This window comes from Staurois parvus, unplaced genomic scaffold (genome assembly GCF_062004578.1).
Source record: "Staurois parvus isolate SC_StPar_1 unplaced genomic scaffold, SC_StPar_1.0 ptg001763l, whole genome shotgun sequence".
Classification (NCBI taxonomy): domain Eukaryota; kingdom Metazoa; phylum Chordata; class Amphibia; order Anura; family Ranidae; genus Staurois; species Staurois parvus.
Window position 1 is genome coordinate 47,454 of NW_028319559.1, and position 72,089 is coordinate 119,542.

General features: G+C 43.3%; 3 protein-coding genes across 3 annotated transcripts; all 3 read right to left on the minus strand.

Moving 5' to 3' along the window:
• Positions 1-27,859: 27,859 nt before the first annotated feature.
• On the minus strand, positions 27,860-44,540 carry LOC149434368 (uncharacterized). The gene is made up of 3 exons (XM_089663767.1): positions 42,703-44,540; positions 34,933-35,859; positions 27,860-31,967 (listed from the first exon to the last, which is right to left on the minus strand). Exons 1-3 carry the CDS (start codon positions 44,369-44,371, stop codon positions 30,091-30,093), a joined length of 4,473 nt encoding a protein of 1,490 aa, XP_089519893.1. The 5' UTR covers positions 44,372-44,540; the 3' UTR covers positions 27,860-30,090.
• A 9,498-nt stretch (positions 44,541-54,038) lies between these two features.
• On the minus strand, positions 54,039-55,778 carry LOC149434369 (E3 ubiquitin/ISG15 ligase TRIM25-like). The gene has a single exon (XM_089663768.1). The coding sequence runs from the start codon at positions 55,776-55,778 to the stop codon at positions 54,039-54,041; it is 1,740 nt and encodes a 579-aa protein (XP_089519894.1).
• Positions 55,779-68,909: 13,131 nt separating this feature from the next.
• Positions 68,910-71,796, minus strand: LOC149434370 (uncharacterized). The gene has a single exon (XM_089663766.1). The coding sequence runs from the start codon at positions 71,794-71,796 to the stop codon at positions 69,919-69,921; it is 1,878 nt and encodes a 625-aa protein (XP_089519892.1). The 3' UTR covers positions 68,910-69,918.
• Positions 71,797-72,089: the final 293 nt, after the last annotated feature.

Genomic DNA, 72,089 nt, shown 5'->3' on the forward strand with positions numbered 1-72,089 from the left:
GGCACTCAGCAGAGCTCCTCCTTCCCTGCTCACAGCCCGGGCACTCAGCAGAGCTCCTCCTTCCCTACGCTGCTCACAGCCCGGCACTCAGCAGAGCTCCTGCTTCCCTACGCTGTTCACAGCCCAGGCACTCAGCAGAGCTCCTGGTTCCCTACGCTGCTCACAGCCCGGGCACTCAGCAGAGCTCCTGCTTCCCTACGCTGTTCACAGCCCAGGCACTCAGCAGAGCTCCTGCTTCCCTACGCTGCTCACAGCCCGGGCACTCAGCAGAGCTCCTGCTTCCCTACGCTGTTCACAGCCCGGGCACTCAGCAGAGCTCCTGCTTCCCTACGCTGTTCACAGCCCAGGCACTCAGCAGAGCTCCTCCTTCCCTACGCTGCTCACAGCCCAGGCACTCAGCAGAGCTCCTCCTTCCCTGCTCACAGCCCGGGCACTCAGCAGAGCTCCTCCTTCCCTACGCTGCTCACAGCCCGGGCACTCAGCAGAGCTCCTCCTTCCCTGCTCACAGCCCGGGCACTCAGCAGAGCTCCTCCTTCCCTACGCTGCTCACAGCCCGGGCACTCAGCAGAGCTCCTCCTTCCCTACGCTGCTCACAGCCCGGGCACTCAGCAGAGCTCCTCCTTCCCTACGCTGCTCACAGTCCGGGCACTCAGCAGAGCAGACTGATCTGCTTTGTGTCTGGCTTGCTACTACAGCTACACTGCCATTCTAATCAGGGAATTTCACAGGTTAGAACTGTAATATAGCAGCCAGCTATGTCTGTGTCTGTAAAGGTTATCTAGAGTTTACGGCGAAGACAACAAACTGCGCCCCCCCCCCCCATGTGTGAGCATCATGTCTCAGCAAAAAAAAAACCCGTCACTTATCAGCACGCTCACCCCCTAAGCAAAAATTACCTCTGCAAGCTATGATTCTCCCATCCTGTCATTAGAGCGCTCCTCTACACAGCAGATGAGAAGGGATCGCTCTTACATTGGATCGTTCACTCTCTATCCTTACCTGCAAACAGCAGCAGAACACATGTGTAGGGGTCGGGTACAGACAATGTGCAGCACGACTTATGAGCGATCTCTTCGCATCTGCGCTCTTATGACTGAAAATGAGAGCACAGCACGCCCCGCACTTCCTGCTGTCTGGCGCTGACGGTTGTCATGTTACCTTTTCACCTCTCTGTACCACGTTGCCCTCTGCTTCTATTATATTATATATATACATTGTATTTTGAAATGCGCTTTTTATATACTACAAAACATATGAAAAAATATTTTCAAAAATGTGTATTTTTTAAATATATTCTTCAGATTTTTTTTTAACATATAAAAAGTCATTTTAACATATATTTGTAATTGCATTCCAAAAATGTAGAATAAATGTATTTTTAAAGACATATGGTATATTTGAAAATGCGCGTTTTACTAGGGAAACGTGCTGCTTTGTATCGCTCTGCTGTGCATGTCGGTGCTGACAGGGGAGAGACGTGTTGTTTACACACAGACCTCTCCCCTCCAAAATGGAAGAAAAATATATTTTAAATATATTTTTAAAATATTCTTCCCAAATATATTGACATATATTTGAAATACTACAATTTTGGCCATATTCAATATATTTCAAAATATATTCGTACATATAAATATATGTATCTATCGATAGATAGATAGATAGATAGATAGATAGATAATAGATAGATAGATAGATAGATAGATAATAGATAGATAGATAGATAGATAGATAGATAGATAGATAGATAATAGATAGATAGATAGATGATAGATAGATAGATAGATAGATAGATAGATAGATAATAGATAGATAGATAGATAGATAGATAGATAGATAGATAGATAATAGATAGATAGATAGATAATAGATAGATAGATAGATAGATAATAGATAGATAGATAGATAGATAATAGATAGATAGATAGATAGATAATAGATAGATAGATAGATAGATAGATAGATAGATAGATAGATAGATAGATAATAGATAGATAGATAGATAATAGATAGATAGATAGATAGATAATAGATAGATAGATAGATAGATAGATAATAGATAGATAGATAGATAGATAGATAATAGATAGATAGATAGATAGATAGATAGATAATAGATAGATAATAGATAGATAGATAGATAGATAGATAGATAATAGATAGATAGATAATAGATAGATAGATAGATAATAGATAGATAGATAGATAGATAATAGATAGATGATAGATAGATAATAGATAGATAGATAGATAATAGATAGATAGATAGATAGATAGATAGATAATAGATAGATAGATAGATAGATAGATAGATAGATAGATAGATAGATAGATAATAGATAGATAGATAATAGATAGATAGATAGATAGATAGATGATAGATAGATAGATAGATAGATAGATAGATAATAGATAGATAGATAGATAGATAGATAATAGATAGATAGATAGATAGATAGATAGATAGATAGATAATAGATAGATAGATAATAGATAGATAGATAGATAGATAGATAATAGATAGATAGATAGATAGATAGATAGATAGATAGATAGATAGATAGATAGATATACTGTATATTGAAATGTGTTTTTTATATACTACAAAACATCTGAAAAATATTTTCAAAAATATATATTTTTTAAATATATTCTTCAGATTTTGTTTAACGTATAAAAAAGTCATTTTAACATATATTTGTAAATGCATTCCAAAATGGAGATTAAATGTATTTTTAAAGACATACAGTATATTTGAAAATGTATTTTAAAAAATATTTTTCATATATTTTGTAATATATAAAAATCGCATTTCAACATACAGTATATATATATATATATTTTGAAATATATTGAATACGGCCAAAATTGTAGCATTTTAAATATAAGGGCAGCACAGTGGCTAAATGGTTAGCATTAACACCTGGCAGTACTTGGGTCGTTGGTTTGAATCCCAGCCATGGCACCACCTGCCTCAAGGTACTCTGGTTTCCTCCCACCCTCCAAAGACATGCTGAAATGTTAATTGGCTCCTGTCTAAATTGGCCCTAGTATGTGTATGTATGAATGCGAGTTAGGGACCTTAGATTGTATGCCCCTTGAGGGTTAGGGACCTTAGATTGTACGCCCCTTGAGGGTTAGGGACCTCAGATTGTACACCCCTGGAAGGTTAGGGACCTTAGATTGTACACCCCTTGAGGGTTAGGGACCTTAGACTGTACACTCTTGAGGGTTAGGGACCTTAGACTGTACGCCCCTTGAGGGTTAGGGACCTTAGACTGTACACCCTTGAGAGTTAGGGACCTTAGACTGTACGCCCCTTGAGGGTTAGGGACCTTAGACTGTACACCCTTGAGGGTTAGGGACCTCAGATTGTACACCCCTTGAGGGTTAGGGACCTCAGATTGTACACCCCTTGATGATCAGGGACTGATGTGAATGTACAATATATATGTAAAGCACTTCGTAAACTGACGGCGCTATATAAGTACCTGAAATAAATAGAAGTGAGACTTTTTCATGTGGCTATACAAATGAGGTCACAGTCATTGATGTAGAAGCAGTAGGCCAGGTGGTTACATAGATACCTTGGCATGTGGCTTGTGGCTTCCACATGTATTTGCGAACATGGGGCGTACAATCTAAGGTCCCTAACTCACATTCATGCATACACATACTAGGGGCCAATTCACCTCCCAGCATTATCAGATTGATGTGTGATTGGATCAAAACAATCAAATCTGCAATTAATCAAATCAAATAGCTATAACTTCCCTTCCAACTAATTTAAGCCTGGTTACAGCTTGTAGGAGGAGTTTTCATTCTGCCCAGATTGTTCTATGAGGCTTCATGACCCCTGACCCTCTGCCTGGACAGTACTGATTGGCCCTATGCTGATCACAAGGAAAAAAAAAAAATCGGGAAAGGTCCCAATTGAAAGAGGAGATCGGGACCTTTCCATGAGTACCAGACATGTGTGCTGGGAGCGGGCAGGGCGCGCGCTCTCAGCACATATGTTTTTTTTTTAATAGAACGCAAATGTGCAGCCGCTCGGCGTCAAGGCCCAGACGCCGGGAAGCCGCACATTTGCGTTCGGCTGGTGCAAAGAGGTTAAAGTGCTTGTAAAGGCTTGAGGTTTTTTTACCTTCATTCATTCTAGGCATGAAGGTAAAAAATCTTCTGTGTGCACTATTGCCCCCAGCCCCCTAATTACTTACCCTGAGCCCCATCACAATCCAGTGATGTGCACAACAGCCTCAGCTGTCCCGGGTCTCTGCCTCCTCATTGGCTGGACAGCAAGCAGGAGCCACTGGGTGTCAATCACAGCCAGTCAGCCAATGAGGGGAGAGAGAGGGGGCGGGCCAAGCTGCAACTCCGCGTGTGAATGGACACATGGAGCAGCCCGAGCTCGGGTGCCCCCATAGCAAGCTGCTTGCTATGGGGGCACCCAATAGAAAGAAGGAGCCAGGAGCGCCGGCGGGGGACCCAAGAAGAGGAGGATCTGGGTTGCTCTGTGCAAAACCACTACACACAGCAGGTAAGTATAGACGTATTTGTTATTTTGAAAAAGAAAATAAAAAAACCTTTAGAATGGCTTTAATGAATACATAGGTATTATTTTGTAGCTTTTATATCAAGCTTCCAAGGGCGGACTGACCATTTGGAAACTTGGGCACTGCTTGAGGGCCTGGGGTCAGTAGGGGGCCCCATGAGATGCCCCTGGGACCTTTTTCATAGGCTTTTTTGAGTTTGGGCAAGGACACAGGGGCCCCATGATCCCCTATTGCCCGGGGGCCCCATGAGTTGTCAGTCCGCCCCTGCAAGCTTCTGTTATGTAGGAGAGGCAGAAAGTTTATTGGTGTCACTTACACCCTGCGCACCGCTCAGTGGTGTCATGTTCTTCCCCTCCGTCGCAGATGGCTGCACTTGATCACAGCTGACTGAACATCTGTACTTGGAAAGGAAGCACAATGGAAAGTGTGGTCATAAATCTTTTGATGTGACATTTTCTGTAGTATGTTTGATTTCACTGAACGAATCTGATCCGACCGCTATTTCTTTACATAATAGAAAATGAGGAAACGCGGCACGTGGCCCGTCACAACACGAGAAGAGTCCCATTACACCTCCTAGACCTGGAAAGTGAGCGGTTCTTGCAGAGGACTGGCTACACCGAGGTAAGAATTCTATATATCAATAAGCACTGATTGGGCCTAACTATGGGAAGCACAAATGGTTAGCATGGCAGTACTCGGGTCGCTGGTTCAAATCCCAACCACAGCACCACCTGCCTGGAGTTTGCATGCTCTCCTTATGCTTGCATGGGTTTCATCCCACACTCCAAAGACACGCTAGTGTGTTAAATAAATATATTTTAAAAATATTCTTCCCAAATACATTGACATATATTTGAAATACTACAATTTGGGCCGTATTCAATATATATATATAAATATATTGAATACGGCCAAAATTGTAGTATTTCAAATCCAGGGGTGGACTGAGAACTGATGGGGCCCCGGGCAATAGGGGATCATGGGGCCCCTGTGTCCTTGCCCAAACTCAAAAAAGCCTATAGAAAAGGTACCAGGGTCATCTCATGTGGCCCCCTACTGACCCCGGGCCCTCAGGCAGTGCCTGAGTTTCCAAATGGTCTGTCCGCCCCTGTTCAAATCAAACCCGGGTCAGCTGCTTGGAAGGCAGCTCTGCTCACCACTATATACAGTGAAGGAAATGCGTATTTGATCCCCGGCTGATGTTGAATGTTTGCCCCTCACACAGAAACAATCGGTCTAAACATTGAATGTTCGGTGTAACACTGAGAGACAGAATGGCAACAAAAACTCATGCAATGCATGTCTAAAAATTGATGACTGATCTGCATGTTCATGAGGGAAAGAAGGATTTGATCCCCTATCATTCAGCAGGATTTCTGGCTACCAGGTGTCTTTCATACAGGTAACAAGCTGAGATTAGAAGCAGTCTCTTAAAGGGAGTGCTGCTAATCTCATTGTGTTACCTGTATAAAAGACACCTGTCCACAGGAGCAATCAAACCATCAGATTCCAAACTCTCCACCATGGCAAAGACCAAAGAGCTGTCCAAGGATGTCAGGGACAAGATTGTAGACCTACACAAGGCTGGACTGGGCTACCAAACTATGGCCAAGCAGCTTGGTGAGAAGGTGACAACAGTTGGTGCAATCATTCACAAATGGAAGAAACACAAAACAAGTGTCAGTCTCCCTAGGTCTGGTGCACCATGCAAGATCTCACCTCGTGGAGTGTCAATGATCATAAGAACAGTGAGGAATCATCCCAGAACTACACGTGAGGATCTTGTCAATGATCTCCAGGCAGCTGGGACCACAGTCACCAAGAAAACAATTGGTAACACACTACGCCGACAAGGACTGAAATCCTGCAGTGCCCCCAAGGTCCCTCTGCTCAAGAAAGCATGTCCAGGCCCGTCTGAAGTCTGCCACTGAACATCTGAATGATGCAGAGGAGGACTGGTTGAAAGTGTTGTGGTCAGATGAGACCAAAATCCAGCTCTTTGGCATCCACTCAACTCGCCATGTTTGGAGGAGGAGGAATGCTGCCTATGACCCCAAGAACACCATCCCAACTGTGAAACATGGAGGTGGAAACATTCTGCTTTGGGGGTGTTTTTCTGCTAAGGGGACAGGACAACTGCACCGCATCAAAGGGACGATGGACGGGGCAATGTACCCTCAAATCTTGGGTGAGAACCTTCTTCCCTCAGCCAGGGCATTGAAAATGGGTGGTGGATGGGTGTTCCAGCATGACAATGACCCAAAACACACGGCCAAGGCAACAAAGGAGCGGCTCAAGAAGAAGCACATTAAGGTCCTGGAGTGGCCTAGTCTCCAGACCTTAAATTGATTGAAAATCTGTGGAGGGAGCTGAAAGTTCGAGTTGCCAAACGTCAGCCACCACACCTTCATGATTTGGAGAGGATCTGCCAAGAAGAGTGGGCCAAAATCCCTCCTGAGATGTGTGCGAACCTGGGGGCCAACTCCAGGAAACGTCTGACCTCAGTGATTGCCAACAAGGGATTTGCCACCAAGTACTAAGTCATGTTTTGTGAAGGGGATCAAATCCTTCTTTCCCTCATGAACATGCAGATCAGTCATCATTTGTTAGGCATGCATTTCTGCTGAATTTGTTGTTGTATTCTGTCTCTCAGTGTTACAATACAGCGAACATTCGATTTTTAGACCGATCATTTCTTTGTGAGTGGGCAATCGTTCAACATCAGCAGGGGAACAAATACACATTTCCTTCACTATATAGTGGTGAGCATAGTTGCCTTCCAAGCAGTTGACCTGCGTTCGATTCCCGGCCAATGCAATCTCCTTCTTTGCGGCCTTGACAAAAGACCTGAGAGCTCCAGGTCCTTGAAGAAAGCTCCTAAGATGTCTTGTCTTAGCGACAACTGTGGAAATACAATCGATAGCCTAATAAAAAAAATGTGCCCCATTCTCACTTGGTGAATTGCTGTGCACATTTTTTTTTTTTTTAAATACACTGCTTAGTGATCATTAGCCAAAGCACTGTGTATTATAAATCCACTCACCGGTCACTTTATAGGGTCCACCTTGCTAGTGCTAAGAAAATCTCCCTCACACCATGACTCCACCACCACCAGCCTGAACCATTGATACAAGGCAGGATGGATCCCCCACACCATGACACTACCACCACCAACCTGAACCATTGATACAAGGCAGGATGGATCCACCACACCATGACACCACCACCTCCAGCCTGAACCATTGATACAAGGCAGGATGGATCCACCACACCATGACACCACCACCACCAGCCTGAACCATTGATACAAAGCAGGATGGATCCATGTTTTCATGTCGTTTATTTTGACCCTACCATCTGAATGTTACAGCTGAAATCCAGACTCAACGTTTTCCCAATCTTCTATTGTCCAATTTTGGTGAGCCTGTGCGAATTGTAGCCTTTGTTTCTTGTTCTTAGCTGATAAGAGTGCTATCCGGTGTGGTCTTCTGCTGCTGTAGCCCATCTGCTTCAAGGTTGGACGTGTTGTGCGTTGAGATGGTATTCTGCATTCCTCGGTTGTAACAAGAAGTTGTTTGAGTTACTGTTGCCTTTCTATCATCTCCAACCAGTCTGCCCATTCTCCTCTGACCTCAACAAGGCATTTTCCTCCACACAACTGACGCTCACTGGATATTTTCTCTTTTTCGGACCATTTTCTGTAAACCCTAGAGATGGTTGTGTGTGAAAATCCCAGTAGATCAGCAGTTTTTGAAATACTCAGACCAGCCCGTCTTGCACCAACAACCACGCCACGTTCAAAGTCACTTAAATCCTCTTTCTTCCCCATGCTGATGTTTGGTTTCGAACTGCATTAAGTCATCTTTACCACGTCTAGATGCCTAAATGCATTGAGTCGCTGCCATGTGATTGGCTGATTTGTGTTACCAAGCAATTGAACAGGTGGATCTAATAAAGTGACCGGTGAGTGTAATTGTAATGTGAGGATACATTTTAACAATTTTTTATCCTTTGTTGCAGCAATCTGTTGTGCCTCTGCATGAAATTTCTCAGTCCGGGTTTCCTGATGATGAAAACAGTGGACCAGGCATGCGTCATGTGTTTTGGAGTGGCTACTGGTGGTCTCCATCAGACAGGTTGACAGTTCAGGAGCACTAATGGGAGACGGGCAGAACGTTGTCACCCTATAACTGGAAGTGCCTGAAAAAGGATAAGCTGCAGGTTTAAAAGTGAGACCTTGAAGACCCTTGAAGGTGGCCAGCAGAGGACAACCTGTCTCTACTCTCACGAACAAACTCTGAAATAAGTCAGGCAGGGCTTGGATTGAGTTGTATTACTAATAGATTGGGTTACCATCAAGCTACTAATTTACGTCTTTGTTGTCACCATTATTGCATCTCCATCCTTGTTGGCCTGTCTCTACCCTAGCTACCCTCTCTATGGTCTATCACGAATGTTACGGCCAGACTCATCCACTCTACCAACCACTCTGTGTCCATCACCCCTCTCTGCCAATATGTCCGTTGGCTTCTGATTGCCCAACAAATAAAATTCAGAATTCCCACAACAACATGCAAAGCCAACCCACAACTCTGCCCCCAGCTACATTGCCAACCTCATCTAAAACAAATCCCCCACACTATCCTCTCCCCTCCTCCCAAGACCTTCAGCTTTGTAGCTCCCTCAGCATAACCCTCCTATGCTCACCTTCAGGTCCTCTCTAGAGCCTCTCCTATCCTCTGGAACTCCAACCTATCCAGCTATCTTCTACACTGTCCAGATATAGGAGATCCATGAAAACTCATGTCTTCAGGGAGGCCTATGCCGCCTCCACCCAATAAACTGAACTTTTAGTTTTTCCATGAGCTCATGCCTCACAGTTATTATCACTCACCCTTTTCTTAGACATGTATATTTATTATTACGATCATCACACCCACCGCAAATCTTCTCTTCTCAAGGAGGAACTGGGTTGTTTCCCCTTTTTTTATTGTTTTGATTCTCATTAGTCAGACCAATTCCTGGAAGTCGTGTTCTGAACTGACAACCAACACTGAATTGTACATTCGAAATAAGTTCTCACTGAAGATTTTTACATTGGAAAAGGAAGTCTTTTGTATCCTTCTTACAGTCCCTTATCTCTGCCTCCCTCCCTCTCTGCTATCCCACTCTTCTTTCCTCCTTCTCTCTTTTATACCCCGTTCCCTCCTCTCTACCAATTCACACAAACCCTTCTCTCCCTTTCCCTTTCCACCTACCTATTCTCTCTCTCTTTCTACCTCCGTCTATCTATAGCACTCCCTCTTTGTTACCTTCTCTCTCCTCTCCTTTACGCTGCTCTCCTCTCAACTTTCCTCTCCTCTCCGTTCCGCTCCTCTCCTCTGTCCTCTCCTCTCTCTTCTCCTCTCCTCTTTCCTCTCCTCTTTCGTCTCCTCTTTCCTCTCCTCTTTCCTCTCCTCTACTTTCCTCTCCTCTCCGCTCCTCTCTCCTCTCCTCTGTCCTCTCCTCTCTCTTCTCATCTCCTCTTTCCTCTCCTCTTTCCTCTCCTTTCCTCTCCTTTCCTCTTTCCTCTCCTCTTTTCTCTTCTCTTTCCTCTCCTCTTTCCTCTCTTCCTTCCTCTCCTCTCTCCACTTTCCTCTCCTCTTCGCTCTCCTCTTTCTTTCAACTCTCTCCTATTCTCTCCTCTTTCCTCTCCTCTCCTCTTTCCTCCCCTTTTTCCTCTCCTCTTTCCTCTCCTTTCCTCTTTCCTTTCTTCTTTCCTCTCTTCCTTCCTCTACTCTCTTCTCTCCTCTTTCCTCTCCTTTTTGCTCTCCTCTCTCTTTCAACTCTCTCCTCTCCCCTCTCCTCTTTCCTCCCCTCTCCTCTTTCCTCTCCTCCTTCCTCCCCTCTCCTCTTCCCTGTCCTCTCCACTTCCCTCTCCTCTTCCCTCTCCTCTTCTCTCTCCTCTCCCCTCTCCTCTTCCCTCTCCTCTCCTCTTCCCTCTCCTCTTCCCTCTCCTTTTCCCTCTCCTCTCCACTTTCCTCTCCTCTTCCCTCTCCTCTCCACTTTCCTCTCCTCTTACCTCTGCTCTCCACTTTCCTCTCCTCTTCCCTCTCCTCTCCACTTTCCTCTACTCTTCCCTCTCCTCTCCACTTTCCTCTACTCTTCCTTCTCCTCTCCACTTTCCTCTACTCTTCCTTCTCCTCTCCACTTTCCTCTCCTCTTCCTTCTCCTCTCCACTTTCCTCTCCTCTTTCCTTTCCTCTCCTCTTTCCTGTTCTCTCCTATTTCTTCTCCTCTTTCCTCTCCTCTCCTCTTTCCATTCCTCTCCTCTCTCCTCTTCTCTCCTCTCCTCTCCTCTTTCTTCTCGTCTTGTCTCCTCTCCTCTCCTCTTTCCTGTTCTCTCCTCTTTCCTCTCCTCTCCTCTTTCCATTCCTCTCCTTTTTCCTCTCCTCTCCTCTTTCCTCTCCTCTCCTCTTTCTTCTCGTCTTCTCTCCTCTCAACTTTCCTTTCCTTTTTCCTCTCCTCTCCTCTTTATTCTCGTCTTCTCTCCTCTCCACTTTCCTTTTTCCTCTCCTCTTCCCTCTTTCTTCTCCTCTTTCCTGTCCTCTCCTCTATTTTTCCCTCTCCTCTTCTCTTTCCTCTCCTCTCCTGTTCCACCTTCTCTTTCCTCTATCTTCCCTCTCTTCTCCTCTCCCTTTGTTCCCTCTTTTTTTCCTCTCCTCTCCTTTACTTTCCTTTCTCTTTCCTTCTCAACCCCACCAACTTTTTCTGCCCCCAAAAACCCAGAACAGGGTTGAAAAATACTGAAATCAATCATTCCTGGATGAATGTGCTCTATGCTGTCAGCCCTGTGCTGTGATCTCTGGGCCTGTGGTTAGTTGTATGCTCTGTCTAATTTGCACATCAGTTATAATTGATTATCGCTGACCACATCAGAGAAACCACAGTGAACGTAAATCTGACACAGTCGCCCTCAAGCAGCACATTTACGGAAGTCTTTAAAGTGGTTGTAAGCCTCAGACATGAAATATGAACAAAGCATATCCCTCTATGGTGTGTGCTTGTCCCAATCCAGAGCGCTAAGGGCTTGATTTTCTAAAGGCAAATAGACTGTGCACTTTGCACGCGCAGTTTCTCCAGAGCTTAGTAAATGAGCGGAAGCTCTGCTGACTTCCATCATCCAATCAGGTGCAAGCAAAAGTGCTTTTTCTTTTTCAATTTTCCTTGGTTGGGTATTCCTTGAAAAGTGAATCTTTATTTCATTTACAATTTTCTGGAGCAATTGCAACTTGTATGCTGAACAGTTTACTCGCCTTTAGTAAATCAACCCTTAAGTGTCATTTCTGTCTGCTGCTTTGTTCTTCTGATATCAGCACGAGTCACTTCTGACAAGTTTTCCTGACACCTGGAGGGGAGGGACCTCCAGCAGATTGACAGCCTCATCTCTGTTCCTGTGTGGAGGGGGGTGTATCCCTTTCTTCCAATCAGCTCTCAGAGCTCTCCTCACTGAGCTCTGCAGTGTGTAATTTCAGCTCTCCGCCCCATAAGTGTCATTTCTGTCTTCTGCTTTGTTCTTCTGATATCAGCACGAGTCACTTCTGACAAGTCTTCCTGACACCAAGAGAAAAATGGGGACAGGGGAGGGACCTCCAGCAGATTGACAGCCTCATCTCTGTTCCTGTGTGGAGGGGGGTGTATCCCTTCCTTCCAATCAGCCTTTAGAGCTCTCCTCACTGAGCTCTGCAGTGTGTAATTTCAGCTCTCTACCCTATTTTTTCTGAACTCTCTTGTCTGAGAGTTCAGAAAAAAGGGGGCCTGCTCAGAGTCCTGACCTCAACCCCATAGAACACCTTTGGGATGAATTAGAGCGGAGACTGTGATCCAGGCCTCCTCCCCCGACATCAGTGCCTGACCTGACAAATGTGCTTCTGGAAGAATGGTCCAACCTTCCCATAGACACCCTCCTAAACCTTGTGGATGGCCTTCCCAGAAGAGTTGAAGCTGTTATAGCTGCAAAGGGCGGGGCCAACTCAATATTGAACCCTACGGACTAAGACTGGGGGGCCATTAAAGGTCATGTGCGTGGAAAGGGCGGGGCCAACTCAATATGGAACCCTACGGACTAAGACTGGGGGCCATTAAAGGTCATGTGTTTGGAAAATCCGGAGGCCCAATACTTTTGGCAATATAGTGTATGTACATACAAACTTGTGACAATAATAAACATATAAAAACATAAAAAAAAGATGTAACCCTACGTGAAAGCAGTCCACATTAAAGGTGTGTTCAAAATCTTCATTATCACAAAGATTTTTTTTTTAAAACCAAAATTTCACTCCCACACACGCTAAATGATTAGCACTTCCACCTGGCAGTACTAGGGTCACTGGTTCGAATCCCAACCACGGCACCACCTGCCTGGAGTTTGCATGTTCTCCCTGTGACTGCATGGGTTTCCTCCAGGTGCTCCATTTTTCTCCCACACTCCAAAGACATGCTGGTAGGTTAATTGGCTCCTGTCTAAATTGTCCCTAGCATGTGTATGTATGAATGTGAGTTAGGGCCCTTAGATTGTACGCCCCTCAAGGCTTAGGGACCTTAGATTGTATGCCCCTTGAGGGTTAGGGACCTTAGATTGTACTCCCCTTGAGGGTTAGGGACCTTAGATTGTACGCCCCTTGAGGGCTAGGGACCTTAGATTGTACGCCCCTTGAGGGTTGGGGACCTTAGATTGTACGCCCCTTGAGGGTTCAAGACCTTAGTTTGTATGCCCCTTGAGGGTTGGGGACCTTAGATTGTACGCCCCTTGAGGGTTGGGGACCTTAGATTGTACACCCCTTGAGGGTTGGGGACCTTAGATTGTACGCCCCTTGACGGTTAGGGACCTTAGATTGTACTCCCCTTGAGGGTTGGGGACCTTAGATTGTACGTCCCTTGAGGGTTGGGGACCTTAGATTGTACGCCCCTTGAGGGTTGGGGACCTTAGATTGTACGCCCCTTGAGGGTTGGGGACCTTAGATTGTACGCCCCTTGAGGGTTAGGGACCTTAGATTGTACACCCCTTGAGGTTTGGGGACCTTAGATCGTACGCCCCTTGAGGGTTAGGGACCTTAGATCGTACGCCCCTTGAGGGTTAGGGACCTTAGATCGTACGCCCCTTGAGGGTTGGGGACCTTAGATCGTACGCCCCTTGAGGGTTGGGGACCTTAGATCGTACGCCCCTTGAGGGTTGGGGACCTTAGATCGTACGCCCCTTGAGGGTTGGGGACCTTAGATCGTACGCCCCTTGAGGGTTGGGGACCTTAGATTTGTACACCACTTGAAGGTTAGAGAACTTAGATTGTATGCCCCTTGAGGGTTGGGGACCTTAGATTGTACGCTCCTTGAGGGTTGGGGACCTTAGATTGTACGCCCCTTGAGGGTTAGGGTCCTTAGATTGTATGCCCCTTGAGGGTTGGGGACCTTAGACTGTACGCCCCTTGAGAGGTGGGGACCTTAGATTGTACGCCCCTTGAGGGGTGGGGACCTTAGACTGTACGCCCCTTGAGGGTTAGGGACCTTAGATTGTACGCCCCTTGAGGGTTGGGGACCTTAGATTGTACGCCCCTTGAGGGTTGGGGACCTTAGATTGTACGCCCCTTGAGGGTTGGGTACCTTAGATTGTACACCCCTTGAGGGTTGAATGTACAATATATATGTAAAGTGCTGCGTAAATTGATGGCGCAATATAAGTACCTGAAATAAATAAGTAATACACACAGAAAAATAAACTGCAAAATCTAGCGGCACTATCAGAATACAATACCCCCTCTGTGATCCCACTTTTCAAGCGATACCATTTAGAGATAGATGAAGGGTTGGCCAAGGTACCATATCCACAGATATGCAGTATAGCATCTCTCCAAAAATTTTTTTGGGGAAAGACAGACTTTCATGGTGTCACACAGTCATTTCTATAAAACAAACATTCATTTTTATCAGAATCACTTAAAAACAACATAAACAAGCAGGTGATCTGATGACATTTTACTTCAGTTTTTTGATGTTAAAGCAATTCATTCGCAACATTGGCCACGTGTGGGTGACCTGAAACCTCCTTCTACTTACGAAGAGTAACCCAGGAACAAAGAGGAAGCACAGCTCATGAGATTCATCCTCGCCATCCTTCGAGAAGAGAACTTGTATTATCTGGATTGCTGATTATAAAAATAAGAAGGGTCTTACCCCGGTAGAGGGATAAATGAAGCCAAAATGTACCCAGATAATGTACTCTGCGTTGTCTGCGTCATACAGACTTCCTGTATAAAACCACAGCAGTAAGGAGGTACTTCTACTAGAACATTGCATCTGGTGTGTGGTGGAGAAGATGCCGGAGACGGGTCCTAAACACAGTGACGCATTAACCGCGAGGCAAACAAGGTGTTTGCCTAGGGTGGCAATTTTCAGCGGGGTGATGCCTCTCCTGGAAGAAGGGAAACAAGTGGCAGGGATGGGGATCTGGTCAGCTCCGGCATGAGATCCGCCAGGGCCGTGGATAAGGGGGTACCACCAGTCCTCCTGTACCAGCAGGGGGGCCCAGGAGGGGCTATACAGCCTTCCTCATAGCTTTCCTGCTACGAGGAAGGCTTTTACACTGCTATGAGGAAAGCTTTTACACTGCTATGAGGAAGGCTTTTACACTGCTATGAGGAAGGCTGTACGGCCGAAACACGTTAGCATTTTATTACTGTATTTTATTACTGTATTCATATCATGTAGCCAATAAAGAGTAACCAGAAGAGCAGACTGGGTTGCCAGCGTCTTTTTGGATTTCCTAGTTTAGCTCACCACCCATCAGGGGCGGACTGACAACTCATGGGGCAATAGGGGATCATGGGGCTCCTGTGTCCTTGCCCAAACTCAAAAAAGCCTATGAAAAAGGTACCAGGGGCATCTCATGGGGCCCCCTACTGACCCCGGGCCCTCGGGCATTGCCCGAGTTTCCAAATGGCCAGTCCGCCCCTGTCACCCATCCTCCCATTTATTTAGGGATCGTTGAGGTTTTGACAGTTAGGGTAACACTTCAATGGTTTTCACTTTATGACGACTTTCACTTTTTATAATCGGCGCTTTATTACAGAGTGTTACTTTCAAGATGTTAAAACGCAAGCAGAGTGTACTTTTAGTGAACGCGTTTGATTTGTTATTGCTTTGATTCATTGTTGCAATATTTATTGTAAAGACAAAACCGTTTCGCAGCCCTTCCACCTTCATTTAAAAACTAAAAAAAAAATTTGAACATTTATTGGGGACTACTAGTTTAAAACGGCTTTGCATCTACTTGTGTGGAATGCGTGGCCAGATCTAGGGGGGTGCTGAGGTGGGAACCTCCCCAGATCTTAGTTTGCCCCCCCCCCCAAAGCCAACTCTAACCAGCCACTATACAACCCTAACCTGCCACCATACTGCCCTAACCTGCCACTATACTACCCTAACCTGCCACTATACTACCCTAACATGTCACTATACAACCCTAACCTACCACTATACTGCCCTAACATGTCACTTCACTACCCTAACCTACCACTATACTACCCTAACCTGCCCCTATACTACCCTAACCTGCCACTATACTACCCTAACCTGCCACTATACTACCCTAACATGTCACTATACAACCCTAACCTACCACTATACTGCCCTAACATGTCACTTCACTACCCTAACCTACCACTACACTACCCTAACCTGTCACTATACTACCCTAACCTACCACTATACTACCCTAACCTGCCACTATACTACCCTAACCTGTCACTATACTACCCTAACCTGCCACTATACTACCCTAACTTGCCACTACACTACCCTAACCTGTCACTATACTACCCTAACCTGCCACTATACTACCCTAACCTACGACTATTCTACCCTAACCTGCCACTATACTGCCCTAACCTGCCACTATACAACCCTAACCTACCACTATACTGCCCTAACATGTCACTTCACTACCCTAACCTACCACTATACTACCCTAACCTGCCCCTATACTGCCCTAACCTGCCACTATACTACCCTAACCTGTCACTATACTACCCTAACCTGTCACTATACTACCCTAACCTGCCACTATACTACCCTAACTTGCCACTACACTACCCTAACCTGTCACTATACTACCCTAACCTACCACTATACTACCCTAACCTGCCACTATACTACCCTAACCTGCCACTATACTACCCTAACATGTCACTTCACTACCCTAACCTGCCACTATACTGCCCTAACCTGCCACTATACTGCCCTAACCTACCACTATACTACCCTAACCAACCACTATACTACCCTAACCTGTCACTATACAACCCTAACCTACCACTATACTGCCCTAACTTGCCACTATACAACCCTAACCTAGCACTATACTGCCCTAACCTGCCACTATACTACCCTAACATGCCACTATACTACCCTAACCTGCCACTATACTGCCCTAACCTGCCACTATACTACCCTAATCTGCCACTATACTACCCTAACCTGCCACTATACTACCCTAACCAACCACTATACTACCCTAACCTAACACTATACTGCCCTAACCTAACACTATACTACCCTAACCAACCACTATACTACCCTAACCTAACACTATACTGCCCTAACCTAACACTATACTACCCTAACCAACCACTATACTACCCTAACCTAACACTATACAACCCTAACCTACCACTATACTGCCCTAACCTGCCACTATACAACCCTAACCTACCACTATACTGCCCTAACCTGCCACTATACTGCCCTAACCTGCCACTATACTAACCTAACCTGTCACTATACTAACCTAACCTGCCACTATACTAACCTAACCTGCCACTATACTGCCCTAACCTGCCACTATACTGCCCTAACCTGCCACTATACTGCCCTAACCTGCCACTATACTAACCTAACCTGCCACTATACTGCCCTAACCTGCCACTATACTGCCCTAACCTGCCACTATACTGCCCTAACCTGCCACTATACTACCCTAACCTGCCACTATATTGCCCTAACCTGCCACTATACTACCCTAACCTGTCACTATACTACCCTAACCTGCCACTATACTACCCTAACCTGCCACTATACTACCCTAACCTGCCACTATACTGCCCTAACCTTTCACTATACTACCCTAACCTGTCACTATACTACCCTAACCTGCCACTATACTACCCTAACCTGCCACTATACTACCCTAACCTGCCACTATACTGCCCTAACCTGTCACTATACTACCCTAACCTGTCACTATACTACCCTAACCTGCCACTATACTGCCCTAACCTGTCACTATACTACCCTAACCTGTCACTATACTACCCTAACCTGCCCCCTACTGACCCCGGGCCCTCGGGCAGTGCCCGAGTTTCCAAATGGCCAGTCCGCCCCTGTCACCCATCCTCCCATTTATTTAGGGATCGTTGAGGTTTTGACAGTTAGGGTAACACTTCAATGGTTTTCACTTTATGACGACTTTCACTTTTTATAATCGGCGCTTTATTACAGAGTGTTACTTTCAAGATGTTAAAACGCAAGCAGAGTGTACTTTTAGTGAACGCGTTTGATTTGTTATTGCTTTGATTCATTGTTGCAATATTTATTGTAAAGACAAAACCGTTTCGCAGCCCTTCCACCTTCATTTAAAAACTAAAAAAAAAATTTGAACATTTATTGGGGACTACTAGTTTAAAACGGCTTTGCATCTACTTGTGTGGAATGCGTGGCCAGATCTAGGGGGGTGCTGAGGTGGGAACCTCCCCAGATCTTAGTTTGCCCCCCCAAAGCCAACTTTAACCAGCCACTATACAACCCTAACCTGCCACCATACTGCCCTAACCTGACATTATACTACCCTAACCTGCCACTATACTGCCCTAACCTGACATTATACTACCCTAACCTGCCACTATACTGCCCTAACCTGCCACTATACCGCCATAACCTTCCACTATACTGCCCTAACCTGCCACTATACTACCCTAACCTGCCACTATACTGCCCTAACATGTCACTATACAACCCTAACCTACCACTATACTGCCCTAACATGTCACTTCACTACCCTAACCTACCACTATACTACCCTAACCTGCCCCTATACTGCCCTAACCTGCCACTATACTACCCTAACCTGTCACTATACTACCCTAACCTGCCACTATACTACCCTAACTTGCCACTACACTACCCTAACCTGTCACTATACTACCCTAACCTACCACTATACTGCCCTAACCTGCCACTATACTACCCTAACCTGCCACTATACTGCCCTAACATGTCACTTCACTACCCTAACCTGCCCCTATACTGCCCTAACCTGCCACTATACTGCCCTAACCTGCCACTATACTACCCTAACTTGCCACTATACTACCCTAACCTGTCACTATACTACCCTAACCTACCACTATACTACCCTAACCAACCACTATACTACCCTAACCTGTCACTATACAACCCTAACCTACCACTATACTGCCCTAACTTGCCATTATACAACCCTAACCTAGCACTATACTGCCCTAACCTGCCACTATACTACCCTAACATGCCACTATACTACCCTAACCTGCCACTATACTGCCCTAACCTGCCACTATACTACCCTAATCTGCCACTATACTACCCTAACCTGCCACTATACTACCCTAACCTAACACTATACTGCCCTAACCTAACACTATACTACCCTAACCAACCACTATACAACCCTAACCTACCACTATACTGCCCTAACCTGCCACTATACAACCCTAACCTACCACTATACTGCCCTAACCTGCCACTATACTGCCCTAACCTGCCACTATACTAACCTAACCTGACATTATACTAACCTAACCTGTCACTATACTAACCTAACCTGCCACTATACTAACCTAACCTGCCACTATACTGCCCTAACCTGCCACTATACTGCCCTAACCTGCCACTATACTAACCTAACCTGCCACTATACTGCCCTAACCTGCCACTATACTGCCCTAACCTGCCACTATACTACCCTAACCTGCCACTATACTGCCCTAACCTGCCACTATACTAACCTAACCTGCCACTATACTGCCCTAACCTGCCACTATACTGCCCTAACCTGCCACTATACTACCCTAACCTGTCACTATACAACCCTAACCTACCACTATACTGCCCTAACCTGCCACTATACAACCCTAACCTGCCACTATACTAACCTAACATGACATTATACTAACCAGCCACTATACTGCCCTAACCTGCCACTATACTAACCTAACCTGCCACTATACTGCCCTAACCTGCCACTATACTACCCTAACCTGCCACTATACTGCCCTAACCTGCCACTATACTACCCTAACCTGCCACTATACTGCCCTAACCTGCCACTATACTAACCTGCCACTATACTGCCCTAACCTGCCACTATACTGCCCTAACCTGCCACTATACTGCCCTAACCTGCCACTATACTACCCTAACCTGCCACTATACTGCCCTAACCTGTCACTATACTACCCTAACCTGTCACTATACTACCCTAACCTGCCACTATACTGCCCTAACCTGTCACTATACTACCCTATCCTGTCACTATACTACCCTAACCTGCCACTATACTGCCCTAACCTGCCACTATACTACCCTAACCTGTCACTATACTACCCTAACCTGCCACTATACTAACCTAACCTGCCACTATACTGCCCTAACCTGTCACTATACTACCCTAACCTGTCACTATACTACCCTAACCTGCCACTATACTACCCTAACCTGTCACTATACTGCCCTAACCTGTCACTATACTACCCTAACCTGCCACTATACTGCCCTAACCTGCCACTATACTACCCTAACCTGTCACTATACTGCCCTAACCTGCCACTGTACTACCCTAACCTGTCACTATACTGCCCTAACCTGCCACTATACTACCCTAACCTGTCACTGTACTACCCTAACCTGCCACTATACTGCCCTAACCTGCCACTATACTGCCCTAACCTGTCACTATACTACCCTAACCCGCCACTGTACTACCCTAACCTGTCACTATACTACCCTAACCTGTCACTATACTGCCCTAACCTGACACTATACTACCCTAACCTGCCACTATACTACCCTAACCTGTCACTATACTGCCCTAACCTGACACTATACTACCCTAACCCGCCACTATACTGCCCTAACCTGCCACTATACTGCCCTAACCTGCCACTATACTACCCTAACCAACCACTATACTACCCTAACCTGCCACTATACTACCCTAACCTGCCACCATACTATTTTTTTTTGAGTTTGCTATTACATTATACAGGAATGGGTTCAAGAAACATGAAACGGTTTAGTTTTTTAAAGCTGAAAAATGTAAAAAAAAAAAGTGTGACAGTGGCATCCTCACTCCCTTCATTTACCACAAAAATAAAAGAAATAAAAATTAAATGTCTTTTGTGTACACATCCAGGGTGCATTATACATATCAGAACTTCACCAGAGCCTTTCCCATCCTCTGGAATTCTCTACCCAATCTTTCCGGCTACCCCCTACTCTGGGGATCCCTCTTCAGGGAAGCCTATCATGCTTCTGAATAGACATTTATCCCTTCCATCAGCTCCTCCCCCACAGTTATAAACTTTTGTACCACTTGCCCCGCCCTATTAGATTGTAAGCTCTTATGTGCAGGGCCCTCCTAATCTTCTTGTTCCGATTGTATCGTTGCAGTATTGTCTCCCTCAGGGGTGGACCAGGGGCGGACTGACAACTCATGGGGGCCCCGGGCAATAGGGGATCATGGGGCCCCTATGTCCTCTCCCACACTCAATCCACACCTAAAAAAGCCTATGAAAGGTATCAGGGGCATCTCATGGGGCCCCCTACTGACCCCGGGCCCTCAGGCAGCACCCGAGTTCCCAAATGGTCAGACCGCCCCTGGTCTCCCTTTATATTGTAAAGCGCTGCGCAAGCTCTATAAGTCCTGTATATTAATAAAAACATTAATAATATTAATCAGTTAAAGAAACATCGTGAAACAGTTTAGTTTTTTAAAGCTGAATTCAGAGAAAAATAAAAATAAAAAAAACAGCTGAATTCAGAGAAAAATGGAAAAAAAAAAGGGCTGAACTCAGAGAAAAAAAAAAAGTGTGATATTGGCATCCCCACGCCCTTCTTTTACCACAAAAAAACCCCCAGAAATAATAATTAATATTCTACAAGAAATAAATGACCCACCTCGTTTGCCTTGTAGGAAAAAACAACATTTGGTTTGTAAGTAGCAATCAATATTAGAAACTCCCACTTGTTTTTGTCTTTCATTTCCCAGAACGTAGTCACCCTTCCGTACATGCCCATACACGCTCGCTTTGGGGGCTTTCTGAAAATGATTGTCAGCACAAAGTGGTTTTTTATTTTTTATTTTTAAACGCCGATAGAGCTTGTGGTTTGTTCAGGTTGTTTTTCTCTTGATATTCCCTTCAGATATGTTGGTGATGATCACATTTTTACCATGAAGCTGAGATTAAGAACTGGGGGGGAGGGGGCTCAAATCAGCAAAGGGAAAGTTTGAAACCTACCATAAGCAGGCCATAGATGGGTCAAACATCGGACGATTTTTTAAAAAAAAAAGAAAAATCGGTCGCTTGATCGGCCAACTTTACCACCAGCGTTAAAAAAATTGTCCGATTTTTGTCTCGTCTATGGCCGGCATTAACCCCATAACTTCTGTCCCTTGCAGAGACAGGGGAGCGCACCGTACCATGTGACAGGGGAGAGCACCGTACCATGTGACAGGGGAGCGCACCATACAATGTGACAGGGGAGCGCACCATACCATGTGACAGGGGAGCGCACCATACAATGTGACAGGGGAGCGCACCATACCATGTGACAGGAAGAAGAAGAATTCCAGTCCGCTATTATATTTTATATGAAAAAGTCTTGCGGTTGCAACAAATGTATCCATTTGTATCCATTTTGGATACAGATGTTTTTATTTGGATACAAATGGATACATTTGTTGCAACCGCAAGACTTTTTCATATAAAATATAATAGTACAAACCGTACATCCCATACACCCCGTACATCCCGTACACCCCGTACATCCCATACATCCCATACATCCCATACACCCCGTACACCCCGTACATCCCTTACATCCCATACATCCCATACACCCCGTACATCCCCCGTACATCCCATACATCCCTACATCCCATACATCTTCCGTACATCCCATACATCTTGTAAACTCCGTACACCCTGTACACCCAGTACATCCCGTGCACCACGTACATCCCGTACACCCCGTACATCCCATACACCCCGTACATCTCGTACACCCCGTACATCCCATACATCCCGTACACCCCGTACATCCCATACACCCCGTACATCTCGTACACCCCGTACATCCCATACATCCCGTACACCCCGTACATCCCATACACCCCATACATCCCGTACATCCCATACATCCTGTACACTCCATACACCCCGTACACCCAGTACATCCCGTACACCTTGTACATCCCGTGCACCACGTACATCCTTTACACCCCATACATCCCATACACCTCATACATCTCATACACCTCGTACACCCCGTACACCCCGTACAACCTGTACACCCCATGCACCCCGTACACCCTGTACATCCCATACACCTCATACATCCCATACACCTCATACATCCCTTGCACCCCGCACATCCCGTACATCTCGTATACCTTGTACATCTTGTACATCCCATACACCCCATACATCCAGTACATCCTGTATACTCTGTACACCCCGTACATCCCATACACCCTGTACATCCCGTACATCCCCATACACCCCGTACATTCCGTACATCCCTGTACATCCCGTACACCCTGTACATCCCCATACACCCCGTACATTCCGTACATCCCTGTACATCCCGTACACCCCGTACATCCCGTATACCCCGTACATCCAGTACACCCCATACATCCTGTACACAGGGTTGCTGTTAGAGCCCATGGGGCCCCAACCTGACAGGACTGCCCAACCCCAAATAAAACAAAAAAACAAAAACACAGTATACTATGCTTCAGTTATGAATGAACACAGTGTGTGATAGATACCGATCACTCATTGTGTTCCTTTAGGAAAAGAAGGGGCCAGTAAATGTAACATATTTACCAGAACCTTCCCCCGCTCTCCATCCTGAAAGATCCTATCCTGTGCTTGCAGTTGCAGAAAGGAGAGGTGGGAAGCCATTAGCACTGTGGAGGTAGAGGCACACAGGGGGGCCTGGGCAGCAGGGGGAAACATATGGTGCACAGGGAGGGTAATGGGTGCGCCGGGGGGGGTAATTACTGGAACCGCTCCCCTGTATGGCTCTCTCTGCAGCAGCTGAAAGCCAGCAGGAGGAAGAGGAGAAAAAGCCAGATTTCAGCTGCTGTAGAGAGAGCCATACAGGGGATCGGTTCCAGTAATTACTCCCCCCCCCCACGCCTTGCAGATCACCCTCCCTCCCCACCTCCGATTCAATGATGGGTTGGATGCAGGGGTGGACTGACAACTCATGGGGCCCCCGGGCAATAGTGGATCATGGGGCCCCTGTTTCCTTGCCCACACTCAAAAAAAGCCTATAAAAAGGTACCAGGGACATTTCATTGGGCCCCCTAATGACCCCGGGCCCTCGGGCAGTGTCCGAGGGCTTGAATGGTCAGTCCGCCCCTGGTTGGATGATAGGTCCACTCTTTTAATAGGCTTGCAAGATTCTCACGGTTCCAGACCATTTGCCAACATGTCAGCAAACAGGGAAGAGAAGGCAGATTCATATATTCAAAGCAAAAAACAATTTTAAAAAATTTATATATATCTATATTTGATTTGTTAAATAGTTATACTGGACATGTTAAATAGCAAAAAGGCCAAAATATATTTTTTTTCTCCAAATTGTCAGTCTGGGTTTTTTTTATACCTCAAAAAATAAAAAATGCACAGGAGATCAAATACCACCAAAAGAAAGCTCTATTTGTGGGGAAAAAAAGGACAAAAATTGCATTTGGTTGCAGAGTTGCACGACCGCGCGATTGTCAGTTAACCATTAGCCGCCCGGCCAATGGCCGTTTGGCGGCTTCAGAAGTGTCTCTCCGTTCCGGGTACACGCCATTTGGCGTGCTGCCGCACATGCGCCGTTTGCGCTAATGCAGAGCGGCGCAGCAGTGCAATCTGTCACCGGCCGTGCACCTCGGACACGGCCGATGACAGATCCGAGTACCGGCTCCCGTTGCTGGTACCATGTGACCTGCTGTGACCAATCACAGCAGGTCACATGACAGTTGTATACAATGGATGGCTTCATTCATGCCATCCATTGTATACTAGTGCCTAGCTGTGAATGGTCACAGCTAATCACATGCACATGTCATGTGATTAGCTGTGACCAAATCACAGCTAAGCACAAAAAAAAAAAAAAAAAAGCTGAATGAATCGATTTTATTCAGGTAAATGCTTGCTTATAGCAAAGTAATTCTTTGCTATAAGCAAATTGTGTAAAAAAAAAAAAAAATACTGATCACTTCCCCAAAGTAGTACAATGTTACTATGGTAACATTGTACTACTTTGGTCATAGTAAAATATGAAAAAAAAATCTTAAATGTTTTTTAAAAAAATGTAATAAAAAATTAAATATAATAAAAAAATAAAAAAAATAAAAAAAATATATATATATATTTTTTTTCATACTGTCACCAGTCAGTGTCCCTGTTCACTGCCATGCCAGTTATATGATGACGCTGTACTGCACTGGTGACAGTATGTAATAAAAAAAAATAGTGAAAATAATTGTTTTAATTTTTTCATTTTCCGAAAAATTATGACAAAAAAATACAACTTCAAAAAACTCGCCATTCCTCTTATGAAGTACGTCGGACTGTCTACTCTGCAAAAAGGGGTCATTTGGGGGATATCTGTACTATTCTGACATTTGGGGGATATCTGTACTGTTCTGACATTCTTGGACCTCAAGAAATTAGATTGGCTGTCAGTACTTCAGGATTGATCAATATTCAGATCTATACCATAGTTTGTGAACTCTATAACTTTCCTACAAACTAAAAAATACATCCTAATTTGGGTTATTTTCACCAAAGACATGTAGCAGAAAACATCTCGGCCTAAATTTATGAAGAACAATTATTTATTTGTAAACTTTTATAGCAGAAACAAAGAAAAATGTGTTTTTTTTTCAAAATTTTTGGTCTTTTTTTGTTAATTTAGCAAAAAATAAAAACCCCAGCGATGATTAAATACCACCAAAAGAAAGCTCTAGTTGTGTGAAGAAAATAATAAAATTTTAGTTTGGGTACAATGTTGTATGACCGCGCAATTGTCATTCAAAGTGTGAGAGCGCTGAAACCTGAAAAATGGCCTGGGGGGAAGGGGGAAAATTGCACGTTATTGAAACGGTTAAAGTAACGCAGTTCCGTAACAAAGGAAATGGGCTGGTCAGGAAGGGGGGATCCTCTGGAGGGAAAGTGGCTAAACAAAACAAAAAACAAAAACTGAACAAAACAAAAAACAAAAATTAAACAAAACAAAAAACAAAAATTAAACAAAACAAAAAACAAAAACTAAACAAAACAAAAAAGACCTAAACAAAACAAAACCCAAAAACTGAACAAAACAAAAACTAAACAAAACAAAAATTAAACAAAACAAAAAAAAACTAAACAAAACCCAAAAAATAAACAAAACAAAAACTAAACAAAACAAAAATTAAAAAAAACAAAAAAAAAACAAGAAAAACCAAACAACCCTCCCCCCAAAAAAACAAAAAACAGGCAGAGTCGATGGACCACTCAGTCTTTTTCCGCCGTCACTTTTTTATGTTTCTATGTTCTATGAATGCAGAGGGAGAGAGCGCATTTCCTTGAACCTTGCTCTAATGATGTAAGATGGGACAAAGGTTTATTGAGCTGCATTCCGCTAAAAGTATCATTTATTTTTATGATTTAATTGCAGTCTTGTAATACCCTTCAAAACGCCTTCAATCTCCTATTTTTGTGTCAACCAATCAATTTACACGTATTGGGATTTTTTTTTTAGCAAAGACATGTCGCAGAACACATCTTGGCCTAAATTTATGAGGAAATTAGATTTTTACATTTTTTTACTGGACATGTTAAATAGCAAAAAGTCAAAAATATTGTTTTTTTTTTCAAAATTGTCAGTCTTTTTTTTTTATAGCGCAAAAAATAAAAAAGTGAACTAATACCAAAAATGAAAGTGCAAAAATGATTAGTGCCGGTCCCTATGGGGTATACAGAACAATTCACTATTTTTGTGAAAACCAATCAATTTACACATATTGGGAATTTTTTTTTTAGCAAAGACACGACGCAGAGTACATTTTGGCCTAAATTTATGAGGAAATTAGATTTTTTTTTTTTTTTTAGTGGACATGTTTAATAGCAAAAAGTCCAAAATGTTTTTTTTTTTCCAAAATTGTCAGTCTTTTTTTTTATAGCGCACAAAAATAAAAAAGTGAACCAATACCAAAAATAAAATGAATAAATAAAAGGAAACTTTGTTTCTTTTAACCCAGGGAAACAAACTAAAAGGAAACATTGTTCCTTTTAACTCAGGGAAACAAACTAAAAGGAAACATTCTTTCTTTTATCTCGAGAAATAAACTAAAAGGAAATATTGTTTCTTTTAACTCAATAAAGAAAATAAAAGGAAACATTGTATCATTTATCTCGGGAAACAAACTAAAAGGAAACATTGTTCCTTTTAACTCAGGGAAACAAACTAAAAGGAAACATTGTTTCTTTAAACTCAAGAAAACAAACTAAAAGGAAACATTGTTTCTTTTAACTCGGCAGAAACTAAAAGGAAACATTGTTTCTTTTAACTCGGGGAAACAAACTAAAAGGAAACCTTGTTTCTTTTAACTCGGGGAAACAAACTAAAAGGGAACATTGTTTCTTTTAACTCGGGGAAACAAACTAAAAGGAAACATTGTTTCTTTTATCTCAGGAAATAAAATAAAAGGAAACTTTGTTTCTTTTAACTCGGGGAAACAAACTAAAAGGGAACATTGTTTCTTTTAACTCGGGGAAACAAACTAAAAGGAAACATTGTTTCTTTTATCTCAGGAAATAAAATAAAAGGAAACTTTGTTTCTTTTAACTCGGGAAACACACTAAATGGAAACCTTGTTTCTTTTAACTCGGGGAAACAAACTAAAAGGAAACTTTGGAGACTGAGGTACACCTGTAATCATATAACAATAAAAGAGGTGCCTTTCATAGTGCAGATAGTTTAAAAAACATTTATTAAAAGGAGAGAAACGCACATACAAGCATCATGAACTTTACAGCAATAAAAAAAAACCTCAGGCAGCAAGAAACAGCTATTTGTTTTTTAGGTTTTTTTTTTTGAACCAAAGAAATATATCAGAATACAGTTCGGTGATACTGTACTTTATGGAAAAAAAAGTATTTATTTGATCTATGATGCACACCAGAAAGTAAACGAAACAGGTTTATTTTTCAAAATGTTTATTTTTTTTTTGGATAAAGTTAAAAAAGCAGTGGTTAAAAAAACATCAAAATAAAGTTCAATCTATCTATCTATCTAAAAAAAAAAATGATAAAAATGAACTTGGATACAATGTTGCATGAGTAATTGTCAGTCAAACTATCACAGCACTGAAAACCAAAAAAAAAAAAAAAGAAAGTATTTGTGAAGCAAACTAAAAAATATCCTAGCATAGCATTCCGCATAACCGGCATTTTTGGACTTTTTTTGACATTAAAAAAATTATTTTTTTAGCGTTTTTGCATTAGCGTTTAGCAACGTTTTCCCACGTTTTGACACTTTTGCACTTTTTAGCGTTTTTTTTTTTAGGAAAAAAATATTTTTTCAGTCAAAAAAAGTCAAAAAATGCCGGTAACATGTCTATATAAAGTCATGTTAAAAATTTGAGTTTTTTAGCATTTTTGCATTAGCGTTTAGTGACGTTTTCCCGAGTTTTTCCACTTTTGCGGTTTTAAGCGTTTTTTTTTAGCAAAAAAAATATTTTTTTTTAGTAAAAAAAAGTCAGAAAACGCCGATTTATAGCGTTTTACTGCGTTTTGCCACATTTTTCAGTGTTAGAACATTTTTGGCAGTTAGCAGCGTGTTGCTGCGATTAGCGGTGTTTTTTTTCCCCGCATTTGCATTGTTTTGCATTTTTTTAACCAAAATAAAATATTTTTTAGGGTTTAGCTGCGTCTTGCTGCAATTAGCGGCCTTTTTTTGCACATTTGCATTTGCATTTTTTGGTGGTGCATTGTTTTGCATTTTTTCAACCCAAAAAAAAATTTTTTAGAGTTTAGCAACGTCTTGCTGCGATTAGCGGCATTTTCTGCCCGCATTTGCATTTTTTTGCGTTTTTTTTTAACCAAAAAAAAATCCAAACACTCATTTTACTGCATTTTGCCACATTTTTCAGCATTTTTACAGCTGAAAAACTCTAGAAACCCACTGGTCCTGGGTTTTTTTCCAGCCAAAAAACATTGAATACAGTCTATGTGTGCATGAAGTCATGTTAAAAATGAGAGTTTTTCAGATTTTTTTTAGCATTTTTGCATTAGCGTTTAGCAGCGTTTTCCCGCGTTTTTCCACTGTTGTGTTCTTTAGTGTTTGTTTTTTAAAAAGTTACAGCTGAAAAACTCCTCTAGAAACCCACTAGTTTTGGAGTTTTTTTCCCAGCCAAAAAACGTTGATTCCAGTCTGTGTGTGTATGGACCAGGGGTGGACTGACAACTCATGGGGCCCCCGGGCAATAGGGGATCATGGGGCCCCTATGTCCTTGTCCAAACTCAAAAAAGCCTATGAAAAAGGTACCAGGGGCATCTCATGGGGCCCCCTACTGACCCCGGGCCCTCGGGCAGTGCCCGAGTTTCCAAATGGTCAGTCTGCCCCTGGTATGGACACATTGGAGAACATGCAGGGGGGTTAACTGGCTATAGAAAAAAAACATCAAAAGCCGAAAATGGCTGCTGTAAAAACGTCTCGTGTGCGTCCCGTGTCCCGCGTGCATCCCGTGTGCGTCCCGTGTGCGTGAGGACTAATACAAATCTATTGTATACTTTATTTATCGTTTTTTTTCAGTGGTTCCATAACCAAACAGCCTCCCATTCTGTCTTCTGAGTGCGACCGGTGTGTCTTCTTGGTGAAAGGGAAGGACGTATCTAGTATGTTACTCTTATAGAGAAGACAACCATGCCCAGGGGTGGACTGACAACTCATGGGGCCCCCCGGGCAATAGGGGATCATGGGGCCCCTGTGTCCTCGCCCACACTCAAACCACACCCAAAAAAGCCAATGAAAGGTACCAGGGGCATCTCATGGGGCCCCCTACTGACCCCAGGCCCTCGGGCAGTGCCCGAGTGACCAAATGGTCAGTCCGCCCCTGCCCATGCCTATTTCATTTTCTATTGCCCCCATGCAGATGGCTGCTGAACTCGTACTATAGTTGCTTTGGAACCCCCTCCCCCCCTCTATGTTCCACCTTCTTCAACGCACTTTAAGATCTTCACCCAACAACTCCCTTGTATACTGATTAAAAGAAGGAGGGGCTGAGTGAAGGTGGTGGTGAAGGTGTGCAAATGCTCTACGGGATCACACAGATCATAAAAGGACAGCAGTCCAGCCTCATAATCCAAGTACAGTTTTTTCCTCTTTGAAAATGGGTTTGCCAACCATTTAATCCGATGGTTTTCAATGACCGAGTGATGAATATCATTGATCCATATTCCCCAGGTATTGCTGTTATCTCCAGTCAAAGCCTGGGACCCTCTTCGATCTATACTGGCGTAACCCATCCCTATAAACAGAGAGTCGCCACTACGTTCCTCTATATTACTGACCTCCATCTCCAGAACATGCCTCCCGGAAGAAATCCCTCTGGTGCTTAATACCTGAGGACATTGAAATCTCTCCGGGGTTTCTGGTCGGCCTAAGTAGATGTCTGACCTGGAGACAGTTTTGAGGTCCTCTGAGATAAGTAAATAGTTGCTAGCCGTGTTGACATCTAGTAAAACATCTAGGGTGTGGTTAGTACCAGGAATGCAAGGAACATCTTGAGGCTTAGCTGTGGTTGTCTCCGTTTCGGGTTGAGTAGACTTTCCATACTCAAGACCTTTTGCTTTTGTCTGTGACTCATTAGAAACATTGCTATCGTCAAACTTTCCATGATCATAGGCTGTAGATAGTGAAACGTTTTGACTATCCTTCACACACTTGTCTCTCGGAACATCCATCACAATATTTGGCTCATTCCGAATTCTGATGTTGACATGATCTTGGGCTGTAGAGGGTAATCCTTTCTGTAGACCCTTCAAATGGAAGTCTTTCTCAACACTTGTCACAATATTTGATAACTCTGAATACAAAGTCCCCAAGATTTCGTCCTCTTTCAGATCACCTACATCAGAGATGGTTTTGACAGCCATCCCTCGAATCCAATCATCATCTGAGACATCAAACAAAGCGTCTGGTGTCTCTAAGGCGAATGACAAGGGAACATTTTTACCCTGCTCCTCAATTTGAAAGATCTTTTCAAGCAGCTCCGTCTTTTTATTTTCCAGTTGTTGGATATAGTTGGAGACTGGGGATAACATTTGTTGTTCCTGCCTGGAGATCTCAATCATGACTCTCTTCTCTAGATCCTCCAGTTGTCTCCTGAGGTCTCTCAGTATGGCTGTCACTTTCTCTGTCGTACCAGAGGTTTTTACTTGTACCTTTCTCTCTTGATCCTGCAGACTCTTCAGCATTGCTTCGGTTTCTTCCACCTTCGAGGACAGTTTCTCCAAAACTGGTTTCAAACGTTCAGTCTTTTGTTGGAAAAATTCGCTCATTGTGCTCACTCTGTGTCCGTTGTGATCCGAGGTCAGGCAGTGTAAACAGATACAAATATTATCCACAGTGCAGTAATACTCCACAATCTTTTGGTGGAGCGGACACTTTCTGTCCTCCAGGGAAGTGGTGGGATCCGTGAGGACGTGTTCCGGTGACTTGTTATGAGTCTGTTTATGAACGTCACAAAGAAAAGCTTCACAGTGTAGACACAACGTAACAGCAGGTACGGGAGAGTTGACACAATAGGTGCAAAGTTTATCAGGATGGTCTACCTTTAGTCCCTTTGGATGGAACTGATCAGCGATGTTGGATGATCTTGGATTCTTCTTTACTTCTGGATGGCTCCTACACTTCTCTTTGCATTTCGGACAGACATTGTTCCCGTCATTTTGATTGTCTGATGTCTTGCTAATGCGATAATGGCAGTTGTGTTCACATATCAGAGCGACAGGATCTGTAGAAATGTCCGTGCTGGTAGAACTCGTTACCTCAGATCTAGGTTGAGCAGTAGCCATCGCTCAAGACAAAACGAAAATAAAGTACACTGGTCAAGGAAGACTAAAAAGAAGAGCAGACATAAGGTGGACCTTGCCTCTTGGCGTGTCTTATCTTCAGTGAACCTTGTCCTAACAATATAACATATGGCAGGGAGTGGTACAAATCTAGAAAATGAGAAGATATGAGTTTTATGGAGGTTCGCTCTTTGAACCATACACTTTGGTAAAATAATTGTAGTCCTGTGATATCCTTCAACATTCCAGGGAAGAAAGAGAAGAGAATGATAAGTTTAACCACTTCCAGTCCGGACACTTTCACCCCCTTCCAGTCTGGACACTTTCCCCCCCTTCCAGTCCAGACACTTTCACCCCCTTCCAGTCCGGACACTTTCACCCCTTCCAGTCTGGACACTTTCACCCCCTTCCAGTCCGGACACTTTCACCCCCTTCCAGTCCGGACACTTTCACCCCCTTCCAGTCCGGACACTTCCCCCCCTTCCAGTCCGAAAACTTTCCCCCCCCTTCCAGTCCGGACACTTTCCCCCCTTCCAGTCCGGACACTTTCCCCCCCTTCCAGTCCGGACACTTTCCCCCCTTCCAGTCCGGACACTTTCCCCCCTTCTAGTCCGGACACTTTCCCCCCCTTCCAGTCCGGACACTTTCACTCCCTTCCAGTCCGGACACTTTCACCCCCTTCCAGTCCGGACACTTTCACTCCCTTCCAGTCCGGACACTTTCCCCCCCTTCCAGTCTGAACACTTTCACCCCCTTCCAGTCCGGACACTTTCCCCCCTTCCAGTCCGGACACTTTCACCCCCTTCCAGTCCGGACACTTTCTGCCCTTCCAGTCTGGACACTTTCCCCCCTTCTAGTCCGGACACTTTCCCCCCCTTCCAGTCCGGACACTTTCCCCCCTTCCAGTCCGGACACTTTTACCCCCTTCCAGTCCGGACACTTTCACCCCCTTCCAATCCGGACACTTTCCCCCCCTTCCAGTCTGGACACTTTCACCCCCTTTCTGTCTGGACACTTTCCCCCCCCTTCCAGTCCAGACACTTTCCGCCCCTTCCAGTCCGAACACTTTCATCCCCTTCCAGTCCGGACACTTTCACTCCCTTCCAGTCCGGACACTTTCACCCCCTTCCAGTCTGGACACTTTCCCCTCTTCCAGTCCGGACACTTTCCCCCCCCTTCCAGTTCAGACACTTTCACCCCCTTCCAGTCCGGAGACTTTCACCCCCTTCCAGTCCGGAGACTTTCACCCCCTTCCAGTCCAGACACTTTCACCCCCTTCCTGTCCAGGCCAATTTTCAGCTTTCAGCGCTATCACACTTTGAATGACAATTGCGCGGTCATGCAACACTGTACCCGTATGAATTTTTTAGCATTTTTTTTGAGACAGATAAAGCTTTATTTTGGTGGTATTTATTCACCACTGGGATTTAAATTTTTTTTGCTATGTAAATGAAATGCCCAAAAATTTTGAAAAAAACTGTTTTTCTTATAAAATTTTGCAAATAAATAATATTTCATCATAAATCTTGGCCAAAATGTATTCCGTTATCTTTTTAGTAAAAAAAAAAAAAAAAATTAGTCATATGACGTCCTCTTAGAACGAGAGAACCGCCATGCTCCCGTCATTGTACTATATGGCGGGTGGGAGGCGGTTAAAGTGATATCACAAAAAAAAACACTTTTAAAGCGTATATATATATATTATATATTTAAATATATTGAATACGGACTAAATTTTAGTATTTCAGATATATGTCAATATATTTGGAAGGAATATTTTTAAAATATATTTAAAATATATTTTTCTTCCACGTGGGTTGTGCTAGGAATAAAAGTGATTTAAAAAAAATAAAAGAGACAGTGTTAAAAAAATAAAAATAATTAAAACATTTTTTTAAATCACCAATCCCCCTCATCCCTTCAGGCTTGTGCGCAGATACGAGCGCAGACATAGGTCATGCAGGCATATGTGAATAGTGTTTGCACCACACATGTGAGGTATGTTAAAGCGAGAGCAATAATTCTATCGCTAGACCTCCTCTGTAATTCTAATCTGGTAATATGAAAAAATTATTAAAGCGTCACCTATGGAGATTTGTAAGTATTGCAATTTGTCGTCATTGCCATGTGCAGTTTTAAAGTGTGACATGTTACGTACTTATTTACTGGATGTAACATCATCTTTTTTATCAACTTATTTAACATCAACATTTTATTCTCTAGGGTCTTTGTTAATATATATATATATATATATATATATATATATATGTGTGTGTATATATATATACAATTTTTGGGGATTCTTAGTAATTTTCTAGAAAAAACAAACAAATTGTTACAAGTAAACAAAAAAGAAAAAGCTTGGTCCTTGGATTCTATTTTTCCAACCATTAATATTTATTTATTTATTTGAATTTTAATTATTTTGTTCATTGACTTTTCAATGTTTCATTAAAAAAAAATTGCAAAAAAAAGAACTTTGCAATGCATTGCAGTACCAGAATTATAATTTTAGTGTCATTTTAAATGTGACAAATGATAGAAGACAGTTTGGGAAGAGCTGCGTGAAGGGCTTTTGCTAGATTTAAGATTCTTTGCTTTTACTTGTGAGTCTTGAGTGACATTTATGTGGACATTATTAGAAGGATGGAGCAGGGGCGGACTGACCATATGGAAACTCGGACACTGCCCGAGGGCCCGGGGTCAGTAGGGGGCCCCATGAGATGCCCCTGGTACCTTTTTCATAGGCTTTTTTGGGTGTGGGCAAGGACACAGGGGCCCCATGATCCCCTATTGCCCGGGGGCCCCATGAGTTGTCGGTCCACCCCTGGAAGGGAGAATTTTGAGCTTCCTGAGCCCTGATCTCTACCCCTGCGCCCAGTAGAATATTTGATAGGCCGGAATAGACCATCTCTAAGATCAGATCCTTTTCTAGACCACCTGCATCATCGATAGTCATGCTGCTCATACCTCTGTCCATATCAAACTCATCCTCTGAGACACAAAACAAGTCTGAATTCTGTGAGGCGGATAAATGGTTAGTCTTTTTACTTAGCACCTCGATACGTTCGATCTTCTTACGCAGTTCAAACTTTTCCATCTCCAGTTCCTGGATACGGTTGGACGTTGACGAAGAGATCTGTTGTTCTTGCCTGGAGATCTCACTCAAGGCCCCTCTTTGTAGGTCCTCCTGGTATCGTCTGATGTCACTCATCAGATCGCAGACCTTTCTGTGTACAGCAGTTGCACTTTCCTGCACCGTTCTCTTGTGCTCCTGTAGACTGAGGATCATTGCTTCAGTTTTTTCTTCCTGTAAGAACAGTTTTTCCAGGATTTGTTTCAGATTTTTTGACTTCAGCTGCAAAAGTTCACTTTTGGTGCTCCATCTGTGCCCATTGTGGCCTGAGGTCAAGCAGTGAGAACATAGACAGGTTCCATCCACAGTGCAGTAATGCTCCAGGATCTCCTTGTGGTCGGGACATCTTCTGTCCTCCATGGATGTGGTGAGATCGGTGAGGACGTGTTCCGGTGATTTGTTGTATATCTGTTTACGTCCATCACAAAGAAAAGCTTCAGAGTTTAGACACAATGTTGCAGAAGACACAGGAGAGTTGACGCAATAACTGCGGACATTGCCAGTATTGTCTCCCTTTGGTTCCATGGAATGGAAATGGTCGGCGATGTTGGATAATCTTGGATTCTTCTTTAATTCTGGACGTCTCTTAAACCTCTCCATGCATTCTGGACAGAAGTATTCCCTGCCATGTTGCGAGTCAAATGTTCTTGAGATGCAAACTTGGCAGAAGCTGTGTCCACATATCAGGGTGACTGGATCGGTAAAAATCTCCGTACAGATGGAACAAGTCACCTCGAGGCTCAGTTGAGCAGCCGCCATCACTGAAAGCAGAATCTAGGTATGGAAGACTGACTTGGCCTTTTATTGGATCTTGAGCCTTTGGTGGACCTTGTCCCATCAATATAATAGGTGGCAACAAAAATTAAAGAGAAAATAAGATATGAAAGATATGATATGAACACTGTGTTCTGCCAACGACTAATCAGGGAAATGACTGTAGTCTAGTGATACTCTTTGAAATGCCAATTAACCTCCTCGGCGGTCTGATTCTTTCCGATTTTTTGTGCTGAAAGCGGTACCATTTTTTTGCATGGAAATATGTAGTTTTTTATTGTAGGCCTGTAATTTTTAGGAATAACTCACTGAAATCTGTCTGAACAAGAGTCTAGTAAACATCCCGGGTATGATAAAATTTCAAACACGAAATCATAAATTATAATTTATTAAATAATCATAAAAAATAATAATATAATAATAATAAATTTAATTCAATAATGTAATCAAACCAAAAACACTGAAATTTGAAATACAGAGGCAAATTCGCACATCGCTGAGCAAAGTCGCAAAATCGTTTTCAGTGTCTGATGACGAATTTCCCCCACGAATCATTATCACTCAATTCTGCAAGTGGTTCTGATTTACTATCGCTGTTCTAAAACCGCTTTTGACGTAAAGGGACGCTTTTTGGACGCCATGGACTTTTCTAAGTTTCCAGGCAGAAAGAACATTCAAAATGCAGGCAGGGCGCCGGACAAAGCACTCGGGACAAAATGTATGTGAAATGCATTGAAACAGCAATGACAGCAAAAATGAAATTTTTTTAAAAATTCAAATTTCCCGCCGGTTTCGGCGCCTGTACGTCCCGACGTCACAGGGACCGGAACACAGAAGCCGGATGCCGGCATCGGCCGGAGGAGATGGCCGGGGACGCTGCAGGGGACACATCGTGGGAGCGAAGGACAAGGTAAGTGCTGCAGGGACCCCCAGAGAACGCCGCATGGTAAGCCCGAGTGTAGCTCGGGGTTAACGCTTTTGGTACTCAAATTTTACCCCGACCGACACTCAGGAATACCGCTAAGGAGATTAAAGGGGTACTATGAGGATTTTGGGTCATTTTTGCTATATTTTTTCCCCCAACTTTATACGAATCTAAAAGTCACAATGTGACCATTGGTTGAAACGGAGGCAAGTTACACGCTAGGGCAGTGTTTCTTTTTTTTTCCGCAATACGAATGGATTAATCTTGTCTCCAAATATCACCCAAACCGTACTCTCTGCTCCTCGCAAGACCTCCTGCTCTCTAGCTCCCTTGTCTCCTCCTCCCATGCTCATCTCCAGGACTTCTCCAGAGCTTCCCCCATCCTCTGGAATTCTCTACCCCAATTTATCAGACTATCGCCTACTCTGCTTACTTTTAGGCGATCTCTGAAAACCTCTCTCTTCAGGGAGGCCTATCCTGCCCTCAGCTAATAATGGAATCTTCTACTCTTCCTACCAGTCCATCCCCCACAGTTATTACCTTTTGTACCACTAGCCCCTCCCTCCTAGATTGTAAGCTCCAAGGATCAGGCCCCTCCTAACCCTCTTGTATTGAACTGTATTGTTGCTGTATTGTCTCCCTTATATTGTAAAGTGCTGAGCAAACTGTTGGCGCCATATAAATCCTGTATAATAATACTAATAATAATATATAAATCCTGTATAATAATAATATATAAATCCTGTATAATAATAATAATATATAAATCCTGTATAATAATACTATATAAATCCTGTATAATAATAATAATATATAAATCCTGTATAATAATAATATATAAATCCTGTATTATAATAATAATATATAAATCCTGTATAATAATAATAATATATAAATCCTGTATTATAATAATAATATATAAATCCTGTATAATAATAATACTAATAATAATATATAAATCCTGTATAATAATAATAATATATAAATCCTGTATTATAATAATAATATATAAATCCTGTATAATAATAATAATATATAAATCCTGTATAATAATAATAATAATAATCGGTTTTCAATGCATTATGAATTTTTTTGAAATCATGTCCCTGTACAGTATTTATGCCTTTAAAGTGCATTTTATAAAGAGTTTTGAACAGATAAAAGACTTTTTTTGACTTTTTTCTGACCTACGGAACGGATTAATTGTTTTTTTTTATTCCAAAAATACTTTATTAATATGAGAATAGACAAGATAGCATATAGAGCATATACAGCTATAGATCACACTCGGAACATAGACATGACATGTTGTCTCCCGTTTCGCAGGCGGGACTTATTGTAAACTGTAACACAAGGCCATGTGTAGTGGAACAGTACATCAAGCATACACTACAACCAATGGATACGCAGAGGAAAGTGGATACAGCAATGTAGGTGTATGTTATCACGTATTGAATCTCAGCATTTAGTTATGATGGAGTGATATGAAGATTAGGGTATGGAAGGCACTGATTAATTGGTTTTTAATGCATTTACAAATTCATTTTTTATTATGTCTCAGAACGGTACTATGCCTTTAAAGTGCACTTTATAAAAAGTTTTGAACAGATAAAAGAATTTTTTTAAACTTTTTTCTCCAGCAGTTATGTGGATAGAAAGGCAACAGTAACTCAAATAACCACTCGTTACAACCAAGGTATGCAGAATACCATCTCTGCCTCAAAAAAATGTAGGCAGTTCTGAAGGCAAAAGGGGGTCCAACCTAGTACTTCAAGTTCAAACTGAGCAAAATAATGGGTAAGAAAGGATATTTAAGTGACTTTGAACATGGCATGGTTGTTGATCCCAGACGGGCTGGTCTGAGTATTTCAAAAACTGCTGATCTGGGATTTTCAGGCACCACACTCTCTAAGGTTTATAGAGAATGGTCTGAAAAAGAGAAAATATCAAGTGAGCGGCAGTTGTGTGGAGGAAAATGCCTTATTGAGGTCAGAGGAGAATGGGCAGACTGGTTGGAGATGATAGAAAGGCAACAGTAACTCAAACAACCACTCATTACAACCAAGGTATGCAGAATACCATCTCTGAAGGCATAACACGTCCAACCTTGAAGCAGCTGGGCTACAGCACCAAAAAACCAACAGTAGAAAAAAGGTCCCCTATTGCCCGGGGGCTCCATGAGTTGTCAGTCCGCCCCTGGGCTGGTAAGTGTTTGACAAGATCTAGAGCTAACCTGGCATGCTCTACTACAGACAAAAACATGCTATTAAATATTTGTAAAATTCATAATATTTGAAGCTCATTATTGAAACAACATAAGTTTGATTTTAGTTTAGTTCCATTAAAAGTGAAAAGACCACCAAAATGAATCAATTTTCAGATATTGTTGGAGGACCTTTGGGAACTTTCAGCTCTAATTCCCTGGAATACAATAAAGAATTGATCTACAGAACATTATGGATGAAAAGTTGGTAATGGTGAGGAGGATACATCGTAGAATGATGGAAAAGCCAACCTCTTTTTGGCCATGGCATAATAAACCACAGTTTGACTCTTTTCTGTAATGTCTCTCTGATAGAGCCGGCTTTTATAAATAAGCGATTCAGTTAATGCCCATTCAATCTATGAATCTGTACGTTTGTCAGTGATATGGGGATTACATTTCTTTCAGAAACTATCAATGGGTAACATGCTATCAATGCTCTCATTTTCTCAGTTGTCAATACCGGTTGTAAAAGCTGGACACTACGGAAGCAGGATAGAAATAAAATGGAATCATTTGAGCTTCAGTGCTGGAGAAGGATTTTACGTGAGCCGTGGACAGCCTATAGAACTAATCAGGGGCGGACTGACCATTTGGAAACTTGGGCACTGCCCGAGGGCCCGGGGTCAGTAGGGGGCCCCATGAGATGCCCCTGGTACCTTTTTCATAGGCTTTTTTTGAGTTTGGGCGAGGACACAGGGGCCCCATGATCCCCTATTGCCCAGGGGGTCCCATGAGTTGTCAGTCCGCCCCTGGCATGGACTAACTGCTCGTTTTTGTCTCGGGGTGATAACAGTGAAGATATAAATAAAACCTCCTGTGCTACTCAAAATTGACAATGAAGGGGAGGGGGCTGCTAACACCCAACCAGGGGCGGACTGACAACTCTTGGGTCCCCGGGCAATAGGGGATCATGGGGCCCCTGTGTCCTCGCCCACACTCAAATCACACCCAAAAAAGCCTATGAAAGGTACAAGAGGCATTTCATGGGGCCCCCTACTGACCCTGGGCCCTCGGGCAGTGCCTGAGTTCCCCAATGGTCAGACCGCCCCTGCACCCAACCATATCCCAAATGAGATGCCCCTGGTACCTTTTTCATAGGCTTTTTTGAGTTTAGGCAAGGACACAGGGGCCCCATGATCCCCTATTGCCCAGGGGGCCCATGAGTTGTCAGTCCGCCCATGCTATAGACTAAGGTCTATAGAAATGAAAAACATGTCTGAGCTATAAGCAAGTATTTGGCATTTTGTAGAGTAGGGTAGAGTACAGTAGAGTAGGGACTGGTCAGAGAGGGATCACTGACAGAGTTGGCCAACTTGAACATGTATTACAATGTACGTGAACCAGAAATCCCTGTTTTTATGAAAAAAGTTTGCTAGAGATATGTAAGGTCGTATAGCAGCATGCAGAGTGTTTATTCAGAAATTTTAGTGTTAACATGTGCTCACACCCCTTTAGTTCCTGATGTGTTTTGTATGTCAGCTATCTGGATTTGAACACAGACATAGGTATCTTATATCTTTCTAAATAAACATTCTGCCATACTAGGTGTAATATTTTGAGTGGGTGTAATTAATTGTTTTGTGAGTGCAATATGCAACCACCTCCCCTCTCACACCTGTACACCTCATATGGACCACATCAATTTTTATATTTCTGCTGTGGATCTGTTTATTCGACAATAACCTTGTCATTACTTAAGATAACAAAGTTACCTTTTTCATAGTTTTTTTTGAGTTTGGGCAAGGACACAGGGGCCCCATGACCCCCTATTGCCCGGGGGCCCCATGAGTTGTCAGTCCGCCCCTGGAACTAATAGATCGATTTTGGAAGGAATCAAACCGGCTACATCTCTAGAAGTTGCGACTATTTTGGTCACACTATCAGATGGGAGAGATCACTGAAGAAGGAAAGATAGAAGGAACCAGGTGAAGAGGGAGACCGACTACTAGGTGGTTGGGCACATTGACCACAGCTGTGGGGATGACACTCGATGACCTCACAAGACTAGCACAAAGCAGACTTCTTTTTAGAGCTCTTATTCATCAACTCATTAGGACTAAGACTCGTTGATGGCACTTAATAAAATAATAAAACATAAGAAGGGGTGCTTGTTCATCCACCCCCCTTTCCTGGCCTGCTTGCCTGTTTAGAAAAGGGTCTGGTATAGATTTTGGGGGAATCCCATGGAATTTTGTAAGCTATTTAGTTTGGGGTTTTCCTGACCTAAAGGGTCTGGTAAGAATTGGGGAAACCCCCACACTGGTTTTTTTTGCATTCTGCTAACAGCCCACGAGTCACGATTGTTAAGGACGCTCCTTAACAACAAGCTATTAACAAATCATTTTGTATCATTCGTTATTTCGGATGTTTCAGACATTCAAGTGAAACCAATGAATTTTGTTTTGGTATAAATACGTATGAATCTCCGAATAACGTGTTTCTTTCGGAACGAACCGCACATGATGAACTATAATCAGCCTGATAATCTTTAGAGTAGAATGTTTTTCCTTTTTAATTCATGGCAAGGGGTACTCTTTTACTAAAAACAATAATATGATTTGGCAATGCTGGCCGGTGTCCTGTTGGTTCAGGTAAAGGATGTCTTTTAACATTAGGACCAGGAGCGGACTGACAACTCATGGGGCCCCTGGGCAATAGGGGATCATGGAGCCCCTGTGTCCTTGCCCAAACTCAATAAAGCCTATAGATGGCCGGGGACGCTGCAGGGGGGACATCGCGGGAGCAAATGACAAGGTAAGTGATCGAGGGATCCCCGAGCAATGCTGCAGTGTATTCCCGAGTGTAGCTCGGGGTTACCACTTCTGGTACTGAAATTTTACCCCGAGCTACACTGAGGAATACCGCTGGGGGGGTTAAAGCAGAAATCTAGGCAAAAATGTTTTTGAACCATGCAGTGAGGCTGTACCTGCACTGCATGGACCAGGGGCGGACTGGCTATTTGGAAACTCGGGCACCGCCCGAGGGCCCGGGGTCAGTAGGGGGCCCCATGAGATGCCCCTGGTACCTTTTTCATAGGCTGTTTTGAGTTTGGGCAAGGACACAGGGGCCCCATGATCCCCTATTGCCGGGGGGGTCCCATGAGTTGTCAGTCCACCCCTGGCATGGACTAACTGCTCGTTTTTCTCTCGGGGTGATAACAGTGAAGATATAAATAAAACCTCCTACGCTACTCAAAATAAATTGACAATGAAGGGGAGGGGGCTGCTAACACCCAACCAGGGGCGGACTGACAACTCTTGGGTCCCCGGGCAATAGGGGATCATGGGGCCCCTGTGTCCTCGCCCACACTCAAATCACACCCAAAAAAGCCTATGAAAGGTACCAGAGGCATTTCATGGGGTCCCCTACTGACCCCGGGCCCTCGGGCAGTGCCCGAATTTCCAAATTGTCAGTCCGCCCCTGATTAGGACCCAATACCGGGACAGGTCCATCCAGTGCCTAGAGCAAGGCTGTGGAACTGCTCCCCCCCACCCACTACTAATGCATGTTGTAAAATGGGTGTACCGCCCTACGTTCATTCTCTGCCCCTCCCCCCCCCCTTGCTCTGCTCTGCCCTTCCTGCCTACCCCTGTTCCCGTCCCTGTTAGGACCATTTTAAGATTTTCACCCAACAACTACCTTGTAAACTGATTATGAGATGGAGCGGCTGAGTGAAGGTGGCAGAGAAGGTGTGTATGTGTTTGATGGGCTGACACAGCTCGTGGAAGGACAACTTCCCGTCTTTATAACCCAAACTGAGTTTTAGTCTCTGTGAGGACACATACCTTATGTATTTCATTTTTTTGTTTTGAACCACTTTGAATGATATATCTTTAATCCATATTCCCCAGGCAATGCTACTGCCTTCAATCAGAGACTGGAATCCTTTCCTATCTATGGTATGGTAACACATCCCTATAAACAAAGAGTTACCACTGGACACTTTGGTTTTACTGAATTCCACCTCCAGGACATGCCTTCCAGAGAAAACCCCTTCGATGCTTAAAACCTGAGGACTTCGAAATCTCTCCACCGTCTCTGGTCGGCCTAAATAAACGTCTGACCTGGAGACGGTTTTTAGGTCATCTGAGATCTGTAAATAGTTACTAGCCGTGTTTACATCCAGTAACATTTCTGGGGTGATGATCTTATTGGCAGAAATGGGTGGAAGTTTTCGAGGCGTAGACTTAACTTGAGTTTTTGAAGGGTCATTTGACCGAACTTGAACATTTGTTTCACCTTTAGGGCCCATTGTTTCATTTGAAACATTTCTCTTTCCTGTGTTTACATTACCACCAGAGTATGAACTGTTGTGAACATCTTTCGCATGGACATCTTTTCCAACACCCTCTACAATATTCGATAGTCCTGAATGCAAAGTCTCAAAGATCACATCCTTCTTCAGATCACCTACATCATGGATCATTATCCTACCCATCCCTTTCTCCAAATTAGTATTTCTCCTGAGCTCCTCAATTTGAGTGGTCGCCTTATGCAGTTCAGACTTTTCCTTTTCTAGTTGATGGATACGGTTGGAGACCGAGATGGAAATATGTTGTTGTTGCCTGGAGATTTCAGTCAGTACTCTCTTCTCCAGATCATCGTGTTGTCTCCTGATGTCTCTCATTATGGCGATGACTCTCTCAGCTACACCGTCCGTTTCTTCATCTATCTTCCTCTGGTGATCCTGAAGATCCTGGAGCATTGCTTCAGTCTCCTCTCTCTTAGCGGACAATTTCTCCAACATCGGTTTCAGATCTTTTGCCCTCTGCTGCAAAAACATACCTATTGTGTCCACTTTGTGCCCATTGTGATCTGAGGTCAGGCAGCTTAAACATATGAAGATGTTATCCACAGTGCAGTAATACTCCAGGATCTTCTTGTGGACGGGACACTTTCTGTCCTCCAGGGAAGTGGTGGGATCGGTGAGGACGTTTTCTGGTGACTTACTGTGTACCTGTTTATGTACATCGCACAAAAAGGCTTCACAGTGTAGACACACTGCAACGGCAGGTACATACAAGTCAACACAATAACTGCAGACATTTTTGGGTTTGTCTCCCTTGCTTTCCGCAGAATGGATGTGGTTGGCGATGTTGGATAATCTTGGATTCTTCTTCAATTCTGGACGTCTCCTGAACTCCTTCATGCATTCTGGACAGAAGTATTCCCTGTCATGTTGGTTGTCAAATGTTTTTGTGATGCAATCTTGGCAGAAGCTGTGTCCGCACGTCAGGGTGATGGGATCTGTAAAAATGTCTGTACAGATGGAGCACGTCACCTCAAGCTTCACTTCAGCAGCCGCCATCACTAAAAGAAAAGCAGGAAAAAAGAATCGTATTAATTAACCCCTTGATGATTGGGCTATAGTTGAATGATGGCTACAGCACGGTCGTTTAGTTCTGGGAGGGCGGCATATGCCGTCCTCCCAGAACACTTCCCCCGTGCGCACCCAGTGGTGCGCACCCAGCGCTTTCTGTGATCGCTGTGTCCTTAGGACACAGCTGATCACATGACATGGTAAAGGGCCAATCACAACACTCATTTACCACATGATCAGTTGTGTCCAATGACACAGCTGATCACTGTAAATACAGTTGCCGGTTATCAGCTACACTTTGCTCACACAGTCACAGTATGAGGAGAGCGGGTAATCGGCATCTGTATATACACATCAGGACATCAGTGCAGCCCCAAGGGGACATCAGTGCAGCCCCAAGAATGTCCATCAGTGCAGTCCCAACAGTGTCCATCAGTGTAGTCCCAACAGTGCCCATCAGTGCTGCCACTCAGTGTCCTTCAGTGCCGCCAGTCAGTGCCATCTATCAGTGACCTTAAGTGCCACCTATCGGTGCCAATCAGTGCTGCGTATCGGTGCCCATCAGTGCCGCCTAACGGTGCCCATCAGTGGTGCATATCAGTGCAGACTCATCAGTGCCCATCAGTGCAGCCTATCAGTACCCATCAGTGCTGCATATCGGTGCCCATCAGTGCTGCCCAGTGCTGACCCTGCATTCCCTATATCCGCTCTCCCCAGACCCTGTATTCACTATACAATATGATCTCCCTTGACCCTATGATCTGCTTATACAGCAGGGCTGGAGTGTGAAAGGAAGAAGCAGCACAAGGAGCCAATCAGTTCATGTGCTGCTAGGAGGAGCGACCGGACTAACACAGGTGAGCTTATCAATGTTCTGCTTCTCCTTTCACAGGCTGGAGGGGGGAGGGGAGAAGGATCCAGGACAACCTGGGCTCAGAGCAAATGGGTTAAATGATAGTGGGCCACAGCAGGGGCGGACTGACCATTTGGAAACTCGGGCACTGCCCAAGAGCCCGGGAGAGTAGGGGGCCCCATGAGATGCCCCTGGTACCTTTTTCATAGGTTTTTTTGAGTTTGGGCAAGGACACAGGGGCCCCATGATCCCCTATTGCCCGGGGGCCCCACGAGTTGTCAGTCCGCCCCTGGTGCTGCCTCATCAGTGCCACCTCATCAGTACCCATCAGTGCAGCCTATCGGTGCCCATCAGTGCTGCATATCGGTACCCATCAGTGCTGCCTCATCAGTGCCACCTCATCAGTACCCATCAGTGCAGCCTATCAGTGGCCACCAGTGATGCATATCGGTGCCCATCAGTGCAGCCTCATCAGTGCACATTATTGAAGGAGAAAAATTACTTGTTTGCAACATTTTATAACAGAAACTAAGAAAAAAAAATGTATTCAAAATTTTTGGTATTTTTTCATTTGTTTAGCAAAAAATAAAACACCCAGTGGTGATTAAATACCACCAAAATAAAGATCTATATGTCTAAAAAAAAAATGATAAAAATCTAATTTAGGTACAGTGTTGCATGACCGTGCAATTGTCATTCAAAGTGTGAAAGCGTTGAAAATTGGCCTGGGCAGGAAAAGGCTGAAAGCGCCCGGTAGCCTTCCTGCCAAGCGCCATTAGTACGGTGTCAGTGCTTTTTATTAGCACTGATCACTGTATTGGTGTCACTGGGGATGTCAGTGGCAGTTAGTCACTCCCCTCCCCCCCAGTGTCAGAATGCCCCCCGCAGTCCCGCTATAAGTCGCTGATCGCCTCCATTACTAGTATAAATATATTTAAATCCCAGTATCTATACCGCCATTTGTAGACGCTATAACATTCATGTAAACCAATTAATTTACACACATTGGGATTTTTATTTTTGCAAAGACACGGAGCAGGATACATTTTGGCTGAAATTTATGATGAATTTTTAATTTTTTTAATTTTTTTTATTGGACACGTTTAATAGCAAAAAGTAAAAAATATATATATTTTTTTCAAAATTGTCAGCCTTTTTTTGTTTATAGCAAAAATCATAGAAGTGATCAAATACCACCTAAAGAAAGCTCTATTCATGGGGAAAAAAGAATATAAATTTAATTTGGGTGCAACGTTGCAATTGTCAGTTAAAGTAACGCAGCGCCGTATCGCAAAATATGGCCCCGGTCAGGAAGGGGGGGGGGGGGGGAAATCCTCTGGAGGGCGAGGGGTTAATACCATCAGAATGATTTCTTAGTTGAAATATAGAATATTTCAATAAAACCCTGAAATACAGAACCGAACATTTCCATCCTTTAGATACACAGAATATAACTGGATCAGGGGTGGACTGACCATTTGGAAACTCTGGCACTGCCCAAGGGCCTGGGGTAAGTAGAGGGCCCCATGAGATGCCCCTGGTACCTTTTTCATAGGCTTTTTTGAGTTTGGGCAAGGACACAGGGGCCCCATGATTCCCTATTGCCCCATGAGTTGTCAGTCCACCCCTGAACTGGATCAGGGGTGGACTGACCATTTGGAAATTCGGGCACTGCCCGAGGGCCCGGGGTCAGTAAAGGGACCCATGAGATGCCCCTGGTACCTTTTTCATGGGCTTTTTTGAGTTTGGGCAAGGACACAGGGGCCCCATGATCCCCTATTGCCCGGGGGCCCCCATGAGTTGTCAGTCTGCCCCTGAACTGGATACTAACATTTATAGGGAAAGTTGATCCAGGGAATATCCGATTGCCTCTCGGGGGATCAGGAAAGAATTTTTTCCCTGCAGGAGCAAATTGGATCGTGCTTTGTTGTTTTTTTTTGCCTTCCTCTGGATCAACTGTGGGTGTAGGATTATAACTTTTTTTTTTTATTGGTTGAACTGGATGGACTTTTGTCTTTTTTCAGCCAGACTAACTATGTAACTATGATACTATGATATGATACATCCTCTACATCAGTGGTTCTCAACCTGTGGGTCGCGACCCCTTTGGGGGTCGAATGACCCTTTCACAGGGGTCGCCTAAGACCATCGGAAAACACATATTTCCGATGTGTAAAGAGCAGCTACTGTGTAGAAAGCAGCTACTGTGTTGAAAGCAGCTACTGTGTTGAAAGCAGCAGTATTGGAGGTAAAACGACACTTCATGAATTATAATTACTGGATAAATAATTTTATGGTTGGGGGGGTCACCACAACATGAGGAACTGTATTAAAGGGTCGCGGCATTAGGAAGGTTGAGTACCACTGATCTACATGAAATGAGTCGTCTCATCAAGTTCTTTCTTAACTCTCACTTTAAATATGTGATCTATCATTCAGCTGTCGGTGTGTATCGGTTGCACAGCTCAAGGTTAGAGTGGAGGAAAGTTTGATACTAAAGTGAAGACTCACCGAGTTAGTGCGCTCTGTGTGTCAGCTGGGCACAGTTTTCAATGAATTCGAAGCAACAGCTTCCTTGGTCTTCCCTCACCTTTCCTTCATGTTGATATGAACACATAATACGGGAAAGTCAACACTATTGAGCCGACTGCGTGTGTTTGTTTCAGTGTGCTTGGCAATTACTTGTGTGTGCCTCCGGAAGAAAACACACGATGTGCCGTGAGAATTGAATGAAAGAGTTTAGAGGAAGTGAACCGTCTCCCGGAGTCTACTTTACAGCGGAACTAAACTCTCTCAATTCAACATGAACTATTATTGTTTTCAATCCTTATTCTGCCAGCATTAATAAATAGATAGGAAAGTATATTATCCACTTCACCTCCAAGCCTTTTTCTGACACTTTTGTAAAAAAAAATCTATATTTTTTGCTAGAAAATTAATCAATTGGAACCCCCAAACATTACTATATATATATATATATATAATGAGGCCCTAGAGCAGTGATGGCGAACCCGTGGCACGCGTGCCACAGCCGGCACGCCGAGCCTTATCTGTGGGCACGCCAGGAGAATACCGTATTTTTCGCTCCATAAGACGCACTTTTTTTCCCCCAAAAAAGGGGGGAAAATGTCAGTGCGTCTTATGGAGCGAATATAGAGCGGCCGGTCCGGTATTTCCTCCGCCGCCGTGTCAGAATACCGGGCCGGCCACTCAGCTCTGCAGTGGGACCGTACCTGTCCCTCTATCCAGCGGCGCGCTGTCTTCCCGGCTTCTGTAGTGTGCGTGACAGCCGGGTCCCAAGTGCGCATGCGCAAGAAGCAGTGCTCTTTGTGAATGGTAAGGCGGTACCTGGGACACATGACAGATCCCAGAAGCCGCCGGACCAATCACAAAGCGCAGCGCTTCTCGCGCATGCGCACTGGGCATCCGGCTGTCCGACGACCGCCCACACTACAGAAGCCGGGAAGACAGCGCGCGGCTGGATAAAGGAATAGGTAAGATAAAAAAAAAACTCTGCGGAAGTAAGAGCGGGTACCTGTCAAATTCAGATACTCGCTCCCCCTCCCTCCCCAAAGGTCAGCAGTCATCTGTACTGTCCGCAGTCTCTGGTCATCCCTGTGCTTTCCGCAGTCTCTGGTCATCTCCTGTACTGTCCGCAGTCTCTGGTCATCCCTGTGCTGTCCGCAGTCTCTGGTCATCTCCTGTACTGTCTGCAGTCTCTGGTCATCTCCTGTACTGTCCGCAGTCTCTGGTCATCCCCTGTACTGTCCGCAGTCTCTGGTCATCCCTGTACTGTCCGCAGTCTCTGGTCATCCCTGTACTGTGTCCGCAGTCTCTGGTCATCCCTGTACTGTGTCTGCAGTCTCTGGTCATCCCTGTACTGTGTCCGCAGTCTCTGGTCATCCCTGTACTGTCCGCAGTCTCTGGTCATCCCTGTACTGTTAATTAGTTTGCACTACTGTACGAGTTGTTTTTTCTAAACCAAAAGCTCGATATTCAGGTTTCATTGCAGTGTTGGCACTTTGAAAGAAATAAGTTGGTTTTGGGTTGCAGTTTGGGCACTCGGGCTCAAAAAGGTTCGCCATCACTGCCCTAGAGGATAAAATTTGGGTTTGGGTTTTGCAATTTTTAATGGTATATATATATATATATATATATATATATATATAAACATTTCATATACACATATATATATAGATATATATATATAAACGCTGAAGCCCTAGAAGATAGAATTTGGGTTTGGGTTTTGCAATTTTTAATGGTACAGTGGGGATCGAAAGTTTGGGCACCCCAGCTAAACATTTGTATTAATGTGCATAAAGAAGCCAAGGAAAGATGGAAAAATCTCCAAAATGCATCAAATTACAGATTAGACATTCTTATAATATGGCAACAAAAGTTAGATTTTATTTCCATCATTTACACTTTCAAAATAACAGAAAACAAAAAATGGCGTCTGCAAAAGTTTGGGCACCCTGCAGAATTTATAGCATGCACTGCCCCCTTTGCCAAGCTGAGACCTGCCAGTGTCATGGATTGTTCTCAATCATCGTCTGGGAAGACCAGGTGATGTCAATCTCAAAGGTTTTAAATGCCCAGACTCATCTGACCTTGCCCCAACAATCAGCACCATGGGTTCTTCTAAGCAGTTGTCTAGAAAACTGAAACTGAAAATAGTTGACGCTCACAAAGCTGGAGAAGGCTATAAGAAGATAGCAAAGCGTTTTCAGATGTCAATATCCTCTGTTCGGAATGTAATTAAGAAATGGCAGTCATCAGGAACAGTGGAAGTTAAAGCAAGATCTGGAAGACCAAGAAAAATATCAGACAGAACAGCTCGCAGGATTGTGAGAAAAACAATTCAAAACCCACGTTTGACTGCACGATCCCTCCAGAAAGATCTGGCAGACACTGGAGTTGTGGTACACTATTCCACTATAAACAGATGCTTGTACAAATATGGTCTTCATAGAAGAGTCATCAGAAGAAAACCTCTTCTATGTCCTCACCACAAAAATAATCATTTGAACTTTGCAAATGAACATATAGACAAGGCTGATGCATTTTGGAAACAAGTTCTGTGGACCGATGAGGTTAAAATTGAACTTTTTGGCCGGAATGAGCAAAGGTACGTTTGGAGAAGAAGGGGCACAGAATTTAATGAAAAGAACCTCTGTCCAACTGTTAAGCATGGGGTTGGATCAATCATGCTTTGGGGTTGTGTTGCAGCCAGTGGCACAGGGAACATCTCACCAGTAGAAGGAAAAATGGATTCAATAAAATTTCAGCAAATTTTGGATGGTAACTTGATGCCATCTGTGAAAAAGCTGAAGTTAAAGAGAGGATGACTTCTACAAATGGATAATGATCCTAAACACACCTCGAAATCCACGGGGGATTACATCAAGAGGCGTAAACTGAAGGTTTTGCCATGGCCTTCACAATCTCCTGACCTCAACATCATTGAAAATCTATGGAGAGACCTTAAAAGAGCCGTGCGTGACAGACAGCCCAGAAATCTCAAAGAACTGGAAGACTTTTGTAAGGAAGAATGGGCAAAGATACCTCAAACAAGAATTGAAAGACTCTTGGCTGGCTACAAAAAGCGTTTACAAGCTGTGATACTTGCCAAAGGGGGCAGTACAAGATATTAACTCTGCAGGGTGCCCAAACTTTTGCAGACGCCATTTTTTTGTTTTCTGTTATTTTGAAAGTGTAAATGATGGAAATAAAATCTAACTTTTGTTGACATATTATAAGAATGTCTAATCTGTAATTTGATGCCTTTTGGAGATTTTTCCATCTTTCCTTGGCTTCTTTATGCACATTAATACAAATTTGTAGCTGGGGTGCCCAAACTTTCGATCCCCACTGTATATATATAATATATATATATATATATATATATATATATATATATATATACATTTATATAAACATTTCATATACACACATATATATATATATATATATAGATCTCTCTCTCTCTCTCTCTCTCTCTCTCTCTCTCTATATATATATATATATATATATATATATATATATATATATATATATATATATATAAACGCTGTGGCCCTAGAGGATAGAATTTGGGTTTGGGTTTTGCAATTTTTAATGACACACAGTATTAGCTCAGTGGTTTTTCAATTATTTAGGGAAAAATACACTTTTTTAAAAAGTGTATTTTTCCCCAAATGTGTTGAAAAACACATGGTCAATCTTTATGATTAGTACCAAAAAATGGCCAAATGGCTGATAACACAAAGGTAAAATATAATGTGATACACCAAGTAAATATATATATATATGAACGTGGAAGCCCTAGAGGATAAAATTTGGGTTTGGGTTTTGCAATTTTTAATGGTATATATATTTATTAAAGCGGAGGCCCTAGAAAATAACATTTGGGTTTTGCAATTTTTTTATTGGCACACAGTATTTGCCCAGTGGTTTTTCAATTATTTGGGGAAAAATACACTTTCTGAAAACAATTTTAATTAAAAAAAAGTTCAATTTAAATCCACTTTATTTTACTTCAGATAATTGCAGTACAAAGGCTGTTTTTAGGTCTTTTGGAAAACCTGGTCTGTTTCGTTTTCTGGTCTCTCTGGCTATATTAAAAAAAAGAAGAAACCATCAAAAGGTCAGAAACCCCCCCAACCCCCAGGGGACTTTAAAGGCAGAAAATGTAAGACATGAAATGTATTGAAAAACACATGGTCAATCTTTATGATTGGCACCAACAAATGGCCAAATGGCCGAGAAGACAAAGGTAAAATATAATGTGATACACCAAGTAAACAGGCCATCATATACCCAAGTGTATTTAGAAGTAATGTGTATCACATTATATTTTACCTTTGTCTTCTCGGCCATTTGACCATTTTTTGGTACTAATCATAAACATTGACCATGTGTTTTTCAATACATTTCATGTCTTACATTTTCTGCCTTTAAAGTCCCCTGGGGGTTGGGGGGGGTTCTGACCTTTTGATTGTTTCTTCTTTTCTGTAATATAGCCAAAATAGCTTAGCGCATGCGCGGTACGTGCGTATCGGCAAGTAATGACAAACACATGCGCCAATATTTGAAGCTCACTGTTGACATATTATAAATTTAATTTTAGTTTAGTTTCACTCAGTTCTACTTTAAGCAAAAAAAATACCCCCAAAAAAGAAATTGTTGGATCTGAAACTTTATTGAGGAAATGTTGGTTATGGTGGGGACAGTACATTGTAAAATTCCGGAGAAGTCAACCCACTTTTAAGCAGAGGCCCTAGAGAATAAAACGGTGGGCATTGCAAATTTTTATGTCATGCAGTATTTGCACAGCGGTTATTCAAATGCAAATTTTTTATGAATTTTAATGAACAAAAATACAAAATAATACCCACTTTTTTGATGAAATGTAAAAGGTGATGTTATTCCGAGTAAATGGATAGGTGTCATGCTTTATAATTGAGTCCGCCCACAGAAGGGCACCAAATGTACCTAAAAATCCAAATAGGTGGCACTTTAGAAGCCTTTACAGGTTATCAGTTTAGGATTACACAGCAGGTCTGAAGCTACAAATATTGTCACTCTGATGTTCGCTGCAAAACCTCAAATGTGTGGTGGGATTGCTGTTTACACATGTGTGCGGGACCAGAAAATGCGTTTGCATTTGTGCACTAGCACGGGCAGATGAGGGTGCTTGAAATTTTTGTTATTGTTATTATTTATTTTATTTTTAAAAATTTACACTGTTTATTTATTTTTTTATTAACTTTATTGCTATCACAAATGATGAACAATATCTCTTGTGGCAGCATGGTCCGTGACAGGCAGTGGCGTCCCGAGGCAGGTACGGGGGGTGCGTCCCGCACCGTGTGAAACCTATCGCACGGGGTGATACCGGACCCACGCCACGAAAAGGTAAGTTGTAAAGCAAGCCGACGATCCCCGCAGGATGGATCGGATCTGCGGATTGGGGAGCATAATGGATCGGACTCTGATCCATTATGCTCAATTCGTAGATCCGAACCATCCTGCGGGGATCGTCGGCATGCAACCTATATGGGGTGACACCGGACCCGCTCCACAAAAAGGTAAGCTGTAAAGAAAGCTGACGATCCCTGCAGGATGGATCAGATCTGTGGATTGGGGAGCATAATGGATCGGAGTCCGATCCATTGTGCTGAATCTGCAGATCTGATCCATTCTGTGGGGATTGTCGGAGGGGCTGTCACCAAGTGTTATCGCACCGGGTGACACCAAGCCTAGGGATGCCCCTGGTGGCAGGTCCTCTTTATGGAGAGATCTGGGGTCTACTAGACCCCAGACCTCTCCTCTGGCCTTCAATGCAGCCATTCAGACACATATTGGTCTAATTGGCTGCTTGCGGTAACAGCCAGGTAAACAAATAGCAGAAACTGGAAGTGACAAAATTGTTGACGCTCCCAATTTCCAATGTCGCACAGTGGGAGGAACAGCATCAGTTCCTTTCACTGTGTGCCACAGGTTGCATCCTTACCGGGCTTCCTGATTGCTCAGGAGGTGGCGGCTGGCGGGAAGTGGGGTGGGACCCCCTTCTGCTGTCTGTAAAAGTAGTCCGGAGGCTTTTTAGCCACTTGGATTACTTTTACCGACTTTGGAATTGCTGGATGGAAACACTGATACCTCCGTCATCGCTGCAGTCTCTGTACGGAAAACGATTAAATGGCAAGAGGTACACTTTTACTAAAAATAATAATATGGTTTGGTCATTCCGGCCAGTGTCCTGTTGGTTCAAGTAAAGGGTCACTCTTAGTATTGGCACTATTTTAGGATTTTCACCCAATAATTACCTTGTAAACTGACTATAAGATGGAGGGGCTGGATGAAGGTGGCAGTGCAGGTGTGTAAGTGTTTGATGGGACCACATATCTCATAAAAGGACAACCGCCCAGCCTCATAATCTAATTTGAGTTTTATTCTCTGTGAAGCCACCTTCCCTAAGTGTTTATATTGCCCATTTTGAACCGCTATGAATGTCCCACCTTGAACTTTTAATCCCCAGAGAGTGTTAATGTTTTCAATTAGAGACTGGGATCCTCTTCGATCTATAGTGGGATAACACATCCCTACAAACAAAAAGTCACCAGTGAACTCTTGTGTTTTACAGATTTCCACCTCCAGTTCATGCTCTCCGGAGGAAATGCCTCTGGTGCTTAAAACATGAGGACTTTGAAATCTCTCCAGTGTCTCGGGTTGGCCTAGATAAACTTCAGACCTGTAGACAGTTTTTAGGTCATCCGAGATATATAAATAGTTACTAGCCGTGTTTACATCCAGTAACATTTCTGGGGTGCTGCTCTTATTGGCAGACATAAGGGGATGTCTAGACTTAGTTTCTGATGGACCCCGTGATGGAACTTGAGCATTTGTTTCCCCTTTAGGGGTCTTTGCTACATTTGAAACCTTTCTATTTCCCATGTTTACATTACCACCAAAGAGTGAACATTTTTGATCGTCATTCACATGGACATCTTTTCCAACACCCTCTACAATATTTAATAGCCCTGAATGCAAAATCTCAAAGACCACATTCGTCTCCAGATCACCTACATCATGGATCATTACACTACCCATCCCCCTGTCCAAATCATACTCATCCTCTAAGATACAAAACAAAACATCTGGAGCCTGTAAGGCAGATATCGGGTAAGTATTTCTACTCAGCTCCTCAATCCGAGTGATCTTCTTCTGCAGTTCAGACTTTTCCTTTTGCAGTTGCTGGATACGATTGGAGACTGAGAGTGAAATCTGCTCTTTATTCCTTGAGAAATCAGTCAGTAATCTCTTCTCTAGATCATCGTGTTGTCTCCTGATGTCTCTCATGAAGGCGACGACTCTTTCAGTTACACCATTTGCTTTTTTATCTATCTTCCTCTGGTGATCCTGCAGACTCTGGAGCATTGCCTCAGTCTCCTCTTTCTTAAAGAACAGTTTCTCCAAAACTGGTTCCAGATTTTTTGTTGTCTTCAAGAACTCACTTATTGTGCTCACTTTGTGCCCACTGTGGTCTGAGGTCATGCATTGAACACACATACAAGTTCCATCATCAATGCAGTAATACTCCAGGATCTTCTTGTGGACGGGACATCTTCTGTCCTCCATGGATGTGGTGAGATCGGTGAGGACGTGTTCTTGCGACTTGCTGTGTGTCTGTTTATGCAGATCACAGAGAAAAGCTGCACAATGTAGACACAATGTAACAGCAGGTACAGGAAGGTCAACACAATAAGTGCAGATATTCTTAGGCTGGTCTCCATTTGGTTCCGCAGAATGGAAATGGTTGGCAATGTTGGATAATCTTGGATTCTTCTTTAATTCTGGACGTCTCCTGAACTCCATCATGCATTCTGGACAGAAGTATTCCCTGTCATGTTGGTTGTCAAATGTTCTTGTGATGCAAACCAGGCAGAAGCTGTGTCCACATATCAGGGTGATGGGATCTGTAAAGATTTCTGTACAGATGGAACACGTCACCTCAAGCTTCAGTTCAGCAGCCGCCATCACTGAAAGAAAAAAAAAAATAATCGAATTATGAAGCACTGAAAGAAAAAAAAATCTGGAAAATAAAAGACACAGCACATTATTCATTGTATAAATCTTAAGCTGGCCATAGCTGAGTAGAATTTTAAACAAAAATTATTGGGAAAGGAATGTTCTAAGAATCTTCCTAAATGGAAGCAAAATATATTTGAAATATATTTTAAAAATATTCTTCCCAAATATATTGACATATATTTGAAATACTACAATTTTGGTGGCCATATTCAATATATTTCAAAATATACTTTTTTTTCAGTCTTTTTTTGTTAATTTAGCAAAAAATAAAAACCCCCGGTGGTGATTAAATACCACTAAAAGAAAGCTCTTGTGCGAAGAAAATGATAAAATTTTAGTTTGGGTACACTTTGTCACAGCTGGCGAGAGGGAGATCAGTTTGGCACAGTTGGCCATGGGGAGGGACTACTTTGACACAGTTGGCTAGATGGGGATCACTATGGCACAGATGGCCATAGAGGGACTATTTTGATACAGTTGACCAGAGGGGAGTCACATTGGCACAGCTGGCCAGAGAGGAATCACTCTGGCGCAGTTGGCCAGGGAGGGGTCACAATGACACAGTTGGCCAGAGAGGAATTACTTTGATGCAGTTGGCCAGGGAGGGGTCACAATGACACAGTTGGCCAGAGAGGAATTACTTTGATGCAGTTGGCCAGGGAGGGGTCACAATGACACAGTTGGCCAGAGAGGGATCACTTTTGCACAACTGGCCAGAGAAGTATTACTTTGATGCAGTTGGCCAGAGAGGGAGCACATTGACACAGTTGGCCAGATGGGCGTCATTTTGGCACAATTGGCCAGAGAGGAATTACTTTGATGCAGTTGGCCAGAGAGGGGTCACAGTGACACAGCTGGCCAGAGGGGGACTATTTTGGCACATTTGGCCAGAGAAGGACTACTTGACACAGTTGGTCAGCTTGAACATGTATTGCAGTATATATGAACCCAAAATCCCTGTTTGTTTGCAAATGTTTGCTGGAAATATGTAGTGGCACGGAGGGTTATTTCAGAATTTTTTGAATTTTAATGTAGGTCTAAATTAATGCAGAAGAATATTTTGATTGTTTTACCCTGAAATATGGAACTGAACATTCCTATCTTCTACATGAAGCAAGTATGTTTCCCAACAAATCATCTCTTAACTCTAACACTTAATAAGAGATTTACTATATTTTTACTATATATAAATACTTACTACATAGCCTTTGCGATATTGGTCACACAGCTCAACGTTTTCAGGACATATAAAATTTGAATTATAAAGAAAAGACTTACCGAGATATATATTTTTTAAATATAGTCTTCAGATTTTTTTTAACATACAAAAAAGTCATTTTAAAATACATATTTACATATATTTGTAAATGCATTCCATATTTATGAAGAACAATTATTTATTTGCAAACTTTTATAACAGAAACAAAAAAAAGTGTGGTTTTTCTTTCAAAAGTCTCAGTCTTTTTTTGTTAATTTAGCAAAAAATAAAACCCCCGGTGGTGATTAAATACCACTAAAAGAAAGCTCTAGTTGTGTGAAGAAAATGAGAAAATTTTAGTTTGGGTACAATGTTGTATGACCGCGCAATTGTCATTCAAAGTGTGAGAACGCTGAAACCTGAAAATTGGCCTGGGCAGGAAGGGGGTAAAAGTTCCCGGTATGGAAGTGGTTAAGGATTGAGAGAAAAAGTAATAATTTTGCAGGACAATATCCGAAAATAAAGCCTTGTTTGCCCTTAAGTTGGCCAGAGAGGGATCACAGTGACACAGCTGGCCAGAGGGGGACTATTTTGGCACAGTTGGCCAGAGAAGGACTACTTGACGCAGTTGGCCAGCTTGAACATGTATTGCAATGTATATGAACCCAAAATCCCTGTTTGTTTGCAAACGTTTGCTGGAAATATGTAGAGGCACGGAGGGTTATTTCTGAATTTTTTGAATTTTAATGTAGGTATATAATGCAGAACAATATCTTGATTGTTTTACCCTGAAATATGGAACTGAACATTCCTATCTTCTACGTGAAGTAAGTATTGTCCCAACATATCCTCTATTAACTCTAACACTTAATAAGAGATTTACTATATTTTTACTATATATATATATATATATACAGTGGGGATCGAAAGTTTGGGCACCCCAGCTAAAAGTTTGTATTAATGTGCATAAAGAAGCCAAGGAAAGATGGAAAATTCTCCAAAAGGCATCAAATTACAGATTAGACATTCTTATAATATGTCAACAAAAGTTAGATTTTATTTCCATCATTTACACTTTCAAAATAACAGAAAACAAAAAAATGGCGTCTGCAAAAGTTTGGGCCCCCTGCAGAGTTAATATCTTGTACTGCCCCCTTTGGCAAGTATCACAGCTTGTAAACGCTTTTTGTAGCCAGCCAAGAGTCTTTCAATTCTTGTTTGAGGTATCTTTGCCCATTCTTCCTTACAAAAGTCTTCCAGTTCTTTGAGATTTCTGGGTTGTCTGTCACGCACTGCTCTTTTAAGGTCTATCCATAGATTTTCAATTATGTTGAGGTCAGGAGATTGTGAAGGCCATGGCAAAACCTTCAGTTTACGCCTCTTGATGTAATCCCCCGTGGATTTCGAGGTGTGTTTAGGATCATTATCCATTTGTAGAAGCCATCCTCTCTTTAACTTCAGCTTTTTCACAGATGGCATCAAGTTACCATCCAAAATTTGCTGAAATTTTATTGAATCCATTTTTCCTTCTACTGGTGAGATGTTCCCTGTGCCACTGGCTGCAACACAACCCCAAAGCATGGTTGATCCAACCCCATGCTTAACAGTTGGACAGAGGTTCTTTTCATTAAGTTCTGTGCCCCTTCTTCTCCAAACGTACCTTTGCTCATTCCGGCCAAAAAGTTCAATTTTAACCTCATCGGTCCACAGAACTTGTTTCCAAAATGCATCAGGCTTGTCTATATGTTCATTTGCAAAGTTCAAACGATGATTTTTGTGGTGAGGACGTAGAAGAGGTTTTCTTCTGATGACTCTTCCATGAAGACCATATTTGTACAAGTATCTCTTTATAGTGGAATAGTGTACCACAACTCCAGTGTCTGCCAGATCTTTCTGGAGGGATCGTGCAGTCAAACGTGGGTTTTGAATTGTTTTTCTCACAATCCTGCGAGCTGTTCTGTCTGATATTTTTCTTGGTCTTCCAGATCTTGCTTTAACTTCCACTGTTCCTGATGACTGCCATTTCTTAATTACATTCCGAACAGAGGATATTGACATCTGAAAACGCTTTGCTATCTTCTTATAGCCTTCTGCAGCTTTGTGAGTGTCAACTATTTTCAGTTTCAGTTTTCTAGACAACTGCTTAGAAGAACCCATGGTGCTGATTGTTGGGGCAAGGTCAGATAAGTCTGGGCATTTAAAACCTTTGAGATTGACATCCCCTGGTCTTCCCAGACGATGATTGAGAACAATCCATGACACTGGCAGGTCTCAGCTTTGCAAAGGGGGCAGTGCATGCTATAAATTCTGCAGGGTGCCCAAACTTTTGCAGACGCCATTTTTTTGTTTTCTGTTATTTTGAAAGTGTAAATGATGGAAATAAAATCTAACTTTTGTTGACATATTATAAGAATGTCTAATCTGTAATTTGATGCCTTTTGGAGATTTTTCCATCTTTCCTTGGCTTCTTTATGCACATTAATACAAATTTTTAGCTGGGGTGCCCAAACTTTCGATCCCCACTGTATATATATATATATATACTTACTACATAGCCGTTGCAATATTGGTCACGCAGCTCAACGTTTTCAGAACATATAAAATTTGAATTATAAAGAAAAGACTTACCGAGATATTGCGCCCTATGTGTCGGCTGGGAGAAACTGGTTAACAACAAATTCTTTGGCAACTACTTCCCTGTACAAAAAAAGGCTAGATGAGTGATGTTGACCCTGCCCCATTTTTTCTGTTTTTTAACCTTTTAACTGAGTATAAATCTAAAGTAACATTGGTTTAGTAGGGCTGAGAGAGACACAAGTCCATCTGGTTTAACCAGTGGGAAAACATAAACCAGCATAATCCTGCATAAACACAATCCTCTACCCACAGTTTGACCCGGCATGTTTAACATCACCACCTATTAATAGGCTCACTGTCTCTGCTGGATGTCTGTTCCAAGCATGGACTACTCTTTCATTTTAAAAAAATGGACTCTAAGGAAAGTTTTGAACTTTCCTCCTGCTAGTTTGAGGCCAGGTCTCCGTATTCTGGATCTCAGCTTCATGACAAAAGAACTGCCCTCCTGAACCTCATTCACATCCATCATTTATTACTGGTATTTACATAGCCCCAACCAGGGGCGGACTGACCATTTGGAAAGTCGGGCACTGCCCGAGGGCCTGGGGTCAGTAGGGGGCCCCATGAGATGCCCCTGGTACCTTTTTCATAGGCTTTTTTGAGTTTGGGCAAGGACGCAGGGGCCCCATGATCCCCTATTGCCCGGGGGCCCCATGAGTTGTCAGTCCGCCCCTGGCCCCAACCATTTTATAATTATAAATCGGTGTCCAAAACCAATACTCTCAATAATAGCCCGTGAAACCTATACTAAAAAGTCCTCCTTTCACCCTTGAAAGTATAAATCAATATAATAAACTTTAATACCCCAGGATCACAATTGTGGTAATCCCTAAAATTCCTTGATAAACAGCGGCCCTTTTTCCCTTTTTTAATATTTGCCACATGTTCTCTTAATCTTTTATATAGGGGTCTTGTAGTTCTTCTTACATACTGGAGCAGGCATGGGCATTCCAACAAATATGTCACGTATGTAGTAGAGCAAGTGATCAATTCTTTTATATTATATATTTTTCCCGTACTACAGGAAATAAAATCATGTACTACTTTTGAACTCATATTGGTAACTTTACAGAAATTACACTTCCTACACGGATAAAAACCTTTAAAATCAAACATATGCATTTTTATCTGTTTGGGAGGAGAATTTACACTTTTCACTAATGAATTACGTAGATTTGTTGTTTTCTTATAAATAAACGATGGCTTGTCTGGTACTAAAGACCCTAAAATTTTATCCTTTTTTTTATTATCGGCCAATATTTTTTAAAAATAGACTCTACATCTTTCTATTGGCCACTAAACCTAGATATAATCATCGAAGTTATACAGAGGTTTTTTTTTTGGAAATTGCAGGATTTATGAACTTTTTTTTGGGGTGATTTTTATCATTTTTTTGTTTATGGACACAAAAGAGGTTCACTATATTGATACGGTGATTTTCAAAAGACTGAAAAGTATTTATGGACTTTATTTGGGGGGATTATATGTTTTGCACTGTTTATGAGCACTAAAAAAGTTTATTATATAGCCCCCAACAATGTATGCAGCCAGGGGCGGACTGACAATTCATGGGGCCCCCGGGCAATAGGGGATCATGGGGCCCCTGTGTCCTTGCCTAAACTCAAAAAAGCCTATGAAAAAGGTACCAGGGGCATCTCATGGGGCCCCCCTACTGACCTCGGGCCCTGTATGCAGCATTTTACATATATATTTTACAGTCTCATAAGTCCCTGCCCCAAGGAGCTTACAATCTAAGGTCCCCATCTCGCATGATTACTGGGGTCAATTGAGACAGGAGCCGGTTAATCAACCAGCATGTCTTTGGAGAGTAGGAGGAAACCCACAAGGGAGAACAAATAAGCAACCGATGCCGCAAGTGCTGCAAGGCAGAAGCTCCAGCCACCAAGCCACAGTGTTGCTTGTGCACGTAAAGGTTTCATTTACAGCAACCCCTTCCTCTCTATCCTCAAACTGTACATAATAATAAATAATAAAGAGTTGTACACACACTCCCGATGGCTGCAGCCACCCAGATTGTGTGTAAATCAGGCTAGACAACTTCTGGCTGTCAGATGGAAGCAGTTCAATCCATGCCCAGAGGTGTATTTACCAGAAGGCATTTGCCTAGGGCGGCATTTTTCAGGGGGGCAGCACTGCCCCTTGGAAGAAGGGACACACTCAGCCTGGGGACCTGGTGGGTTTCCAAGAGAGGCTGTGGGTTTCATGACGGTGTATGCACAGCCCGACTCTCGTTCCCGGGGATGTCCGGAGCTGTGAAGGTGATTGTCTCTCTCTTGTTATGTGGGATAGTGGCAGGTGTTGGGTGGCAGCGGTAGTGGAAGGCTCTCTCTGGTGGGGGGCAGGGGTGTTGTTGGTCAATGTCAGGCTCTTTGTACGGGGTGCGCCGATTTTTGTGTTGCCTAGGGCAGCACAAAACCTAAATACACCACTGCCCCTGTATCCTGGGCTCTGCTTACCCATCTTGTGGGCCCAGGACGGGCATAGCAGGTGCTTCTGGGTAGAGGGGAGGGAGCTGAGCGAACATGTCTTCACTTTCCTCCCCCTCTTGTAAAACATCACCTCCGGGGTCCCCAAATCATTTTCCCTGGCCAGCATGGCTGGGAAAGAATGTAATGCAGTGTGATCTCCATTGCCTAGATTCCTTTGAGCACAGGGGAGACATCGAGGGTCTTTTAGGGTCATTAAAGAGAACCTGTCAACAAAAAAAGCATCACATAGGGGACTTTTTTTTTTCACTGTGCAAAAGTCAGTTGAACAAGTGACTTTTGTCAGTCTGGGTGATGCCAACGGAGACACCCAGGGCTGGAATTTTGGCTGATTTGTAACCCTCGGGAGCCATTTAAAGCCAGTTGCACCCAAGAAAGACACCCAAACACACCTGCTCTATTTTGCTCAACCCTACTTTTGACCGTAAAGCCTAAGTTTAGCCTAAATTACAAATACAAAATCAGCAAAATGGACATAACTTACAGTTGGTGATTCTTCTTAGTTTAGGAGAAGAGAAAAAAACATTGTAAATAAATAAATAAATAAATGTTTAAAAAATTGAAAAGAATTGGAGAAATTTTTTTTTTGTTCCACATACTGTCACCAGTCGGTATCCTTGATCACCACCACACCAGTCATATTATGATGCAGTATGGCTCTGGTGATGTAAAAAAAAGTATGTAAAAAAATTTAAAAAAAAAACAGATTTTATATTCTTCAGCTTCCAAAAAAATTACAGCTTGAGAAAAAAAACTGATTTTATTTATATTCTTCAGCTTCCAAAAAAATTACAGTTTCAGAAAAAAAACTGATTTTGTATGTAAAAAAAAAAAATAAAAAAAAAAAGCTGATTTTATTTATATTCTTCAGCGTCCAAAAAAAAATTACAGCTTCAGAAAAAAATACATATTTTATTTGTTTTCTTCAGTTTCCAAACAAATTACAGCTTAAAAAAAATTAATATGCCTCTTACCAAATACCTCAGACGGTCTACTTTCCAAAAAGGGGTCATTTGGGGGACATTTGTACTGTTCTGGCATTTTTGGGTCTCAAGAAATGGGATAGGCCATCAACACATCAGGGTTGGTCAATTTCCATTTATACTGTATCTACCATAGTTTGTAAACTCTGTAACTTTCACACAGACTAAATAATATACACTGATTTGGGTTATTTTTTACCAAAGAAACACAACAGAATACATTTTAGCCTAAAAGTATGAAGAAAAATAACTTCTTTGCAAAATTTTATGAAAGAAACTCTGTTTTTTTTCAAAAAAAATTTATTTAGCAAAAAAATTAAAAATACAGTGGTGACTAAATACCATCAAAAGAAATCTCTGCCTCAAAAATGATAAAAAAAAAAACTTCATATGGGTACAGTGTTGCATGAATGAGTAATTGTCATTCAAAGTGTGAGAGCGCTGAAAGCTGAAAATTGGCCTGGGCAGGAAGGGGGTCAAAGTGCCCGGTAGTTAAAGGGACAATGGGGGTAGATTTAGGCATGCATCTAAATCTTCCTTTCCTCCTCATTCAGTTTGGTGAGGAGGCTACTGACAGGAAGTGTCGCCTCCTCACCGCCTGTTTTAACCCCATTTTTATCAAACGCACTGCAATTCCACGCATTGCACACGGTTGAGATGCTTTCTCCTTTACCGGAATGTGTAGCGTTTGGCGGGGTCTACCTTAGGGGTAGAAAGGTTCTTTCCCAAACAGTACAGAGGCAGCAAGGCACACAGCAGCAACAGTCCATTCACTCGTTGACCAGTCTAGGGGTTGTCTTTTTAAAGGTTTTTTTGCCAGTAGAACTTGGGAGGGGATTTGGGGTGATGTCAGGTATATGGCGGGGAACACTTCCCTTGCAGTAGTTAGGCTGGAGCAGTCTACGGTTCACAGCTGGGGACCATGAAATAATTTGTGCATAGGTAAAGGCAGACTAAAACAATCCATGGTTCATACCTGAGGACCATGAAGTATCTTGAGTACAGAAAGGCAGACTGGAGCAATCCAGGGTTCATACCTGAGGACCATGAAGTATCTTGAGTACAGAAAGGCAGACTGGAGCAATCCATGGTTCATACCTGAGGACCATGAAGTATCTTGAGTACAGAAAGGCAGACTGGAGCAATCCATGGTTCATACCTGAGGACCATGAAGTATCTTGAGTACAGAAAGGCAGACTGGAACAATCCATGGTTCATACCTGAGGACCATGAAGTATCTTGAGTACAGAAAGGCAGACTGGAGCAATCCATGGTTCATACCTGAGGACCATGAAGTATCTTGAGTACAGAAAGGCAGACTGGAACAATCCATGGTTCATACCTGAGGACCATGAAGTATCTTGAGTACAGAAAGGCAGACTGGAACAATCCATGGTTCATACCTGAGGACCATGAAGTATCTTGAGTACAGAAAGGCAGACTGGAACAATCCAGGGTTCATACCTGAGGACCATGAAGTATCTTGAGTACAGAAAGGCAGACTGGAACAATCCATGGTTCATACCTGAGGACCATGAAGTATCTTGAGTACAGAAAGGCAGACTGGAGCAATCCAGGGTTCATACCTGAGGACCATGAAGTATCTTGAGTACAGAAAGGCAGACTGGAGCAATCCATGGTTCATACCTGAGGACCATGAAGTATCTTGAGTACAGAAAGGCAGACTGGAGCAATCCATGGTTCATACCTGAGGACCATGAAGTATCTTGAGTACAGAAAGGCAGACTGGAACAATCCATGGTTCATACCTGAGGACCATGAAGTATCTTGAGTACAGAAAGGCAGACTGGAGCAATCCATGGTTCATACCTGAGGACCATGAAGTATCTTGAGTACAGAAAGGCAGACTGGAACAATCCATGGTTCATACCTGAGGACCATGAAGTATCTTGAGTACAGAAAGGCAGACTGGAACAATCCATGGTTCATACCTGAGGACCATGAAGTATCTTGAGTACAGAAAGGCAGACTGGAGCAATCCAGGGTTCATACCTGAGGACCATGAAGTATCTTGAGTACAGAAAGGCAGACTGGAGCAATCCATGGTTCATACCTGAGGACCATGAAGTATCTTGAGTACAGAAAGGCAGACTGGAGCAATCCATGGTTCATATCTGAGGACCATGAAGTATCTTGAGTACAGAAAGGCAGACTGGAACAATCCATGGTTCATACCTGAGGACCATGAAGTATCTTGAGTACAGAAAGGCAGACTGGAGCAATCCATGGTTCATACCTGAGGACCATGAAGTATCTTGAGTACAGAAAGGCAGACTGGAGCAATCCAGGGTTCATACCTGAGGACCATGAAGTATCTTGAGTACAGAAAGGCAGACTGGAGCAATCCATGGTTCATACCTGAGGACCATGAAGTATCTTGAGTACAGAAAGGCAGACTGGAGCAATCCAGGGTTCATACCTGAGGACCATGAAGTATCTTGAGTACAGAAAGGCAGACTGGAACAATCCATGGTTCATACCTGAGGACCATGAAGTATCTTGAGTACAGAAAGGCAGACTGGAACAATCCATGGTTCATACCTGAGGACCATGAAGTATCTTGAGTACAGAAAGGCAGACTGGAGCAATCCATGGTTCATACCTGAGGACCATGAAGTATCTTGAGTACAGAAAGGCAGACTGGAACAATCCATGGTTCATACCTGAGGACCATGAAGTATCTTGAGTACAGAAAGGCAGACTGGAACAATCCATGGTTCATACCTGAGGACCATGAAGTATCTTGAGTACAGAAAGGCAGACTGGAACAATCCATGGTTCATACCTGAGGACCATGAAGTATCTTGAGTACAGAAAGGCAGACTGGAGCAATCCATGGTTCATACCTGAGGACCATGAAGTATCTTGAGTACAGAAAGGCAGACTGGAGCAATCCATGGTTCATACCTGAGGACCATGAAGTATCTTGAGTACAGAAAGGCAGACTGGAACAATCCATGGTTCATACCTGAGGACCATGAAGTATCTTGAGTACAGAAAGGCAGACTGGAGCAATCCATGGTTCATACCTGAGGACCATGAAGTATCTTGAGTACAGAAAGGCAGACTGGAACAATCCATGGTTCATACCTGAGGACCATGAAGTATCTTGAGTACAGAAAGGCAGACTGGAGCAATCCATGGTTCATACCTGAGGACCATGAAGTATCTTGAGTACAGAAAGGCAGACTGGAGCAATCCATGGTTCATACCTGAGGACCATGAAGTATCTTGAGTACAGAAAGGCAGACTGGAGCAATCCATGGTTCATACCTGAGGACCATGAAGTATCTTGAGTACAGAAAGGCAGACTGGAACAATCCATGGTTCATACCTGAGGACCATGAAGTATCTTGAGTACAGAAAGGCAGACTGGAACAATCCATGGTTCATACCTGAGGACCATGAAATATCTTGAGTACAGAAAGGCAGACTGGAGCAATCCATGGTTCATACCTGAGGACCATGAAATATCTTGAGTACAGAAAGGCAGACTGGAGCAATCCATGGTTCATACCTGAGGACCATGAAATATCTTGAGTACAGAAAGGCAGACTGGAGCAATCCATGGTTCATACCTGAGGACCATGAAGTATCTTGAGTACAGAAAGGCAGACTGGAACAATCCAGGGTTCATACCTGAGGACCATGAAGTATTTTGAGTACAGAAAGGCAGACTGGAGCAATCCATGGTTCATACCTGAGGACCATGAAGTATCTTGAGTACAGAAAGGCAGACTGGAGCAATCCAGGGTTCATACCTGAGGACCATGAAGTATCTTGAGTACAGAAAGGCAGACTGGAACAATCCATGGTTCATACCTGAGGACCATGAAGTATCTTGAGTACAGAAAGGCAGACTGGAACAATCCATGGTTCATACCTGAGGACCATGAAGTATCTTGAGTACAGAAAGGCAGACTGGAACAATCCATGGTTCACACCTGAGGACCATGAAGTATCTTGAGTACAGAAAGGCAGACTGGAACAATCCATGGTTCACACCTGAGGACCATGAAGTATCTTGAGTACAGAAAGGCAGACTGGAGCAATCCATGGTTCACACCTGAGGACCATGAAGTATCTTGAGTACAGAAAGGCAGACTGGAGCAATCCATGGTTCATACCTGAGGACCATGAAGTATCTTGAGTACAGAAAGGAAGACTGCAACAGTCAATGGTCCACGGCTGAGGACCATGAAGTATCTTGAGTACGGAAAGGCAGTGTCAGGGCTCCGGGTATGACCAGAGGTGTGTGGACTGACACAGGGAAACGCAGGCTTCAGATATGGTATAAACAACATAATTTATTAAGACTAACAATACAAAACGCAGTGCAAAACTAAACATAAACACAGTGCAAACAAACCAAACCACCTACAGATAACAATACATACAATGCAAGAGTCGTCAGGCAGGCCGGGTCAGTAGCAAACGGGCAAACGGAGTACCAGGAACAGGCGGGAGAGTGGTCGGGGTCACAAGCTGGGTTCAGTAACTCACGGGCAGCGCGGTGCAGAGGGTCAGGCAGAGAATGGTACATAGACAGAGGATTTGTAACTAGGCCTGAGTTCTGAAAAAGCCATGCTACTACCCATGTGGACAGCAACCATCTGCTTCTGCTGCTATTGCTGCAAAGTCTGAGTTCACACTCATATTGTTGAAGAGAACTTGTTAAGGTTCAATTAATACTCCCCATTCTCTCTGTTAATTCCTATTTTTCAAACACTACCCTGCTGTATAGAACGCCTGCCAGAACCAACCACTAATTTAACTGTAGCTATGGTCTTCCTCAGAGGCATAATATGAACCTTCAGAGCTCTGGTGTAAGAAACCATGAAGGACCCCTCTGACCCTGCCCTGGGCCCTTTCCATCAGTCCCAGGGCCCTTTCCTCTGGTCCTGGGGTCATTTCCTCCAAGCCCAGGGCCCTCTACTCCTGACACTTTCACACGTTCTGCAGTGGGCCCCCTTCCCGCCATCTTGGGGCCCCCCAACAGTGGTGAAACACCAGGGCCTGGTCACAAGTGCAACCTTTGCGACCCTGGTAGTTCCGCTACTGGTCTTGCTAATGATTTTTAGATATATATTTCAAATAGATTTGGGTTATCCTATCAGTATGTGTTGATGTGTAACATTTTCCTAGACATGAGGCCAAATGAGGGAACTCAAGTATTTTCCACACAAAAGTGACAATTTGAAATGAAATATTAGGTCTACTTTAAAATTTTTACAGAGTTTTTCAGCCACCTAACTTCATAATCCAATTCCATTTTTATTCTCTTGGAAGGATTGTGGAGTATTTGTTTTTTTTCCCACTGTTTTTAATTACTAAAAAAACTAGAATATGTACACCATTAGGGCCATCTTAATGGCATCATGAGCGTCTGGGCAAAGCAATGCACTGGGGCGTTTACCAGCCTGCCCCAATTTACACACCTACTCTCAAGAATTAAAGTATGAATAGTTGATGGAATCAAACTTTCAATTAAATATATTTTAAACAATAAGAAAACATGCCGTAAATCAATGACTAATAAACACAAATCACAAATGGCACAGTATTCGGGGGGGGGGGGGGGGGGGTGGCTGAGGCAGAAAGCCACAGTACAGTGGGAGTCAGGTGGGCACAGTACAGGGGGGTCAGGAGGGTACAATACTGGGATCAAGAGGGCATAGTACAGGGGGGGGGGGGGGTCAGGAGGGCACAATACTGGGATCAGGAGGGCACAGTACAGGGGATCAGGAGGGCATAATACTGGGATAAGGAGGCAACAGTACAGGGGGGTCAGGAGGGTACAATACTGGGATAAGGAGGCAACAGTACAGGGGGGTCAGGAGGGTACAAAACTGGGATCAGGAGGGCACAGTACAGGGGGATCAGGAGGGCACAGTACAGGGGGATCAGGAGGGCACAATACTGGGATCAGGAGGGCATAGTACAGGGGGATCAGGAGGGCACAGTACAGGGGGATCAGGAGGGCACAATACTGGGATCAGGAGGGCACAGTACAGGGGGATCAGGAGGGCACAGTACAGGGGGATCAGGAGGGCACAATACTGGGATCAGGAGGGAACAGTACAGGGGGGTCAGGAGGGTACAAAACTGGGATCAGGAGGGGACAGTACAGGGGGGTCAGGAGGGTACAAAACTGGGATCAGGAGGGCACAGTAAGGGGGGGGTCAGGAGGGCACAATACTGAGATCAGGAGGGCACAGTACAGGGGGAGTCAGGAGGGCACAATACTGGGATCAGGAGGGCACAGTACAGGGGGGGTCAGGAGGGCACAATACTGAGATCAGGAGGGCACAATACTGGGATCAGGGGGCACAGTACAGGGGGAGTCAGGAGGGCACAGTACTGAGATCAGGAGGGCACAATACTGGGGTTAGGAAGGCACAGCACAGGGGGTCAGGAGGGCACAATACTGGGATCAGGAGGGCACAATACAGGGGGAGTCAGGAGGGCACAAAACTGGGATCAGGAGGGCATAATACTGGGATCAGGGGGCACAGTACAGGGGGAGTCAGGAGGGCACAGTACAGGGGGAGTCAGGAGGGCACCATACTGGGATCAGGAGGGCACAGGTTCTGGGATCCAGGACAGTTTAGTAAAAAGCGTGACTGTCCCAGCAAATCCAGGACAGTTGGCAAGTATGATGTAATGCAAGAATTTCATAGGGCTCCCATGCCCCTGGATCCCCTGGGCAGTGCCCAGAAGCGCCCACGCATTAAGCGTAATCACCAGTCATTGTCATCATCATAGTAATTTTCAATGTCATTATCCATGTCATCTTGAATGTCATTATCCATGTCATCATGAATGTCGTTATCCTTGTCATCATGAATGTCGTTATCCTTGTCATCATGAATGTCGTTATCCTTGTCATCATGAATGTCGTTATCCATGTCATCATGAATGTCGTTATCCATGTCATCATGAATGTCATTATCCATTTCATCATGAATGTCGTTATCCATGTCATCATGAATGTCGTTATCCATGTCATCATGAATGTCGTTATCCATGTCATCATGAATGTCATTATCCATTTCATCATGAATGTCGTTATCCATGTCATCATGAATGTCGTTATCCATGTCATCATGAATGTCATTATCCATGTCATCATAGATGAGCAAATAGTTACTAGCTTTGTTTACACCTGCTGCAACTGTTGTAGCTTTTAGAGGTTCAGCTGCAACAAGTGGAACATTTTGAGATTCAGCTGCAACCAGTGGAGTGTTTTGAGGTTCAACTGCAAGGACTGTAATATTTTGAGGTTCAGCTGCAATGGGTGGAATGTTTTGAGGTTCAGCTGCAATGAGTGGAATGTTTTGAGGTTCAGCTGCAACTGTTGTAGCTTTTAGAGGTTCAGCTGCAATGAGTGGATCATTTTGAGGTTCAACTGTTTTTGCTTTAATTTTAGTTTTTGATGGGGTTTGTGACCAAACAGGGGCAATTGGCTCACGTTTAAAGCCTGGCACTTCTATCTGAGGCACATTAGAAACACTTCTACTTCCTATGTATACATTATCATCAGCTGCAGAGAGTGAAGCTTTTTGAACATCCTTCACAAGGACATCTTTTCCAGCACCCACTACAATTTTTGATAGCCCTGAATGCAAAGTCTCCAAGATCACATCCTCCTCCAGATCACCTACTTTATGGATCATTTTGCTACCCATCCCTTTGTCCAAATTATACTCATCTGCTGAAACACGATGCAACATTTCTGCTGTCTGTAAGGCAGACATTGGGTCGGTATTTCTACTCAGCTCCTCAATTTGAGTGATCTTCTTATTTAGTTCAGCCTTTTCCATTTCTAGATGTTGGATATCATTGGAGACGGAAAGGGAAATCTGTTTTTTTTTCCCGGAGATCTCAGTCAGTACCCTTTTCTCTAGTTCGTCTTGTTTTATCCTGATATCTTTCATTATGGCGTTGACTTTCTCAGCTACACCACCTGCCTCATTATCTATCTTCCTCCTGTGATCCTGCAGATTCTGGAGCATTGCTTCAGTTTCCTCTTTCCTAGAGGACAATTTCTCCAGAATTGGTTCCAGATTTTTTGTCTGTTGCTGCAAGAACTCACTTATTGTGCTCACTTTGTGCCCACTGTGGTCTGAGGTCATGCATTGAACACACATACAAGTTCTATCATCAGTGCAGTAATACTCCAGGATCTTCTTGTGGACGGGACACTTTCTGTCCTCCAGGGAAGTGGTGGGATCGGTGAGGACATGTTCTGGTGATGTGCTGTGTTCCTGTTTATGCAGATCACAAAGAAAGGCTTCACAGTGTAGACACAATGTAACGGCTGGTACAGGAAGGTCAATACAATACCTGCAGACATTCTTAGGTTTGTCTCCCTTTGGTTCCATAGAACGGAAATGGTTGGCAATGTTGGATAATCTTGGATTCTTCTTCAATTCTGGACGTCTCCTGAACTCCTTCATGCATTCTGGACAGAAGTATTCCCTGTCATGTTGGTTGTCAAATGTTTTTGTAATGCAAAACTGGCAGAAGCTGTGTCCGCATATCAGGGTGATGGGATCCGTAAAAATGTCCGTACAGATGGAGCACGTCACCTCAAGCTTCAGTTCAGCAGCCGCCATCACTAAAAAGAAAAGCAGGAAAAAATAATCGAATTATGAAGTACTGAAAAAAAAAGAGATGCAGCTCATCCATTGTAAAATTGTCAAAGTGGTTGTAAAGCCTGAAAGTTTTAGGTTTTTTACCTTCATGCATTCTATGTGTGAAGGTAAAAAACCTTCAGTATGCAGCAGGGGCGGACTCACAACTCATGGGGCCCCCGGGCAATAGGGGATCACAGGGCCCCTGTGTCCTTGCCCAAACTCAAAAAAGCCTATGAAAAAGGTACAAGGGGCATCTCATGGGGCCCCCTACT

Bases quoted from the DNA above. Each gene is read 5' to 3' on its own strand.
- LOC149434368 (XM_089663767.1), bottom strand. From the start codon at position 44,371: ATGGCGGCTGCTGAAGTGAAGCTTGAGGTGACGTGCTCCATCTGTACA. The intron at 35,860-42,702 runs GTAGTTGTTGGG...TTCTGCTTTCAG, and splicing joins TCTCATAATCAGTTTACAAG to TGATGGCGGCTGCTCAACTG. The intron at 31,968-34,932 runs GTATGAGCAGCA...TTTTGTCTTGAG, and splicing joins TGAGTTTGATATGGACAGAG to CGATGGCTACTGCTCAACCT.
- LOC149434369 (XM_089663768.1), bottom strand. From the start codon at position 55,778: ATGGCGGCTGCTGAACTGAAGCTTGAGGTGACGTGTTCCATCTGTACA.
- LOC149434370 (XM_089663766.1), bottom strand. From the start codon at position 71,796: ATGGCGGCTGCTGAACTGAAGCTTGAGGTGACGTGCTCCATCTGTACG.